Genomic DNA, 72,089 nt, shown 5'->3' on the forward strand with positions numbered 1-72,089 from the left:
TTTGAAGGAAGCGATTCTTGCCCGGAATCTTCTGCTTTCTGTCTTCTATCTAGACAACACCCACTTCCAAACACTTTAGATTTATTTCTTTGTCCTTCACACTCTTATGCACAGAATTTTTTTTCCAACATTCTAATTGTTGTTTGGCACATGGTTCTAAGTTTCATTTGTAACCAAACAAGGGCACAAGGAATTTCAAACGGTACGAAAAAGATTTGGGCGCATGCAAAGGATTCATTTTCACATCCACGTGTGCTGACGTCTTCCTGGGATACACCATAACTTCTAATCGCGCTTTTTCAAGCGACGTTTTGGGTTCCTCATCATCACGATTTTCTCTCTCCTCAGCACGGTATAAATAAGACGTGATCGTGTTCTTTGGCAGTTACCTCTCAAAGCATTACTTCTCTGAAAAAGTTACCACTGTTCATCTTCTTCCAAAACTCAACAATGGCGACTTCTTCTTCCGCTCACGATCAATCTGCATCTTCTTCTCTACTAACAATCAAACCAAATCAGAACATGATCATAGAGATGTCTCCATTCCTCTATGACTCATATATGCTATACGTGGTGGAATGTCTCAAATATTCCCCATTGTTATTAGCACTTACGCAAGTGGAGGCCGTCCCAATGTCCCTGCTCTCCCAAGTCTACACCACGGCTAGCTACGACAAGCACAAAGACCGCATCTTCTTTTCTATTCACGACAAGAAGACTTCCGTATCCAAAACACGGTTTTGCTCTCTTCTAGGGCTTGCCGTCGACTCCTCGGTCATCTCACCGGACTTCATTACCACCGCCCAGATTTTTACGATGATGTACGAGATGGGGTATACAGATGTTCTAACATCTATTGCCAGAGTCAACAAATCATGTCTTCCATCTCAGTGGAACGGATTGCTTACCCTTTTGATTAAGGGTTTGGCGGAGAGATGTGGTGGTTCCGACACCACAAGCAAAGGATTTCTAACAATCCTGTACGGTCTTTACAATGGCATTAATCTAGACTATGGGTCTATTATTTGGGCTCAAGTAGTTCAGAGTCTCAGCACTTCAGCCCGGCACTCCGAGATTTCTCGCGCCAGGTTTTGGACCCTTATCACCAGAAGGGCTATTACTTCTCTAGACATCCCAGTAATGAAGGATGTTCTTACGGCTTCAATTGCCACTTTCCACACCAAGAAAATAATAGTCTCAGATCCAAGTAAGTTTCAGCACTATGGACTAATCCCTGAGTCTATGTACAGATGCGTCACACCCCACAGCAAGATCATGGCGGACTATAGCTCAAGGAACCCCCTGCCTCCTAGGGTTCTTTCTGATGAACAACGTGCTGCTCTTGAGGCTCTGGATCAGCCTGCTAACCGGGGCAAGAGAGTGAGCAAAAAGCAAAAGGCGGAGAAGAAAGAAACTGCACCCCAAAAGGAGAAAAAGAGAAGGTCCTCCAAACGCAAATCCGAGGCAGAGGCACCTTCTCAGTCCAGATCGAAACAGGTCAAGAAGATGGCTAAAAGAGCCAAAGGATCTCCTTCTTCTGAATCTGAACCGAATGCACCATCCAAAACAGAAGCTGTTGATCCTCAACCCGAAACTACACCCGTTTCGTCTCCACAACTACCATCCCCCCCAGTCTCTCCTCGCATTCACAACTCACCCTCCCCACCTAAATCTCCCATAATTACCAAATCACCTTCTCCTCCTACTTCCCAAAAATTTCCAACACCAACCCTATCACCCGAACAGAACGTCACAAGTTCTGTTCTGTAACATACACTTTAGTAACCTTGTTTAATTATCATGTTTCATATGATTGTTAGTTTAAAAATGAATATTATTATATATTATGTTGTTTTAAACGTTTAAAGTAGGTAGTTATAGTAAAATAGAATTGTAAGCGTTTAAAAAAAATATATATATATATTATTTTCGGTATGGTTTTAAGCGTTGATTTCTAACGAAATAGGTTTATAATATTTGAAGTTAAACTAAGTTTAGAATCATTTGGAATGTATTAGAGGTGATAGGGAAGTCTTATGTGATTCCGATCAAAAAGTCAACTATCGGAATTAACGAAAGTATAACGTCTAAGTTAAAAATAATTAAATCTGATTTTATTGGAAGATCTTTTCTGGGATATTTTTATTGGAAGTTTTAAATTATCTCGTTAGAAACGTACAGGCGAAAACCTCATCGAAAACGGAGTTTCGAGCGAAAAGTTATGCAATTTTTAGTGTTTAGGGGTAAAACGGGTACCCAAACCGGGTCAAACCCGACCCAACTCGGGTTTTTACCCATTGAAACACGATTTTGAGTCATTTTCCTGCCATTTTCAGTTCGTCACCATCCCTATGGGAGATTTTCACATACATGATCAATCTTGATCAAGTTTTGAAGATTAAATCAAGATTTTGAGTGTTCTTGAAGTATCAAGTCTAGTAATCAAGGTATGAACTCTTAATTTTTGGATTAACCCTTGTAATTAGTGAGTTATTAAGAGATTAGGGTTTGATCAAAGTGGGTTTACCACTGATTTAATGAAATTAGGCATGAGTTTATGTTATTAACCTAGAATCTTAAATGGAAATCAAGTAACTACATGTAAACTTGAGAATTAATCATATGGTTTAAGAGTAATTAGTGAAAATTAATAATGAAACCCATGGTTTATACTTGAATTAGAATGGATTACTAAAATATTCAGTGTTATCATTGTAAAAGAAGAACTTGGTGATATTGATCATGAGGTTTGATCATGTAAAGGGTAAAATGAAATTATAAAGGGTATAATTGTCCTGTTTTTGTAAAAATCACCAAAAATTATAGAAAAATCGTATGGAGATGTGCTATATATCCCTGGAAAGCTGAGAATGTCTACTTTGATTTTTGTTTTAAAACCAAAATCTAATTCCGGACTTAAAAGGGGTGAAAACAGCTATATGTTCAGTGCAGTAAGGCTGAATTTTGACAGCTTTGGAACATTTTGACAGCTCTAGGATGCTGTTTTGTAAAATTCATAGTAAATTATAGAAAAATCATAAAAATGTGAGGTCAGTGGCATTAGAAAGATATAAGAGTCTATTTTATTAATATGTATAATTTATTAGTTATTTTGACATTTAATAATGGTAAAACAGATCTGCAAGTGACAGCTATACAAAGAACAAAAACTAAAATTTCTAAATTGAAAACAACATAACTTGAGAGTAGTTGAGTAATTGCTTATGAAATTTGAAATATGAACTCCAGGGGTATAATTGAAGGTTTTAGAGGCCTGAGGATGGTGTAATTTCATCAGAAAAAGAGGAATTTTATCGCAACATTCGGTTACAGCACAGTGAGTTCAATATAGGGACAATTGTATGTTATGTGTTATATGTGCAATGTGCTTTCTTGTGTTATTGATCTAAGTGGTTATTACTTGATATTGATTTTGATGCCTTTTGCCATGTAGAGCATGACTCGTATCACTTTGGTATTGGCTTTGTGCCTTTGACCATGTAGAGCATGACTCGTATCACTTTGGTATTGGCTTCGGGCTAGGTAGGGCTGAAAGCCTGTATATTCTAGCAACATGATTAAAAGGGATTGTGTTTTATGTGCCTCTTGGGCTGGAATTTATGATGCTTATGATCCTAAATTATTGTGTCTTAATTATTGTAATCCTTTGAATCTAACCGTTTATTGATTTGGAAAGTCCTTCATTTGATACACATATAAGCCTTTGTTGTCCTTTGTTTCTTTTTGTTCCTGTCATATTGTTATGTATATGGCATAGCGTTATATTGTATCTATTTTTGAACTCACTAAGTGACGCCCACTTATCCCTTTTAGTGTTTAACTATTTCAGGTGATAAGCATCCAGAGTAAACACGCTTTGTTGGAGGACTTAGAGTAGTTGACACTACTACGTTTTTACTTGGTATACATATATGTATATGGATTATAAATTCCTGGGTAGTTATGTATTTATACAACTAGTTATGAAACTTTGTAAAAACCCTTTTAGTTGGTTTGTATCCATGCTTTTGTATTTAGACCACTAGTGTGAATTATAATTATGAATATGCATGTAGCATGTTTGGCGTTATGGTAATTTTAGTGAATGGGGTCTTACAATTATGGTATCAGAGCACTGGTTTAAGCGAACTAAATACCACGAATTGGTATTTAGACTTAAACTGTTGGAAGTTCAATGTATGAACAGATTTATTGTCCGTATATGGATACAAACCATAGGAAAGACTTAAGTGGGGTGTTGGGTAATGATAAATCCTTATATTCTTACGTGTTATGTTACTCCAAATTTTTCAGAGCAATGGCTGAGCAGGAGGGTAGTCATACACCAGATGTGGGTGGAGATCTTCATCTTAATGAGGGAGATACTCCAATATCCCCTCGTGAGGAGCGGCTTTTGGATAAACTTACTGGTGTTATTCGACAAACTCTCGAACAACACAAAAGGGATAGTGATAAGGGTAAAGAGAAAGCCACCGGAGAGTCTTCAAGAGAGAAAGCGAAACGTCCCTCATTCAAAACTTTCAAGAGTAGTGGTGCTACAGAGTTTTCAGGTGTCCTTGATCCCATTGTTGTTCTTACCTGGATCCAGAACACAGAAAAAGTATTTCGTATCTCCCATGTGGTTAATGAAGACAAGGTTAACTATGCTTCTGCAATGCTCATTGGAGAAGCCTTAGTCTGGTGGGAAGCGACATTTGAAGCTCTTAACGAGTATGACCAGGAGAATTTATCTTGGGAGATGTTTAAAATCCGCTTTCTAGGAAAATATTGTCCTCTAGATATGAGGAGAAGACTGGAGAAGGAGTTCCTCGAACTTAAGCAAGGAGGAATGACTGTGACCGAATATGAAACTCAATTCAATCAAAAGGCACGGTTTGCTGCGAAGTATATCCCGACTGAAGACGATAAAAGTCAGTTATTCATGGAAGGGTTACGGTATGAAATCCGTGATTTCGTGATCAATCGGGATATTCTATCATTCGATAAAGCTGTTGAGTATGCCCGAAAGCGCGAGCATGACTTAGAGATACGTGGTGCCACTCTTTCTATCCCGAAGCATCCACGTGTTGATCGAACTGTTTCTGTTTCAACTAATCCATTGGGTCGATCTGCTCAATCTGATCTTAGCACAAAAGTACAATCTCAGAGCGCCTTTCGTGGTCGCGGTCGGCCACAATCTTTTTCTCTTCAGTCGAGAGCTCCACCACCATGCCAGAAATGTGGAAAGAGCCACCAAGGTCAATGCAGGGTAGGAAAAGGACCAGTGATTTGCTATGGATGCGGAGAAACAGGTCATATGAAGCCCGTTTGCGCGATGAGGAATGTTACATGTTATGCTTGCGGTGTTACTGGCCACAGAAAGCGTTTCTGCCCTACTCTTACCAGCCAAATGGTGAGAAGTCAAGCTTCCGTTCAACAACCAGTGGGTACTTCAACCCAAAAGGAGGATGTGCCAAAGGCTAAAGGCCGTGCATTCCAGATTACCCCAGAGGAGGCACGCGAGGACCCGAATGTTGTGACTGGTACATTTCTCGTCAATTCTAGACCTGCTCACATCTTATTTGATTCTGGTGCCTCAGATTCTTTTGTGTCTCGTGAATTTGCGCGTTCTTTTCAAATTGCATGTTATGCACTCGCCCAACCATTTCATGTAGATACCGCGGGAAGTGTATCATTACTTGTTGATAAAGTCTATAGAGATTGTGTCATAGAAATTGAAGGTTATAATTTTCTTGCCAATTTGATTCCTATCTCCCTAGCCAACTTTGATATCATTCTCGGCATGGACTGGTTGTCAAAGAACCGTGCAGAACTCTTGTGCTATGAAAAGATAGTACGCATCCCTATTGAAGGGGAGAATCCTATTTATGTCTATGGTGAACAAAGAATCTTCAAAATAATCTCTTTCCTTAAAGCTCGTAAATTCATATCGAAGGGGTGTTCTATCTATCTGGCCTACTCAGTTGATGTCTCAAAAGAGGAGAAGAAAACGGTAAATGATGTTCATGTTGTTAACGAATATCCTGATGTTTTCCCTGATGACTTGCCTGGCCTTCCTCCGGATAGGCAAGTAGAATTCCAAATTGACCTTGTGCCTGGTGCTGCTCCGATTGCAAAGACTCCTTATCGTCTCGCGCCAACAGAGATGAAAGAAATGATGATCCAACTGCAGGAATTACTTGACAAAGGCTTTATCCGACCGAGTACTTCTCCCTGGGGTGCTCCTGTATTGTTTGTCAAGAAGAAGGACGGATCGATGCGGATGTGCATTGATTATCGTGAGCTGAATAAGGTGACTATCAAAAACAAGTACCCACTACCTCGCATTGATGATTTATTTGATCAACTTCAGGGTGTTAGCTATTTCTCGAAGATTGATTTGAGATCTGGATATCATCAGTTGAAAGTTCACGAGCAGGATGTGCCGAAGACTGCTTTTCGTACTCGATATGGGCATTATGAATTCCTTGTTATGCCGTTTGGTTTAACAAATGCTCCTGCTGTATTCATGGATATGATGAATCGGGTATGTCGCCCAATGCTCGATAAATCAGTCATCGTATTCATTGACGATATTCTAATCTTTTCCAAGTCTGAATCTGATCATGCCATTCATATTCGTGCGGTGTTAGAACTTCTTCGAAAGGAGAAACTATATGCTAAATTCTCGAAATGTGAATTTTGGCTTCGCCAAGTTCAATTTCTTGGCCATGTTATTTCTAGTGATGGTGTATCTGTAGATCCTATCAAAATCGAAGCCATTCAAAATTGGGAAGTGCCCCGTAATGCTTCCGAAATTCGTAGTTTCTTAGGTCTCGCGGGATATTACCGGAGATTCATTAAAGACTTTTCTCGTATAGCCATACCGCTCACGAGTCTTACAAGGAAGGAAGTAAAGTTTGAATGGGGTGAAGCCCAAGAAAAAGCTTTCTCAACTCTAAAAGATCTTTTGACTCATGCTCCAATCTTATCACTCCCAGAAGGTGATGATGATTTCTCCGTATACAGCGATGCTTCAAGATTGGGACTCGGTTGTGTGTTGATGCAACATGGCAAAGTGATAGCCTATGCCTCAAGACAACTGAAAGATTATGAAAAGAATTATCCCACTCATGATCTCGAACTCGCTGCAGTGGTATTTGCCCTAAAACTTTGGAGGCATTATCTTTTTGGTACAAAATGCCAATTATTTACTGACCACAAAAGTCTCAAGTACATATTCAGTCAGCAAACTTTGAATATGAGACAACAACGAGCCATGGAGCTGATCAAAGATTATGACTGTGAAATCCTATATCATCCTGGACAAGCCAATGTAGTTGCCGATGCACTTAGCAGAAAAATTTATCGTAATAGTATGTGTTATGCTATTACTCATACCACAGTAAAATTCACTATTCTAGATGAACTAAAGAAATGGCAAGAAGAGGCCCTAAAGCCAGAAAATGTGAAGAAAGAAGGGATGATACATTATAATGATGCTTTACTTGATGATCCGCGAGGATTAAAAGTATTCAAGAATCGGCTATGGATTCCAAAGATTGGTGGATTAAGACAGAAGATTTTAGATGAAGCCCATAAATCTAAACTTTCAATACATCCTGGTACAAGTAAAATGTACTATGATGTAAGAGCTGATTATTGGTGGCCTGGATTAAAGAGAGACATTGGAAGATATGTACAGGAATGCTTAGTATGCTTACAAGTCAAAGCAGAGCACCAAAAGCCTTATGGAACCCCAGAAAGTCTTAGTGTTCCTGTATGGAAATGGGAAGAACTGTCCATGGATTTTATTACCAAATTGCCAAAGACTGCTAGACAACATGATAGCATTTGGGTAATTGTCGATCGCCTGACTAAAAGCGCTCATTTTCTTGCCATGCGTGAAACGGATCCAATGGAGAAATACGCACAAGTATACTTGGATGAAATTGTTGCAAGACACGGTGTTCCATTAAAGATCATTTCCGATCGTGATACTCGCTTCACTTCTCACTTTTGGGCAAGTATGCAACGTGAAATGGGATCTCGAGTTGCTCTCAGCACAACTTATCATCCCCAGACAGATGGTCAGACAGAGAGAACAATCCAAACCGTAGAAGATATGCTTCGTGCATGTGTCTTGGAGTTCGGTGGTAACTGGGATAAATACTTACCTCTTGTTGAATTTTCGTATAATAACAGTTACCACGCTTCAATCAAAATGCCACCATATGAAGCATTATATGGTCGCAAATGTCGTACACCATTGTGTTGGCGAGACATAGGACAAAAGATCCTTGGAGGCCCTGAAATGATTCAAGACACCACCGACAAGATTCAAATTGTACGAGAAAGAATGAAAGCGGCCCAGGATCGACAGAAGTCCTATACAGAAAAGAGGAGACGACCCATAGAATTCCAGGTGGGTGATTTCGTAATGCTAAAAGTATCCCCGTGGAAAGGCATTATGCGATTTGGGAAGAAAGGAAAACTAAGTCCTAGATTTGTTGGTCCTTTCAAAATCATCCAGAGAGTTGGTAAACAAGCATACCGCTTGGAATTGCCGGAAGATTTGGCAGGTATTCATGATGTGTTTCATGTGAGTTATCTACGCAAATGCTTGAGCATCTATGATGAGACAGTTCCATTATCAGAGGTGAAATTGGATAATAAGTTAAGATATATAGAAGAACCTGAAGAGATTATAAATGAGAGAACGGTTGATCTGCGTAATAAAGAAGTGGAGTTAGTGCTTGTCAAGTGGAAACATCATCGAGGCCCAAATTATACTTGGGAAAATAAGAATGACATAAGAGAAAAATATCCCCGTTTGTTTAAATCGTCGTGATTTCGGGGACGAAATCCTCAAAAGGAGGAGGTATTTGTAACATACACTTTAGTAACCTTGTTTAATTATCATGTTTCATATGATTGTTAGTTTAAAAATGAATATTATTATATATTATGTTGTTTTAAACGTTTAAAGTAGGTAGTTATAGTAAAATAGAATTGTAAGCGTTTAAAAAAAATATATATATATATTATTTTCGGTATGGTTTTAAGCGTTGATTTCTAACGAAATAGGTTTATAATATTTGAAGTTAAACTAAGTTTAGAATCATTTGGAATGTATTAGAGGTGATAGGGAAGTCTTATGTGATTCCGATCAAAAAGTCAACTATCGGAATTAACGAAAGTATAACGTCTAAGTTAAAAATAATTAAATCTGATTTTATTGGAAGATCTTTTCTGGGATATTTTTATTGGAAGTTTTAAATTATCTCGTTAGAAACGTACAGGCGAAAACCTCATCGAAAACGGAGTTTCGAGCGAAAAGTTATGCAATTTTTAGTGTTTAGGGGTAAAACGGGTACCCAAACCGGGTCAAACCCGACCCAACTCGGGTTTTTACCCATTGAAACACGATTTTGAGTCATTTTCCTGCCATTTTCAGTTCGTCACCATCCCTATGGGAGATTTTCACATACATGATCAATCTTGATCAAGTTTTGAAGATTAAATCAAGATTTTGAGTGTTCTTGAAGTATCAAGTCTAGTAATCAAGGTATGAACTCTTAATTTTTGGATTAACCCTTGTAATTAGTGAGTTATTAAGAGATTAGGGTTTGATCAAAGTGGGTTTACCACTGATTTAATGAAATTAGGCATGAGTTTATGTTATTAACCTAGAATCTTAAATGGAAATCAAGTAACTACATGTAAACTTGAGAATTAATCATATGGTTTAAGAGTAATTAGTGAAAATTAATAATGAAACCCATGGTTTATACTTGAATTAGAATGGATTACTAAAATATTCAGTGTTATCATTGTAAAAGAAGAACTTGGTGATATTGATCATGAGGTTTGATCATGTAAAGGGTAAAATGAAATTATAAAGGGTATAATTGTCCTGTTTTTGTAAAAATCACCAAAAATTATAGAAAAATCGTATGGAGATGTGCTATATATCCCTGGAAAGCTGAGAATGTCTACTTTGATTTTTGTTTTAAAACCAAAATCTAATTCCGGACTTAAAAGGGGTGAAAACAGCTATATGTTCAGTGCAGTAAGGCTGAATTTTGACAGCTTTGGAACATTTTGACAGCTTTAGGATGCTGTTTTGTAAAATTCATAGTAAATTATAGAAAAATCATAAAAATGTGAGGTCAGTGGCATTAGAAAGATATAAGAGTCTATTTTATTAATATGTATAATTTATTAGTTATTTTGACATTTAATAAGGGTAAAACAGATCTGCAAGTGACAGCTATACAAAGAACAAAAACTAAAATTTCTAAATTGAAAACAACATAACTTGAGAGTAGTTGAGTAATTGCTTATGAAATTTGAAATATGAACTCCAGGGGTATAATTGAAGGTTTTAGAGGCCTGAGGATGGTGTAATTTCATCAGAAAAAGAGGAATTTTATCGCAACATTCGGTTACAGCACAGTGAGTTCAATATAGGGACAATTGTATGTTATGTGTTATATGTGCAATGTGCTTTCTTGTGTTATTGATCTAAGTGGTTATTACTTGATATTGATTTTGATTCCTTTGGCCATGTAGAGCATGACTCGTATCACTTTGGTATTGGCTTTGTGCCTTTGACCATGTAGAGCATGACTCGTATCACTTTGGTATTGGCTTCGGGCTAGGTAGGGCTGAAAGCCTGTATATTCTAGCAACATGATTAAAAGGGATTGTGTTTTATGTGCCTCTTGGGCTGGAATTTATGATGCTTATGATCCTAAATTATTGTGTCTTAATTATTGTAATCCTTTGAATCTTACCGTTTATTGATTTGGAAAGTCCTTCATTTGATACACATATAAGCCTTTGTTGTCCTTTGTTTCTTTTTGTTCCTGTCATATTGTTATGTATATGGCATAGCGTTATATTGTATCTATTTTTGAACTCACTAAGTGACGCCCACTTATCCCTTTTAGTGTTTAACTATTTCAGGTGATAAGCATCCAGAGTAAACACGCTTTGTTGGAGGACTTAGAGTAGTTGACACTACTACGTTTTTACTTGGTATACATATATGTATATGGATTATAAATTCCTGGGTAGTTATGTATTTATACAACTAGTTATGAAACTTTGTAAAAACCCTTTTAGTTGGTTTGTATCCATGCTTTTGTATTTAGACCACTAGTGTGAATTATAATTATGAATATGCATGTAGCATGTTTGGCTTTATGGTAATTTTAGTGAATGGGGTCTTACATGTTCCCACATCAATTCCTCAAACCACAACCGAACATACTATTCCCTTCTCCGTTTCTCAACCTTCATCCTCCATCTCCAAGCCCATTACAACCGAATCTGTCACCATCACCACTACCCAACCACCAGTAACGGTCAACGTATCTGATACGGGGGCTGCTTCTGTGGTTGAAACCCCTGTCATCAACCTTCAATCCACCCCTTCTCCTTCTTCTAACTCCGGTGCTACCTTAGGGGGTGATGATGAAGACTTCGATTCCATATATTACAGCCCCTACCGGATTCCTACCGACACCGATGCAGATACCCCTGTGTCAAGTCAGCAGCTTCAAGAAATTCATGCCAAACTTGACAGTCTGCTGGCTGACAGTAAAGCCTATGGGGGTGCTGTGCTGAAGGCCTTTATCGAGTCAGCGATCCAGACTTACACCGAAGCCTTGGATCGTTCTACTGACGCCGTAGAGAATTCAGCGGCCACATGCTCCAAAGCCACTAAGGAAGTTTCTGAGGTTGTTCATACAATTCAGATCTTTCTTGATTCTCTCAAGGCTCATGCTGACTCTAATGCTTCCAAATTTCAAGCGTCAGTAGACTCGTTTTCAGCCACCCTTTAGGGAGAAACCAGGAAATTTGAGGCTCTGCGTGCTGACCTCAAAACTGAATCCACTTCTCTCCTCAAATCTTTGGATTCACGTTTTGCCTCTCTGGCAGCCGAGAGCACCCTGAAGGAAGAACTTATCAAACACCAGGCGACTATTGACTTACAGAAGGTTCAACTGGCCCAGGCACAACAAGAAATCACTTTGCTTCAAACTCAGCGGGCAGTTCTTCAAAGTTGCGCTGGTGACGTTAAAAATATATTAACAGGCGTTCTTGACTCCCATGATCCCTTCCTAACCCTCACTATTCGTCAGCATCTCCAGGCAAAACTCCTTCCTGCAATTACAATCTTAAGTGAAATGAAGGGTGTCTCGGAGAAGCTTGTTCTTCCGAGACAAGGGGGAGAGGAAGGTGTGTCCAAAACAGAACCGAAGGGTAATGTAGCTTCGGGTTCTGGTAAACAAGTCCTTGTTGAGAGCGAATCAGAATCAGATGAAACCATTACTGAAGCTCTTCAACGCAAGAAAAGGGACAGAGAGCTTGATGAAACCTTGAAAATAGCTCGTGAGGCAGAGGCCAGAGAAAGGAAAATCCGGGAGGATGAGGAGACTATTCAAGCTAAAAAGACTCTGTTCCCAGATTGGGACAGAGACACACTCATCACTCAAGCGATTGAGTTTCCTTCTATTTACTGGTTGGAACCGATTGCATCTTTTGAGTGTGAAAATTCTAGAGACTCGCAGTTCGACATGCCCATTACGCGTAAAGCCTTCACATTTCACTGCTTTGATGTCACTGCTAATGTCCCTCATCCAAACCCGAAGGTTGACAGAGAGCTCATCGATTTCTATCTGAAATTCGGTCAACCACAGTACTTGACTTGGAGTGCCCAGAAAATTATTAAAGTCAAGGTACTGAAACCAACCCAGGCTGGGAGATTTGTGAACGTCAATTTCAAAATCAACAGAGGAACGGCCAACACCGAACATCTTATTTCTCTAGCAGATCTTCCCAGTCTGAACCCACACGATTGGATCTTGCTATACAACATTCTTCTCTCCAACCAGAGAGAATATGAACCAATTCTTTCTCATCTTAAAAGAATGTTGGCTTCCTACGTCCATGAGCTCGCCACTATGGATCAGGAAATAGCAAAAGTGATGAACAAGAAACCAACTGTCAAGCCCACTTCCAAGACTGGAGATGTTCACAAAATGAAGTTGGGGCAGATCGATTCTTCCAATCTGACGGTTATGTTCACCAGGGGCGACAAGCACAAGTTTCTGTTTGCTTTGGTAGACAAGCATCTGTTCTCTACAGAGTGTCTGGAGCACATCATCAATATCATTCACCGATGCAAACAGAACTCAACAGCAGATAAAAAGAACTTCACAGATATGCTTCGTTGGTATATTACCTTCAGGCATCATATTCTGGCTTTGATACCGAAAATTTTTGAAACGGTTAAGAAGTCAGCTGCTTTGAAAAGAGAGTGAAGGTCTCGCCCCAAATTGACGCAAAGGGGGAGATTGTTGGGCTTTGAAGATTGCGTCTTTTGGGCTCATCTGTTTATGCTTTTATTTATATTCCGGTTTGGGCCTGTCCAACCGTGAGTCCTTTATGCTTTGTATATAAGCTAATGCTTGCATGCATATTAGGTTAAGGTTTTAGAGATCTGAGTATACGATTTTTCCAGACGACAAAAGGTTTCTTTGATCGTTCTTGTAACCTTCCAATCCTCTACAGTTGATGTTCTTAATCGAGCTCTTCTGAGGATTTTGTTTTAATCATTCGACACGTTTGATTCAATCTTGTTCTGTTCTTTTATTGTGTTCATATCGTCATTATTTACATACTTATTCAAGATCTAATCGATCTTCATAGATTAAAAGAAAGTTTAATCTCATCAAGTCTCAACTTGAAGGGTTTGGGGTTTCGCGACTTGACTCGGTGAGTCTGTTGACTCGCCAAGTCCAAGAACAGACTCACCGAGTCCAAGGCATTCTTCAACAAACTCGCCGAGTTGTTCTTCCAACTCGCCGAGTCCCTGCCCATCTTCATCCAACTCGCCGAATCGCTTCAGTTCTTAATCCATTCAGTGGCTTTTCGAGCCATGCAGGGGCTCCAGATCATAGATCCATACTTCCAAAGTCCATTCCCCCACGTAAAGTTCCAAAGTCCATGCAGGGGCTCCAGATCATAGATCCGAGTCTCAACTTGATGTAAAACTTATGGTTGTGTATTTTTTTTAATTTATTTAAATTGAACTACAACTTTTATTTATGTGTATTTTTAATGTGTAAATTTGTGTACGTGTAGGAAAATAGGAAAAATGATGGAAAATTGTAGAATTCGGTCGAATCAGAAACCAATCATCATATCGGTTCAATTAAAAACTGGTTTTAATTTATGAAGTATAAGTTTTTTTTTTCCTTACTGCAAATATTTTCATTTATTTATTTTATTTTATTTTCTAAAACAATCTCAACCATAACAAAAACAAAATACTCCAAGCATATATCTCCCATTAAGAAATATTCAAAACTACCTTACAAAAATCGCTCATGTGGCAAGTATCTTTGGTTTAGGTTAAGCGGTATAGTCACACCCAACCCACTCAAAAAATGATGCCACATCTGCGTTATATCAACTCTACTATCAAATCACTATCCCTTGGAAATAATTATCATTCCACATTTTTTTTACATTATTAGATTAAATTTAAAAAATAATTCAAATAAAAACACACAGTACATTAATTTTAAAACACACACGTTTAAATTCTAAAATACTTTTAAAAACATTAAAAAAATCCTAAATTACTTATTTATCCTAAATTACCTAAAAAAACATAAAACATATCAACTAAAACATAAATATTAGAACATACTTTCCATATCTATCACGGGCTTGTTGTTGGATTTTTAGAAATATCGTGAGATTTTCCGGGTCGAGATCTGGTATGGGTTTTGTGTTTATGATTTGAAGATTGGTAAGAGCGATTTTTTGGCGACGAGCTTCCTCCGTTCAATTGTATTTTTTTCTGGAAAACTTAGAGTTTTATCTATGTACTCCACAAGCCCGTCGTCGCTAGTTGCGGTTGCTTTTCCACTTAAAGATGCCGCCCGTTTTGCTTTGTCCCTTCCCGGTGGTTGACGAAGTTGGACTTCCAGTTGACCCTCTGCATTGACAACATTGAAGTCATCATTGAGGTCTAGCTCAAAACCCGCGTCCGAATCGGAAGTTCTTGGTTTTTTGTTGGAGCCGATGGTCGAGTCCGAATGTGATGTCTCCGAATTAAGGACCCATTTTGGATCGTTACGGCAAACTTCCCACGCTTTTTGGTGACCGAATGGTTTACCATTCTTAGTAACTATGAATTAGTAGCACGAGGTTGATAAAATGTTGAAGTTGTTGCAACCACTTTTCTGCATATTTTTTAGATTTTCAAATATGTCATTAAACTTTGTGCAAGCCGCTCGTAGATCACATCATTTTCAGTTGACCACGTCGTACGACCGATCCATTTACCTTCCTAGTAGCATGTGAAAGTGATCCAATAGACGATTCCAATAACTTTCCCCAGATTATGCGTTGCCTCTTCTCGAATCGCACAATATGAAAATCCAAGCTTTCGCTAAAGTCTCCTCATCTTCTTCGTTCCTAGCCATTGTTTTTTTCTTTTGTTTTTGGTTGCCTTCTCCGAGATGGTTGTGGTGTTTCTTGGACCCGTTCGTCGTCGTTGTCGAGGTTTATAGTTTGGGATTGAAATAATGGGACTTGAGATAACTATGTTTGGAATTGTTGTGGTTGAAATTGTTGAGAATGTTGTTGTTGAAAACTTTAGAATTAGGGTTGAAAGAATTGTTGTTGTGGTCATTGTTGTTGGAAGAATTGTGGGTTGTATGGAATGTTAGTGAATAAAGGTTGTTGTTGGATTGGAGAGTTCAACAATTATACGTATAGTTGATAATCATTTAGAGTATTTTGATTTAGATCCATTTTTGAAGAAAAGATAAAGAAAGTAGAATAAAATTTTTGTTTTAGAAGTGTAAAATGAAGGTAAAATGTGTAGTATATATAGGTAAAAGATGTAAGTTGTAAGATTGTTATTTAAATTTAAAAGTTTAATAAAAAAAATTTAAAAATAGTTTAAGCAGTTGAATAAACGACCGTGTTTTCTCTCTCCTCGCGTGATTCGTTGTCTTCGTCTGTGGATGGGACTACGCTACAAGCCATCTATGCGTATTTAGGACGGTATTCACGCATAGGTTGGCATGTCATGTTAGCTCCTACGCGTACTTTAAAGTTGTTTCCTAGGATTGTCCAACTTATTAGGTTTCAACTTCCAAAAAAAAAAACAAACAAACAACTAAATTTTGCATTTGATCACATTCTGTTTACCTCAATCTTGCTTTCGTTTCTATTCATTTCCTTTTGTCGCTTTTCTTCCGAATTGGTAACAGTTCTTTAGTACCCATACGAATTTAAAAGCTAACTTTCTAGATCAACATGTTCAAAATACATATGAACCTCTTTAAATTAATACATTTTTAAGGCGATAACTATATGTATATAGGATCTCATTACTATCATAAATAATAATTATATAAATTTACATAAACATAACGAAAACAATATAATGAAACATAATTTTATTCTTGGATAATAATTCTCATCTCTAACTTCCGATCCGTCATTGACTTGATTTCATGATATCATTTAGATAACGAGTCATTGTAAGATGTGGTCTCAAAAGATTTTATATTTTGTTTATACATCGAATGTTTTTCATTATTAAGAAACAACGAATGAACGTTAGTTATCAGCTCATTAATAATATATATACAATGAATCTATGTTTTTGATTCGATACATAAATAAATAGATAAATAATTTGTTACGTATTATTTTCTTCTTCATTTTGTTACATATCATTTTATGATTATTTTAAATTAAATATTTTCATGTGATATTTTATGTTTTTTATTCATTTTGTTAAATTTTATATGGTCTATTTTAATAAATAAATATCTTTTTTGTCACATCATATTCTTATTCATTTTTTCACATATAATTTTATAGTTATTTTAAATTAATTTTTATTTCACGTATCATTTTATTGTTTTTCCATTTTATTAAAAAAGTTTTATTTCTAATTTTACATAAATATTTAAATATAATAATAAATACATATCATTTTCATTAAAAAAGTTTTATTTTTAATTTCAAAATTACTAAATTAAAACCTTATTAGTTTCCTCTGCTTATATAAATTATTTATTTAAATTTAAAAGAGAAAAAATACTTTAACTTTATTAATTCAATATTTTTCTTATTTTTTTATAAATCCAAACTTTTCAAATGTTTAGAATTCCATATTTAATTTTTTTTAATGAGAAAATCCAAACTTTTCAAATGTTTAAAATTCCATATTTAATTTTTTTTTAGAATAAACTCATATAATACATAAACCTCACACCTAGTATTTAAATATAACAATGGTAATAGACATAATAATAGATTAATATCAATTTTATTAATACAACCTACAAAATTCCTAAATTGAAGTCCAATTATTTCTTTTGTTTATTTATTTAACTTACCTGTCCAAGTCTAAAAAAGAAATAAGCACTTCAATTTCAACAATTTAATATTTTATCATTTTTCTTATAAATTCAAAATGTTTAGACATTCACATTTATTTTTACTTTTTTCAATAAACTCATATAGTAGACCTGTCTCACAACTAGTTTTTTTATCCAATCAAAACTTAACTTCAATCAATTACCAAAACCTTTTTACGTTAACAAAAATTAATTTCCAAGTTCATTTAATAATAAATTAAACCATCATACGATCCCGACACGTTGACTTTTAAATAGTCTTTAATTATATCCATTTCCAAGATTACCAAACTCATCCCTTCGGATGCCATCAAGGGCAAAATCGTCATTTACCCTTTATCCACGACGCCCTCGGAACAAGTTTGCTAATAAAATCGAAAGTGCATTCTGGAGCATAATTTCCAGAAAGCCATAAAACATAATATCCACAGGTAAGCTTTCCCATAATTCATGGGACGTTAAAAGTAAAAATCCACCATGTTTTTTTACTTTTTAGTTGTTGAGCATTATATATATATATATATATATATATATATATATATATATATATATATATATATATATATATATATATATACCATCAAGGAAAATCATACTTTGATTCCCTCATGCATCAAGACTGCTGGAATCCCGTATTCCAACAATCCCGGCTATTACCATTTATACAGACCATGGTTTGTTTGTTTTTCCGATTGTCTGGAATCAGAGATTGACTTTTTCAAAGTCAACCCCATTTTTACTCTTCATGTCCATGACTTCTGATGACCTGAAAACACCATCAAACACAGGTATACACAGTTGGTTAGTATTTACACAGTTTTCATATTAAATATTACTAATTATAAAAATATAAAAAGTATTTATTACCTTTTGACAGAAACAACCGGTGACATCACTCAAGTAGCAAGTGACGTCATCCAGCAGTTAGTGAGTAGAGTAGAGGATGGAGAACGATGGCACATGATAAGATATATGCACCTCAGAAACTGATCCTCTGTTCTCCAGTTTTAAACCAATTTTTACTTCTGAGTGAACTGAGAAGGATGGGCTTGTGCACTCCTCATCTGTCCCAAAAATGGTGGCCCAATACCTGACAACAAAAAGTTTTTAAAAAAAATATATTATCAAAATCTATCAAACTAATTTACATTAATTAGCTAGCTAAAAAAAATAAAAAATACCTGTAACATAAGGTGCTGGAGACATCGGAACAGTTTCTGTGGTTGTTCCACTGACACTTGGTCTAGAATATGATACAACATGTGTGCCAGGTGTCATAATCCCTGGGCTTCCAGGTGGCAGTGGGCCCATTTGACCAAATGGAAAAACTGGGCTTGGGCTTGGGCTTGGGCTTGGTCCAAACATTTGAGGATTAGGCTGCATTTGGCCTGTGTAAGGATTATACTGAACCTGAAAATATATATAAATATATATATATATATATATAAACATATTACACATGACTTGTAAAGATTTAAAACTTGAGTTAATTCACCTGATGGAAGAGGTATTCAGGACCAAAAGGTGATGGAGGATACCTAACAAAAACAAATTTTCCAATTTCCAATAAATAATGAATTTGATTTGAAGAATAAAGAATGAATAGTAACTAACCCGTATAAGGAATATGGGAACTGTTGATAACTGTAAGGAACAGGTTGGCGATAATTTGGGGCTCCGATAAATGGGCCTCCTTGGAGACTGTTAAAGAAGGGTGTTATTGGTCTCATACGCCCTACAAGTGAAAAACAGCTTCAATATGTGTATGTGAAAGTTAAAATGAATTGGATAAAAAAAGGTTGAAAAGATTTACCAAAAGGTAAAGGTGGTTGAGGGCGACCAAGTGATGCTAAATTACAGTTTGCCCTTCTACCATCGATGATTGGACTGGGATCGATACAAGCCCTAGTTGCAGCTTCAGCGTCACGAAATGTTACCTGAGTTTAATGAGAAGAGGAGAAATGTTGAATTTGGGGATGTGATAAGATTGTGCTTTAGGTGATATTAAAAGTGAAATAGAAGTTGTGATGATTTTGAATACCTAAAAGAAAAAGATACAAATATGATTCAACCTTTTTGCCCCAATTAGAGATGAATTATGACTTTTCTGGACGAATCGGGATTCTGTAAGCTAAAATTAGCGTGATTTTTCGTGTATTCTTGAGATTTATGAGGTTATTATAGTAGTTTGAGTAAAATTCAACATGTTACCATCTCTTTCTGAGAATTATGGTTAACTCTAAGTCAATTTTGGATCCTGAACATGTCTTTTTCAGTGATAAAAGTTTCAAGGTATCTTTAATTTCTGAATTTATGCTTAATATTGCAGTGAACATAAAGGTGAAATGCAGTAAACAAAGAAACGGGCATCTAAAATCATCGTTATTGGATACCAGGGTGAAAAACTCAAATAGAATACATATAAATACTCACAAATCCATAGCCTTTTGATCTTCCGCTATGCTTATCGGTTATAACAACAGCCTCCAAAATTTCCCCAAATTGTTCAAAATAACGATGTAGCGTCTCGCTCTGTGTCTCCCATGCAAGCCCTCCAACGAACACCTTTGTATAAGTGGTGTCCCCAAACGGATGATTCAAGAACTGTAAACTTGATCCGCTTCCTCTAATCGGCTGATAAGTAGCCATATAATTACAATCGTGTAGATATACAAATGGTATCTATATACTCGGAATCAGAAGATAATTTCAATTCACATAGTGATTGAATTGATGAAGAATTTAGAGAGAAACCCTTGTAGAACCCTAAGAAATTATGCCAGCGATGGAGAGAGAAAGTGAATGATGGGGCTTTTGAAAATTACAGGCGGAGAAAGAATCTTCGTGGAATTATTTGGCGAGAAGTGGAGGTTGATGTTGGAATCAAAAGTTACATTTATAGTCCCTATAGTTTATAGTATGTTTACTTTTGGCGTGTATCTTTAAGAAAACTTCTATGTAGTTTTGCAAAAGGTGTTGATTGTTAAATTAATGTTTAAATAGTGATTTTTGCAACATTAAATCTGATATTTCGATAATCATTTTATTAAAATCAAAAAAAAAATTATCTACTTTGAATCAAGGTTATTAAAAACATAATTTTTTTTTCTAAATTATCATTATAATTTCAGCCAATAAATATTTACATAGACGTAGCGGGTAAACGAGCAACAATCGTACAATCGTACAATTCTACGATTATATATATGTATTTCGATTCTGATCTTAGTAAACTTGTTTTTAGGAAGAATCGGAGTGGAATTGTAGAATCGGATCATAAAGTCGTAAAATCGTAAACAATTCGATTCTATTAGAGTTAACCATTTGTTTGATTTTATTTGACTACTTGACCCTAAATTAAAAGACTAATATCATTTGATGAAAAAAAACACAACTCCTTTTGGTTTTCGTGATGGCGAAGCGAACCCTACCCTATTTTTCCTCTCCTCCTCTGAACTCTATACTCATGAACATTGCCTTGAAGCCTTGAAGCCTTCATCAAACTCGACGAAGTGTAAGGCTGTAAACTTCAATTCTGATCTCTACTCTCTAGTTTATATTCTACTTTGTTTACAACTTCAAAAAGGAAATTACTCCAATGTTTTAGTGTTTTGGACTGAATATATTATTATGGAGAATGAAGATGATGGAAAATTGGAAAGCAAGAAAATTTATATTCAGATTTCATATATGCATATCAATTTAGTTGTTTTTGGGCCTAAAAGCTGAAACATATTTAGGGCTTAAGCCTTAAAACATGTTTTTTATTGATGTGATTGTAAATCAATCAACGAGGATCCTTTGGAACCGAATTGTATTTGTATCATAATGTTTATCATGTTCTAGAATTTGTATTAGCCTTTTAAAATCTAATCAGTCTTTTATGAGTACATATGATTGTTTTTTATGGATGAAGATATATTTTGCATGTTTTAAACTTGAAATTACATTGTTTTTTGTAGAATCTTACGACTCCGATTCGATTTTACGACAATCACGGTTTTGCAAACCCGAAAACGATTTTACGTAGAGTTTTGATTTTGCAAACCTTGCTTTGAATTTTAACTTTTTTTGCACCAACTTTAAATTGAAGTAAATGATAACTAAGCCAAATATATTTTTATGAAAAAATAAATTAAAAAGGTAGTATATTTATTTATATATCTATAAATAACATCCAACTCAAAATTTGATGGCGGCAATGTAGGTATGGTCCACCCCTAAAGCTACCTATACTATTTAAACACAAGTCTCGAGGGACATGTATGTAATATTAATTGCTTAAAGGGGCAAATTAGAAAAAAACTTACTTCTTTCTCAACTATATTTCAACATAAATATGACATACTAGGAGGGCATCTTAAGGATTAAGGAAGTGGATAAAAGACAAGTGTCGGGCGAGGAGAAAATAGTCTTTCTGCACATAAACATATCAAGTAGATAAACATCGAATTGTTGTCATTTTATAGGCAGTTCATTGACAATGACACCTACAAGATGACAATGGAGATCGTAGTGGCTTTCAAGTTTCATTTTGTTCTTGGCATCGGTCATCACATATTTATTTGTAAAGAGTGGTGATTGTATGTGCGTTAGTTAGGCCGTACGTTATGGTGCGTAAAGGCATATTTAGTTGGCAAAGATACTTATGCATGAATGTAAACTAACAAAAATATTAGAGAGGAAAAAATTGTTAGGGTCTTATTATTAAGAAAAAAGGGAAATTCAATTGTCTATAAATCAAGTTTTTAAATGGCCAGAGGCATGGTTTGATGGCAAAATCAAACATAGCAAGTCATGTCGTTTTTTAAAACGTGATAATTTTATATACATTAAAAAGGATAAATCATATAATTATACAATTATATCAAATATATTAAGCTTTTAGAAGTATTATATTATCATTTAATATAAAAAAGTTAACAAAAACTCAATTATTTTAAATCTGGTCATAAAAATAAAAAACAAAAGATCTCGTGCCTTGAAAAAAAACTCGCAACATATTGATCGTCATGCTTAACAAACCTGTATTTAATGTTTTCATCGGTTAATTACTCAAACATGGGTAATTAGGATTAATTAGTTAATTTAGATTTGATATATATATATATATATATATATATATATATATATATATATATATATATATATATATATATATATATATATATATATATATGGTTAGGTTCATGTGATACGGCTTAATTTTGTGAGACCGTGAGACATATTTTTTATTTTTTTTAAATTTTTTTTAATTTTTTTTAGTTAATTCAAGTTCCGAAAATAATATTTGGAAAAACAATTTTTTAATTTTTCCATTTATTTTGCATTTTAAAATTATTTTTAGAATACACAGTGTAATATTCTATTTAGAATATTTCATCGTATTTTTCAAAAAAAAAAAGTATTTTTTTTTTTTTTAGTTAATTCAAGTTCCGAAAATAATATTTAAAGAAAGAATATTTAGATTTTTCCATTTATTTTGCATTTTAAAATTATTTTTTAGAATATATCAGTGTAATATTCTATTTAGAATATTTCATGTATTTTTCAAAAAAAAAACATTATTTTTTTTTATTATTTTTTTATTTAAAATATATATATATATATATATATATATTTTAGTTAAGTCAAGTTCCGAAAATAATATTTAAAAAAAGAATTTTTGGATTTTTCCATTTATTTTGCATTTTAAAATTATTTTTAGATTTGATTTCACGGTCTCACAAAATTAGAATAGTCTCAAATTAACCTGAACCTATATATATATATATATATATATATATATATATATATATATATATATATATATATATATATATATATCCACCTTAATAAATGAAGGTTTTATTGTTATTTGTCAATCTCTCATGAGTTTTGACACTTATCATTTTGTGGTAATTTTGAAATAAATATTATCCACTTGTCAATTTTTTTTTTGTTTTAATTTTTAATTAAAGTCATATACTTATGTATGTAAAGTATTAAATATCATATATATGATATTAAATTGTAATATATACGTTTCTTTCTTTTTTATTTTAAAGTTGTACATTTAAAAATATTTCATTTTAGTACTTTAAGTTTAATCATTTCTTAAATCAACTCGTATAATATACGGGTTTCACACCTACTATATATATGCCACATGTCCTCTTCGCCTTCATTTGGACCCTTGCATTTTCTAAAATTTTAAATTTTCTATTTTCCACTTGTCATTTAATTGTATTTTTCATTTTATTAAATTAAAATTCCACATTTAATGTGTAATGTAATATATATGTAAAGTATTTATTAGAAAGAGTTTATATATGTAATGTATTCAATTCATTAAAGTTTCAATAATTTTAATAATTCAATTTTTTTTCATTTTTCTTATAAATTCAAACTTTTCAAATTATTAAAATTTCATATTTTTTTAGTTAAACCCATGTAATACATGGGTTTCACACCTAGTGTGTGTGTGTGTATATATATATATATATATGTGTGTGTGTGTGTTTAATACTGAGCCGCCGCCGATCCATCCTCTGAGACTCGGCCTCCTCCCTGGCCTGAGTCTCCAACTCAATCTCCCTCTTCCGGGAATTTGCCTGGAGCTCAGTAAATGTCCGGTACGTCGAGTTCAATACGAACTTCCGAATGTCCCTCCTCAGAATACCCAAATATCGGCTCATCCGTGCCTACTTAGTAGACACCTGCTCAGGGCAGAACATCGCCCTCTCATGAAACTTTCGAGTGACCACAGTAACTGAATCATTACCCTGCTTGAGGGTCAAGAACTCCTGAATCAGCCGTGTGACAATCGTCAATCTTGAGTCAAGCCAAGTCATCAAGTCAAGCCGGTCAACTCTATTAAACCTTGTGTATTAGGGTTTGTGCTATGTTCATACAGTGTAACTTGCTATATTAATGGGAAAACATCACTTGAGAAAAGTCTTGTGTTAAAAATTTCCTAAACCCTAGTTCTAATCAGTGAACTAGAACGATAAAACAATGTTGCATGCTCATCGGGAGTGTGTAAGATCCTTAAACAAGGCTTAACAGGGTTCACGAACCATACATTTCGATACCGGATACTCACAACTATCCCACATGAAACCTCTCTCAATCGTTTCCACACTATCTCTCTCTATGTCAAATCTCTCCCAAATCCCTCTAAGTATGTGAAAACTCTCGCAAATATCTCTTTGTATTAGAAATCTCTCCAAGAATGTGAAATCTCTCCCAAATCTCTCTCAAAAGCTTCCCGTAACTTTTTAGAATCATTCGGGTCATTCCGACCCTTAACCGGGTCAAAAACGGCTTAAAACGGGATAAAAACGAGAAAAATGGACCTTAGGAACCAAAACCCTCTTATGAGAGGCGAAGGTCCTTAGGAACCGAAGGTACTGTTCACCCGACCGAAATTGAGAGGACCGAACCCGAGCCAGGAGGAACCGAACCCAAGAAAAGGAGGAACCGAAGGTACTGTTCACCCGAACCGAAGGTACTGTTCACCCGACCGAAGGTACTGTTCACCACTAACCGAAACCGAACCCTGCTCAAGAGGAACCGAACCGAAACTACTGTTCACTAAGCGAACCGAAGGTACTGTTCACTACTGTTCACTACAGTCCGTTCGGTTCGCACGTTCTCGCCTCTTATTCCCGAACTGAACCCCCGCCTTCTCTCGCTTCTCGCTCTGTCTCTTCGCGCCATCTGTTCTCTCCTCCCTCTCTCGGTTCCTTCCCTTTTCTCTTCTTCGTCTCTCGGTTGCTGCCTCCCTCTCTCTCGGTTCAGCATAAGAAGGCCGAGCCTCGGCCAGATTTCGCATATTTGTCACTTTTAGCCCATTTTTGATATTTTTAACATTTTAAGCCCGTTTTTCGTGATTTTAAAGCGGGATTTTCTCCAGAAATTATATTTTAACATAATAAACCCTAAATATTCATAATTTGAACATATTTTGATGAAAATCATTATTTAAACAATAAAAATCAAATAGGTGAATTATTAAAGGTGGAGTGTTGACTTTGCCTTATCCAAAGTCACAAGCAACCACCCCACACCCACTCTATGACCAGCCATACCTCCCCACCTTACCTAGGTCACATCAATGTCCCTCACACTCAATTTACCCTCATTCCCACGTTTTTAGAGCTGGAACAAACATCCTCTCTCCTCATTTCTCTCAATTGCCCTCATTTCACTAAGTATCAAACACCACTTTTCTCTCAAACTTTTCCCACTCCAAACTCGAGATTCAAGGCTGATCTTCACGTGTTCTTCCACTCTTAGTAAGTATAATTCATCCTCCTTATGATTATTTCACTTCATTCTACTCAAATCATGAATATTTTACACAAACTCCATCATATTAGCGTTAGAGCTTCGAATCTTCAAGTGATTCTTCAAGTGTTCTTGGGTTGAACACTTCTCTTCTTCAACACTTACCTACTGAAATCACTTAAGGTGAGTTCATACCCCTACATTTTCATGTTTTCTCAAGTTTTAAGGGGGGGAATACAAGTTAAAACACTAAGAACATAACTAAATTTCTCTAACAGCCTTCATCGGAAAAGTTCAACTCCATTCACGGACTGTTTTGGATATCTTAAACATTTTTGTTTTCAAAACTGTACAAGGTGCAATTAGTTCAAGTTCTTAGCTTTAAAATGGCTACTTGCACATCTCCATACGATTTTTCTACAATTTATGGTGATTTTTACAAAACTGCCTATCATTTCAAACAACAATCCGGACCAGTCTGTGATTTTGGACTTATTCACTCAAGTTGGAGGTCATTAAAAATCGTGATAAAAATTATGAGTAAACTAGACACATTTTGTGAACTCTCAGAATTTATGGATCTAGTTTTCGACTTCGTATGATTTTTCTATGATTTTTACAAAACTGGGCAGAATTGCTAAAGTTAGCCAACAGCATGTAAATATCATAACACTTTGTAATATGTTGAGCAAAGTGTATAATCATAAGTTCTAATATTTGAATGTGTTTCCTTGTTAGTTTATCATTGTGAACTGAAACTAAGTTATTCATATTAAATATTATTCATTCATTTAGAACACGTATTATGTAACTATAAAAAGTATAGTTGGATAAATTCACAACACTAATACATTTCCATAAAAAGAATTCATACATATTATATACATTTTAGATAAACTATAATAGGTATAGTTTATGATACATCACTCAACACACTCGTACAAAAAGGGTACATTCATACAAGAAAGATTTATATCCACACACATTTCACGTAAACTTGTTAACCTATATTGTGAGACTCTATCTCTCCCCGTACGTCTGAGTGCGGGATATAATTCCTGGTAGTTATAATCAGAATCTCCTTGAGGGAGAACGTGATACTTGTATATAGATCTATATTGGGTTTGACACCCCACACCTTGCTGCTAGCTACAGTGGGACCTGCAGGTCTACGGGTGACAAATGTCATTTCATATTTGCGACGCCTGAGAAACGTTGTGGCAGGTTCACATAGTCACAGTACGATTATAGCGACTCACATAGGGAGATAACAATTCATAAAGTTTACGGGATTTCTTAAAACCGAAGTAGGTTTTAGGTTGATTTAAAAATTTGCTTTCCATATCATTTCAAACTCACGACATTTCCACTAAGTAAGGATGATTTCTCATACATTTTGGTCTTGGGTTATAAGGTTACATTTTTTTCGGATTTAAAGGAAAAATATCGGATTTTTCTGAAACAAACGCGACATTTACATGTGAAAAACTTCTACTAAGTTTATTAATAAAAGCTTATGAACTCACCAACCTTTGTGTTGACACTTTTTCAAACAACTTGTATTCTCAGGAAAACACTAATCAGATTATCAAGTGCTTTTGAGGATGGGACGTTAAGGCGTCAAACTTTTCATATTTTGTCAACATATTGTAATTGATTTTGAAACATGTAATCCATACAAGTGATGTAACTTTTTCAATTATATATATGTTGGTTGTGTTGCTTAAATTACTATTGAAATTGTGGTTATGATACTATACATGAAGTCCTCCACCCCCGGACGTTTCCGCCATCCTTGGTTTGGGGGTGTGACAAGCCGTTCCCTCTCCACCGGGGGAACATACTCGTCTCTGAACATGGTGGTGAACCTCTCCCAGGTCACTACTGAAATCTTTGCAAAAGTGAAGTTCGCTATCACGAACTTCCACCAATCCTTCGCTCCCAGGCGGAGCTGGTTCAAAGCGAACCGTACCCTCCAATGCTCTGGACATGAACATGTATAGAAGCATCCCTCAATGTCAGCAATCCATTTCATCGCAGCGATCGGATCCTGCATCCCATCAAACTCGGGTGGCTTCGTGTTGTTGAACTCCCGGAACAAAAACGAGTCACCTCCCTGAGGTTTGGCAATAACCACAACTGTTGTAGCTGCAACGGCTGCAGCCTCAGTCACCGCGGTGTACCGCTCATCAAAAGTCTCCAACAGTGTGGTCTTGATAGACCCAAACATCTCCAGAATCTCGGCCCTGATTGTCGCAGCCACCTCATCGTGGATCATCTGACGAAGCTCCTCTTCACTCACACCGCTCACCCTAGGTCTGTGGCGTGTCCCAACCATAATGCCTCTGAAATACAACATAAAATTTCAGAGACTCGATCGAGCATACTCGCACTCGATAACGCAACCCTACTCGGCCTCCGATACCCAAAGGATTCTTACTTGGGTTGCCCACTGATCCGATGTCTTCAGTAGTACGGGCCCTATACTACTTATTATACCACATCATCATTCACCCCAAGTCCTCCTCCTTGGACCCCTGAATGCGAGTACTCTATTCTTGCTATGCATTGGCTACCCACTCGCTCTCAAGGCATCTCATAACAGTAGGATTCCCCTAGACTAAGGCATCACAAATCAGGCCGCTCTAGTCCTAATATGCATACCTAGTCTACTCTAGCATGCATAACATATCATAGCATATCTCATAACACATATTGTAAGGATATTTTGGGAGATTTTACCGTTTGGGCGCTGGCTGACCGTACACACTACTCCTTCTTTGGTTATCTCAAAACCTCTTATAAAATTTTATGATTTTTTATTATTATTATTGGAAATTTTTTCTCAAATCCTTGGTTTGAGTTCAGTTACGCCCGAAGGTGCACCCGAATCTCTCAAACCAAGGCTCTGATACCAACTTGTAACAACATGAATTTTCAAAACAAATTTTCATTTCTTAAAACATATTTTCATCCAAATCAAACCATAAAAAAATCCAATGTATCATATGTTGGGTTATGAGCATTCTAACACTCCTAAGTGTACATGCAACCCTAAATACCTTGGATCTATGTTTTCTCTATTATACATGCAAATATGAACATCCAAGGTATTATCCTAATCTAGCATACAAAACAATGGATATAACAAGATAGAATACATACCTTTTGTTAGTGCTTGTCTTCATGAAGCTTGAGTGCCTAGTGCCCTAAGTGTGTCACCTCAAATGGTTCACACAACACCATAAGCACTTGGAATAACTTAGAGAGAATTCTACACTTCATGAAATCGGCTAGCCCTTTCTTGCTATCTCTAGTGCCGATTTTGTCAAGAATAATATCTTTATATAGTGTTACAATTAGGGCAAACCCTAATTGTCATGACTTTCCATTTCCTTGGATCCATGGGTTCAAATACACCATGGAGCATCCATGGAGCATCATATGGGTTTTGACCCAACTAGATAATCCATGGAGCATTAGCCCACTATACAAGTATGGATGATTTACACAATCAACCCATATATTTAACTAGTCTTCTTTTGATCACTTAATTAATCCTAGATTAATTCTTGATCAATACTAATTAAAGTATCTTATTATTCTTATTATTAATATACTAGAACTTATAATATATTAATAACCATAAGTGTCTTATTTCTCTCATTATAGTCTATCCAAGTGCATGATGCCATGCAACCCAAATGGACCATGCCGGGTCGGGTCAAGTCTTACCAATTATAGTTATGGACTTAGACATTAATCCAACAGTCTCCCACTTGGATAAGTCTAAAAATATTATTGCGTATGACTTCAGGAACCAACTGGCAATCGTAGCTCTCAAAAGCTTCTGTCGAACTCTGAGCTTGTCGATAAACTCTGACCTTTGTGAATGACTTGTCCATTAGATAAGGGATCATATATTCCTCCATTCTAGATATCATATGGACTAAGACATGGATTATAATCTTTCTCTCTGTCCATTTGTTGTTTCCCGATTTCCGATTTATGACGACTAACTAATTGAACAAATCAATTCAGTCCTGGCTTGGCCGAGCACTTCCATTTGCCATCATCAAATCATCGAGGGGCCCACAGATATCGCTTTTATCCCGAAGGTAAAAGGAATGGATAAACTTTGACTCATATGGCTTGTTCTACTACTTGTTTAATCATACACAAAGGCACGTTTTATAGCACCGAGTTACCAAATGCGGTTTCGTGCAATCAATGTACAACCAACTCATAGTAACAACTCATATCTCTAGGTTTGAAGAATATAAGATATTATCATCTCATGATCACTCGTGATAAAATCCATGAAGTGATTCCAATGAGCGCGGGTTGAATCCAATACTCAGAACTTATGAGCACTCATGAGTGTTGTAGCCCTTTGTCCAACACCTTAGACCTCTACAAGCCAACCCATGACAGTCTTAATTCATATCTACTTCCAACATATGACCGACTGTGGATGGTTTGAATAACTTAGTCATTCCGGAAGAATAACCTAGTTTATTCGGGAAGTCAAAACATGCAAAGTGAAACACAATAATAATTGAATCCAATATGGTATCAAAACCTATGAACATAAATAAAACACCTTTTATTTATCACCATATGATTACACATATTCATTGTATACTGTTTCGGCTATCAACTTTATTCTTGAATTTAAAAACAATAGTTGTCCCATGCTCCAAGCATGTACACTATGTTTTCTAAACACTAGTCATGCCATACACCAAATATGCATACTATGTTTGTCTATGATCTTTACTTTGTGAACTAGATCAATTGTACATAACTTCAATGATTCTCTTTTCACACTCCCAAATCCTTACTGCAAATGCAAGAATTCCAAATTCATGTCATTTACTGAAATCTGTTAGATTCTAAACTTATATGCATTGGTCCTTTTGTAATGATTATGCACAAAGTCATAAGGACTTGACAACAACCATTACAGAGCATTCCAAAGGAGATCAGCTCCTTAGAAACATCCTTCTTGCATTAAGTTTCCTAATCTTAAACATATAGAATTCTGACTTTGAAACATTTCCAGATTCATTTTGACTATCACTTCTGAACAAGAGTTGCCTCCTTACAGATTATGTCAATATGGTCCTTCCAGAATTATCACTATACTTCCAACTGTCCTTGAGCAACCAATCTTTGGTAAACCTTAGATTGTCCTTGACAATTGTTTAATCCTTTTAGTCATATCCAGTTCTAAACCTTTTTCCCTTCTTAATGCCCCAGGCATTTGGAAAATTTTAGAAAGGATGAATATAGCACATGTAATCGATCCTATATCCGAAGCATATGGGACACGATTCATGATGTCTCACATAAAGACTAAACCAGTCTTTTGCTATAACATTTCCATTTCTATTTGCCAAGTTCTCATAATTCAGATTATGAAAAGGGATGCCGTAATCATAATCGAATTTAAGAACGCAAATAATGGACCCATATATAGAATTTCCTTATGTTGAGCCATTCCAACATGGAATTCATATATATTTCCTTGACTAAATGATTAAAATCTCACGATTTAAGCTTATATATTTGAGATGAAGTATAATTTCCTCTCCCTTAATTATAGCAAAACAACTTTTCCCAATTGAAACCTTTTGTTTTCTATAATTAACATTGCTAACTTGCAATACTTATCATAATTATCATGATCCCACCAACATGATGATTATTAGCATAACACTTATGCTCCCACTAGCTTTGACATGTACTCAGAAATCAGCTGACTTTCTTACCAAAGTTCAGATTTCTAATACTAGATTGTTTTGATAAAACTTTATCAAAAACATACACCTTCCCTTAGATAGCACACTTGTGTGTCTAAACAATTATGAAGAGGGATGCCGTAATCATAATGGTTAGACCTTTTTGCCACTTCCCACAAGTCCAGGTTAGTGTGCCGATAAACCACACACGTTCCACTAACGACTTTGAGAATGCAAATATCACAATTGCTATCTATCTAAAATCTACTTAGTGAAAGTGTTTCCTCACCATCATTTTCATGAATCGGAGAGAAACCTTATGACACTTAGATTTAATGGTGTATGTGTTCTTATCCATGTGAATTGTCAAAACCATAGTCACAAGACAAGGATAATGACAAATCCGAACTCATATGGACTGAACTCAATCTTATCTTCTTGCCACCTGGCAACTCAAGGGTCTGCCATTGCTTCCAAGTTGTTGTGCAACCAATTGAGAACTCTAAGAACTCATATGCAAAGCCAACTTTGATTGGAATGGGCACAGAATATGTCAACACGATAGGCTATAAACCTTAAGTCGTGTGCTAGTGAAGAACTTCAGGTTTTATTCTTGATTAGTTCTTGAGACTTTCAAGACCTTTAAGACTCCCACTGCCCTATTGACATATAAGACTCTCTTATCAAATATTCAAGAGATAGTTTGGATTGTAACCAAGACAAACACTTCACACAATTGGCCTAAGTTGGTCTTTGTTTTATCCAAAACATCACAACTTACCAATTTCAAATGTACAAGAGTAGAAAACTTTTACTCTTACATTTGACACGTGTTTTAAACCTTCTTAAAGACATGTCACTCAAATTACAATCTTGGAGTATGACTCTAAGACTTGTATTGGAACGAAGTATGACTCATCTTCTTGATTTAACCATTTCAACAATTCAAGATCCCTTCTTCTTAGTCATAAGAATGCACTAAGACTTCCTTAGAGAACTAATTTTGATATGGTTTCTTAATCATTAAGATGATCACAAAACTGATACTAAAGTACTCTCCCATCTCTTCAGATTTGAGAAACTTTTATCCTTCTGCCTAATTTGATTCTTCTTATCCGCTCTACCATGCATTGAAACCTTTTCCAATGTCTCAGAGTTAAACTTAAGCTTGTAAGTATAATCATATTTACTAAGCTTTAGTAAACTATGATGAATAGCCTTATATCTTTTGTGGTGGACTTAATCAGTGCACATGAATGTGTACTCGATCCCTTAGTCCTTTACTTGACTCACACATCCATGTGAACAAGTAATTAGTCTTAATTTTCCAATATTTGAAAGTTCTCATTTATCATGCTATACAACTTGCATGATTCCAAGTTCCGGTCTAATTGAGACTTTAGGTTATGAGAATCTTTCCTTATTTGGTAAATTTAGACATTACCACAAATGAAGGAATCAATTTCATATTTCCACTCTTGCTATTAATAGAATCATATAAACAACAATTTTTCCTCAAATGCCATTGTAAGGATATTTTAAAATAACTAAAATCAAAAATTTTCTTTTATTTTAAAACTATGCAGAAAAACTTATCCTTACAATCCATATGAAAACTTGTTATTATCTATTCCTAAGCAATATCTAATAACTCCTAAGAATTAGCTCAAGAATCCGATCTTCAAACTACGCGATAGAAATCCATCTATGCGATCAGATTCAACATATTCTTTCTTTAAGTTCCTTCACTTTTCTTTAATTCTTAAAACATCACCATGTGACCCAGTCACATCATGTATCAAGAATCTCATAATAGAAACTTAACAGAGTTAGATAGTGGACTTTACCTGAAGTAGAGTCAAACTTATTGACTTTAACATCCTTAGGTAAATTTGGCAGCTTCGCAACTAATGACCCTTTCTTTGGCAATATAAACATATGGACCCTTTGATAATGGTACACGGGACTATCACAAACTTAACTTTTCTCTTTACCATTTGTTCAACCGAGTTGACTATGGCCGATCCCTTTCCATTGGGAAGAGAATGCTTTTCTGGATTTCCTGTGTCACTATTGTCAATGTCCATCAAGTTTTGAGGAAGTTGATCTTAACAAATAGATAAGATCATTAAGGGTCTTGTCATAGTCTGTTTCATAGGTGTTCCAAAAGAACTCACTATGTGACTTAGAAAGTGATTGAACCACCAACTTTCTCAAGACTTTGACACCTAACTCTCCCGGCTTGTCAATATGTGACTACATCTCCAAGATGTGACCACACCTAGACCTTTACTTGCCAATAGGTCTCGAGTGACCTTAAACTTTTCAAGAACTTGTGGGGTAGGGAGAATAATTGGAGGAGGTGAAAGAAGTATGATTTCCATGGAACATCATCTTCATTTAGGAAAGCTTGTTTCAAGAGATTTGGGAAGATCATAAATGTCTAAACCAGACATGTTTTGGGAGATATTCAAGATAGTTGATCTTAAAGTCCTTAATATGACACCCAATATGAAATATTAAGGCTAGGACCCAAAAAACTATATTATAACTTAGAAGAGGTATGCCATAATCCAAGCTATAAAATATTTGAAGGTAGGTGAATGACGATTCACCAATTTCCACCAAGATAAACGAAATGTATTATTAGGTTTTAATTTGATTTTGAAACTCCTAAATCTTTTAGATTCATTGAACTGTTTAATGGCATGTTTCAATCTCGAGTGTGCCCTTCAGGTTTTGTGACTGGGATGCCGAGGATCACAAAACAAGGTGTGAAGTAACCATGCAAATTACTTGGTACCCTTAAGTGTTTACCCCTCAATCGATGTGCCGGTTAACCACACACGCTCCATCGATACTATGATAAACATTAAGTTACCCTTTGCCTACCTTGTTAAATACGAGTTAGTGTGCCGGTTAACCACACACGCTCCACTAACCGACTTAAACAAAGTGCAAAGTGTAATTTCATGGATTAGCACCTTATTCACATTTTCCTAAGTAACTAAGATTGGGTATTTTTAAGAGTTTAGTTACTTAGTATTTATCATTAATACTTTTAATGAAGGGAGAATTATAGTCCTGTCAAACCCGTTCGGCTAACGACCCTCCACCAGTCAAGCAAGCGGTGGGTGAGAGTGGACACCCATTAAATTGTCATTTTATAGGCAACAACCTTATACCCACCTTATAGACCGGCTTCGTGAATGAGGCATACTAGCGGTAAGACTGACTTTACTCTTATACATATATATATATATATATATATATATATATATATATATATATATATATATATATATATATATATATATTATTAACTTATAATATTATAAAGTATAAGGGTTGAATTTTAACTTTTAAAATTCTAAGGGCTAACTTGGAATTAAAGTATTCATAAGAGAAAACTTTACAAATTCCAAAACTTGAGGGCAAGTTTTGAAACTATTCAAAACTAATTAATTCCATAACTTATGTGTTTAAAGTAGTTTAATCCAAAAACTCTTCAAGTTCCATAACTTGAGGACAAGTTATGAAAGACTTTAAACTAATAAAAGAATTAACTTTTCTTTATTTTATAACTTATGGAATTAATTAAGGTTACACTTTTTTTATTTTTTTATTTAATTAATTAATGAAGAGACTCTTGGTCCTCCATAACTTGAGGACAAATTATGGAGTCATAACTCCAATTAATTAGATCTAGACTCTTCATTTTGTAACCTTTGCCAACTTTTATGAGTTTTATGAAACTTAAATGTGACTTTTCATATAACTTGAGGACAAGTTACAAAAACACATTTTAGAATCAACTCTTAGATTAATTTGGATTGAAAACAACTTTTTCACTCAACTTTTCTATTAATCTAAGCAACTCATAAGAACAAGATAATTCAAATCAAACTTTTTCATGTAATTAGTCTAAACTTTAAACTAATACAAAACATGAATCTATTGACAATTATCTTTGAAATTGGATTAGCATGAACATTACCACATCAAAAACAAGTTTATAAGTTCAAAAACATCTTAGGGTAATGTTCCTAGTCCAATTCCAGCCAAAAAAGGTCGAATTTATGCTGTCTGGGGGTCCAACTCGTCGAGTGCACTAACCAACTCGGCGAGTTGGATGCTTTTTGCCTTGGACTCGTCGAGTCCCTTCATGGACTCGGCGAGTCTGCTGGGCAGACAGCATCAAAACTCGATTTTTCAGCTCCATTTGCAAGTATAACAAGAAAACAAGCCTAGGCTCTGATACCACTGTTGGGTTATGAGCATTCTAACACTCCTAAGTGTACATGCAACCCTAAATACCTTGGATCTATGTTTTCTCTATTATACATGCAAATATGAACATCCAAGGTATTATCCTAATCTAGCATACAAAACAATGGATATAACAAGATAGAATACATACCTTTTGTTAGTGCTTGTCTTCATGAAGCTTGAGTGCTTAGTGCCCCAAGTGTGACACCTCAAATGGTTCACACAACACCATAAGCACTTGGAATAACTTAGAGAGAATTCTACACTTCATGAAATCAGCTAGCCCTTTCTTGCTATCTCTAGTGCCGATTTTGTCAAGAATAATATCTTTATATAGTGTTACAATTAGGGCAAACCCTAATTGTCATGACTTTCCATTTCCTTGGATCCATGGGTTCAAATACACCATGGAGCATCCATGGAGCATCATATGGGTTTTGGCCCAACTAGATAATCCATGGAGCATTAGCCCACTATACAAGTATGGATGATTTACACAATCAACCCATATATTTAACTAGTCTTCTTTTGATCACTTAATTAATCCTAGATTAATTCTTGATCAATACTAATTAAAGTATCTTATTATTCTTATTATTAATATACTAGAACTTATAATATATTAATAACCATAAGTGTCTTATTTCTCTAATTATAGTCTATCCAAGTGCATGATGCCATGCAACCCAAATGGACCATGTCGGGTCGGGTCAAGTCTTACCAATTATAGTTATGGACTTAGACATTAATCCAACATCATAATCATAATACAAAACATGGCAAATCCCAAGATCATAAAATAAATCTTCCGTCAGTGTGTATAGATCATGCCGGCGCCTTCCCACGGTCCTCGCTAGTACCCGAAACACATAACACAACAATTGTAAGCATAATTCTTAGTGAGTTCCCCAAAATACTACTTACACACATACGCCTTTCCAAGCCATGACCTTCCGGTCCATGTGTCTCAGGGGACTTCCATCCCAACCCGGTAAACCTTCCAGTCCTACCTGTATCGACCTTCCGGTCCATGACTCCCTGACCTTCCGGTCCACGTCATAATGCCTTCCGGCCCGTAATGTAATGCCTTCCGGCCCATAACAAGCATAACATACATAGCACATACAAAACGGTTAACTTAATCACATACAATGCATACATCTTATAAAATATCCGACCTTCCGGTCACACATAGATACCCTTCCAGGTACAGTATAGTGAGAAGACTCACCTCGTAGGAAGTCTAGAATCTCATGTGCTCGATATCTCTGAATCTCGAAACGACGACCTAACCCCGCCTATTCACAACGAATAATCATTCCAATTAATATACGCTTCCAAGACTAAGCTACACCCTTTTTTCACTATCCCACAGAGGGGTAAAAGACCATTTCACCCCTCTTTGACTCAAAAGTCCACATGTTGACCCAAAACCCTAAAAGTCAACAAAAGTCAACAGCAAGCAGTACGCGGGGCGTACCAGCTCCTGTACGCAGGGCGTACTCTCGCATTCTAGAAACGGGGAACGCGTCCCACTACGCGGCGCGTACTAGGATTACGCCCAGCGTACATCCCAATTTCTCACTTCCATATTCTAATGTCTTAAACGATTAAGACATAACCCCATATTCCATATCTGGCCAAAATAATACTTCTTAGACCATAAAGTCGAAACCTTTAAGCCTTGGTATGGCTAAAATGTTCCCTACCTTCTAACACCTTTCCTTTCCCTTCCAAGAGTCTAGATCTCATGCATGGCTCAACATCCACGTCCAAGATTGCATTTTTATGAACATACAACTCATATAGTCCTGGAATGTGATAGATCTAGGCCAATGGAGACTACTTGCTCATAAAGTCTCCATCTTGGGACCAAAAACCCTAGAAATTGGTCCAAGAAGCACACCATATAAACTACAAGGCAAGATCTGAACTTTTTACCTCAGGAAGAAGCTCCAACCTTTGTAGTCCTCAGATCTACACTTGTCCACCAACTTATAGCCTCCACAATGGACCCCTCTTCTCTTTTACTACCTTTAAATGACACTTTGAAGCTTAGAACACTCACACCCAAGCTAAAAACGAAGGAAATGCTCTCTTAGGGTTTCTTTCTGAAGGATGGTGACTGAGGGACAAGACCATCTCATTCCTTTTATAGCCCTCAAGTCATATTAGGGTTTTGAGTCTGGACCGGTTACACCCGACGTAACCTTAGGTACGCCCAGCGTACCCGGGTGACATCGCATTCCAAATAAGCGCGCGAGTACGCGCAACGTACTCTTTGTACGCCCAGCGTACTCACTCAACACAAAGGGCCAAAATGACATTATGGAAAAGGTGAAGGGTTAAATGGTCGTACCTGAATTTCGGGCTATTACAGGTTAACAAGGGTTGAAAACAAATACAACCTGAAATAAATGAATAAGGGCAATGTTTTTTTTTATGGAAGAAGGTGATCCAAGGGTGGTGGCGACTATTGGTGGGTGAACATAAATATGTTCATTATCATATGATTTCTTAGTTAGGCTATTACTACAAGGAGAAAGAGAAATTTTTATGTGTTGAAATGCCCATTTGTTAATGAATTTCTTCAGTTCTTGAGCCCAAATAACTATGAAATTGTTATTTTCACAGCTGGAATGGAGGAATATACTTTGTTGGTTTTGAATACATTGGATTGAAGGGGTTTGATTTCACACCGTCTGTACTAGAATTGATGTAAGGAATTCAAGGGGGGTTTGTCAAAAATAATTATTGTATCTACTATTTAGGGTGGGATTTGAAGCAGACGATGATTGTTGACGACAACCCAAATTCCAACAATTTTTAGTCGGAAAACACAATCCCCATTAGATAAGGGAAGTGGCCTCGAGGATCGAGGAGGTCCGTTGTGTAAGAGAGATAGTAAGGGTAAGGTAGGGGTATTATTTATTTTTTGTTCTTTTTTAATTGCTGCAATAAAAAGAAAACATAAAAAGAAAATAAAAATGGTAATTAAGTCATTTTATATGGCGATGGACCAACTATGATAGGAATTAAAACCATAGAGATCTTCCATGAGATAGAAAAAAGTTAGGGACAAAACTTGATATTTTGGGAAATTATAGGGACAATTTATAAAGATATGTCTTTTTATTATAAACAAAGAAAATATAGTTGTTGCTAATTTTTAGAAATAAAAATTAAACTAAGTACTATCTTAGTTCTTGTTGACTACTTCAAACTATCTACGTTCCTTTTATGCATCATTGTGAGTGTTAGGATAAGATGCACTATGTAAGTGTTCCTCTTATGTTCTTTAACCTAACTGCCACATAACCTCAATACCTAAATTAGTAACAACTATTGACTAACACACATCTATAAGAGTGAAAAGTTAACCTTGAATGTCAATTTAAATTGAGGATGAGTAAAGAGTGATTATATATTTAAACTCTCATTCAAAGTTTACTTTTCACTATCTATTGATGTATGTTAGCTAATAGTTGTTTCCAGATAAGCAATGGAGGTTAAAGAACATAAGATGGACACCAATATCATAGGAACATCCATATAGTGCATTTCACTATGACATCCAAAATGATGCACATGAGGAACATAGAAAGTTTGAAGTTGTTAGCAATAAATAGTGAAATACTTACTCCACCCATCCATTGCTATGAATTAAAGATAATTGCATTTTCTTTGTTTATTATATAATAAGATGTGTTACGTTTATAAATGAATTGTAGTAATTATATATATATATATATATATATATATATATATATATATATATATATATATATGTATATTCAAAAATAATATTTAGAAAAATCCTAATAATTTGGTTATTGGTTAAAAACAAAATAATATTTAGAAATTCCAAATAGTCTGACAAAAACAATGAAAAAAAAAACGGGATGCCGATTAAATCTACTAAAGTGACAAAATAAGGGTTTTCTAAACTCTTAATCGGTATTATATGGTGTTGTATAAATAAAATTAAAGAAATCAACATCCTCCTATTTTTTCTTTGTATTCTTTCTATACAGTTAAGATTGTGACACTTGTTATATTTTATAAAATTAATAGATTTTTATTATATTTATTAGTTGTGAAACTCATATATTATACGGGTTAATTAAAACATAATGTTAAATAGGAGCGATTAAATGAGAAGTTTATTTGAATTCGAAATATGAAAATAAGTGAAAATTATGAAAAAAAAACATACAAAAAATAAATTAATTAAGTTAGACCCGTGTACTAAATGAGTTATTATAATAAAATGTTAAATACAAATGTTTAAAATGTAAATTTATTTGAAATTGAAATTGAAATTTTAAATTTGAAATTTGAAATTAATAGTTATTATAGTAGGTTTAATTTATGAAAATTAAATTAATGATATAGTGGAAATGAATAATAAAATAATTGACAAGTGGAAAATAAATATATTTTAAAATTATGACAAAAATGATATATAGCAAATTAAATGAGAGGATGACAAGTGACAATAACATTTCATTTATTAAGTAAGATTGTAACTTTATTTCTTTATACATCTTCCTACATATTTAAGATCGTGATATTTATCATATTTAATAAAATTAATAAATTTATATTATAGTTGTTGTAATCTAAAAATAATAAAAGGATGGATAAAAAGAAAAACTAAAACAATATTAAATTTTCATAAAAAAATTTTGTGATTTTTTTTTTATAAGTTTAACTAAATTATGAAAACTTTATTAAATTTTATGAAGATTTCCATAAATATATAAAACCGAACAAAGTTTATACCCTACGGTCCTTTAACGGCTTGACCCGATAATTTTTCCATGGAAGAACATGTCAGGGAAATAATGTGATAATATATTTTTAATATTTTCTCGCAAACTTCCCCAAATTTCCCTTGTAAAATCGAAAATAGTTCTCAAAAATCCAGGGAACAATACGAAATGGTTTATGAGCTCGGATAAAGAATTGTAAAAATCGTTCGATCTTATCAACTTTCTGTGTTGAAATTTTAGGGTTTATGAGTGAATGCTGTTGAAGAGGCGTTTTTAGTTCGAGTTGGTGCCGGAGACAAAGGAATTATGTCGTTCGGAGCTTCGACAATGTCGAACAACATGCAATTAGCATATAGTGGTGATGGAGCATCTATGTATACCTCGATTAGCCGACCTACTTCGTCGCCGTCACCTTCCCCAACGCCTACTTACAACAACCCTAACGGATCCGGCGGTGGAGCTAGAACTTCCGGTGAAAATCATTCTATGGCTTTGGTGTCGGTAGGGCTGGACGCAAGCGGTGGCGAAGTAGCGAAGCGGAAGAGAGGGAGGCCGAGGAAGTATGCCCCCGACGTCTCTGTAACACCGGTGGCGAGGTTACCGCCTGCTGAAGCGGCTGCCCAAGGTAGTGGTTTTTCGTCTCCGGCGTTGTCTTCAGGGAAGAAGCCGAGGGGTAGACCACCTGGTTCGTTGAATAAGCAGCCTGCTGCTGCTTCAGGTACACTATATTCCCCCATTTCATTAATTTATTCATCGTTTTTACCCCATTTCACTTTTTATATACTTTTCAGCTTTTTCCATCATCTATAATTGATTAATCAATTAGCTGAATATAATAAGATTAGCATTCTATCTTGGGATCGCCACTTGCCAGTTCATCTTTACTCAATTCGTTATATCATAATCCATGTGCATCATTTAAAAACATACAAAACATGAAATTTCTTAAGATTTTTTCCACATTTCATTCAAACATAAGCTCTTAGATTAATATGTAAGTATGTAAGTATGCAACTGAGGATAATTTGGTCATTTCATCTCTTAGGATTAGCTTACATGGTAAAAACCATTTTCAGGTTCACCAGGAGTGGGGTTCATGCCACATATCCTTGATGTTAAAGCTGGAGAGGTGCAATCATGATTCTTTTTATTATTCTGAAAAGGTTTATCCACAATTTTTTATTTACCAAAATTCATAATATTTTTTTATATAAATGCAGGATGTGTTGGGAAAATTGATGTGGTTTTCTCAAAACAGCAGTCGAGCATTGTGCATTCTATCAGCTAATGGTGCCATATCTAATGTTACACTTCAGCAGTCTGCAACATCTGGTGGAACTGTCACATACGAGGTTTTTTCTTCAATTCTTTATTTTTTTTTATGTATAAAAAGTATTAATTTATTTATAAAAAATACAGGGACGATTTGAGATCTTATCTCTTTGTGGTTCATTTATGGTTTGTGAGAGTGATGGGCAAAGAAGCAGGACTGGTGGTTTAAGCGTGTCACTTTCAGGTCCAGATGGCCGTGTTTTAGGTGGTAATGTGGCTGGCCTTCTCACTGCTGCATCACCCGTTCAGGTTTTTTTTTTTCTTTCCATAAATATGGATGGAATGGAATCAACCATTCCATTCCTGTTTCCTGATTCCTGATTCCAAATCATAAGAAACTTTTTTTCTTCTTCGTAACTTTTACAGATGATTGTTGGTAGCTTTGTTCCGGCAAGTCAGAAACAAAGAAAAGAAAAGGCAGAAGTGGTCAACACTCCGGTCAATGTGGGGACCACGAGTGGATCTTCAGGTGGAGGGATCGGGAGCCCGCTAGTCCACAGTAACAACAGTAATCCACAAGGTATGGCTAATATGCCTTGGAGGTAACTAAATCCCATTTGTTTGTGTTGTAAGCAACATAACATAACTCTCTATTAGGAAGGAACCTTGTTTTTTTTTTTTTGGTTAAGTTTCTAAATTAGTGTGTAAGGGTAGTTGTATGCCAACAAATGTGATGATGGGTTAATTATGAGTTGTTGGTTTTATTGAGAATGTTAATAATATTGTGCGTATTTTTAGGATTTTTTATATGACATCTGGTTTTGTTGAAAATGTTATTTATTTATTTTTTTAAGTGTATATGTCGATATTGAAGCTTTTGGAAGTAGGTTCATGACTTGTTTTGGTTAGCTTGACTAACAAATATGGGTTGAATTCTTGTAAATGTTTTAAATAAAACTTGTTACCTTTCAAAAGAAAGTAACTAAGGTATATATAGAATATAAATTTTCTTTATAATGTCCTAGGGTTGACAATTGTGTTGGGTTCGGGTTGGTGAGCTGACGGCTTAGAATGCATCAACCCATATACGACCTGTATAATCATTCGTGTCGTGGGTTGGGTGGTTGGAAATATCAATCTGGACACAACCCATCTAATCTGTTTAATTTTATGGGTTTACGGATTCATGGGTCGTAGTCAGGTTGGTGGGTTAACCCATGAACCCATATATTATTTGCATAATAGTGATGACTAGTTGATCTGATTTATGGCACATAGTTAAAGGGGTGAACATTTGGATCTCTGGATCGGACTGGATCTGGACCGACGTTAACAGGTCTGGTTTTAGGTCCACTAATTTCTCTCAAACTGGTCTGGTCCGAAAGCTGGTATGGTCTAGTTCGATTAAAATGCATATCCCTAGATAATACGCATAGGCTGATAGGGTAGCATAACTTATATCTAATGTATTATTAATTGGGTTGGTGGGTTGACCTGTGAAACCAATTACTAAACCGAACACCACCCGTTTATTTCGCGGGTTGGCAGTTTGATGAATTAGAAATCTCAACCAAAATCTGTTTATTTTTATGTTGTATCGTGTCGCGGGTCGTATCAAGAATTGCGACCCTTAGTGTCCATTGACTCTATTTCCTTATTTATTTTTTAGTAATGTGAGAAGGCTTGTGTATAAATAAGTGGGTTATTTATATATATATATATATATATATATATATATATATATATATATATATATATATATCCCTTGAATGTAAACATTCTACCGATAATACACGTCAAAATTTCCATTTAACTTTTTGTTTACATTTTGCTTTACTTGCTACTTTGTCTTTACGAAAATGGTTCTATTTAGTTGAGAACTAAGTTTCTAAGTGTCACATATCGAGTTTGTAATAACAAGTCTTATGAGGTTATTCTTTGTAAGTACCTTCAAAATAAAGCTTTTTTTTTTTTTTTTTAGAAAAAACATAGCTTGTATTGTATGCAAAGTTTTAACATACATACAATATAATGTGGTAACAAAAAGAAAGAGTTTTATGTTGAGGTGTCGGTAGCCATAAATATACAATCTTGGTTTTAAAAAGCGTAATGCGCTAAGTGAAAGCGCTCGCCTAGAGCATACGATGCGCCAAGAATTAAAAAAAAATATAAAAAAATATGTAAATACTTAAAAATAGTTTTAAATACTTAAAATATCCAAAAATCATGGTTTCATAGTAGTATCATATTAGATCCCAAATACTAATAAGTTATAACTAGAGATCGTCTAAACTATCATCATCTTCGTCGTCAACTTGGACAACACCACCTCCATCATCACTATAGACACTGATATCTTCTTCCACATCTTCATCTACCAAATGTCTATGAGATGGTTGAACGGTTGTTTTTCCCTTATTAATGCCCGATGTTCCGGTTCCATCATTTTGTACTCTTGATGCTCTAGTTCGATAACTAGGCTCATAAGCATCGGAGGCATGAGCTACATCTCTCCAAGTTAAATCTTCACCAACAAATATCGCCTCATCATCGGTCTCATCTTCCATTCCTCCCATCAACCACTTGTTGCTTTCATCAATCTCTTGTAGGATAAGGTGATCGTTCCCTTTGTCTTTTGCCCATCGCTCCAAGGACCGATTGAATTTGACAAACACCATGTCATTCAATCTCTCTTGTGCCGATCTATTTCGTTTCTTCGTATGAAGCTACAAGTAAGAAAATAAAGAAAGTAAGAACACAAAGCAGAATTTCTATAGAAAACAGATTTTCCAAAAATAATAAACAAATTCTAGTAAAAAAAACATATTTTCTGAAAAAAAAATAGCTTTTCTGTAAAATAGTATTTTTTCTGTAAAAAAAAATTATATAAAAAAAAAATTCCTGTAAAAAACAGATTAATTTGTAAAATCTAAAAAACATGTCAAAAAGACTTACATGTTGAAAAACAATCCAATTTCTTTCACAACTTGTAGCACTACAAGTGAGGCTAAGAACCTTTATAGCAAAAAATTTTAGATTAGGAAGATCCATATGCTCCCCACCAATCAGCTATAAAAAACAAAAACAAAAACATAAAGTCAGATTATAAATTGAAATTTAGAAGAAAAAAATAAGTTCGAATTTACCTGGTGATTTTGTCTCTCTATGTCTAACAGTCATAGGATTACCAAAGAGTCCTTGTGCATTCCGATATTTGTCCAACTCTTCCGAAATCTTGTCTTGAACTTGTTACTCGGGAACAAGCCTCATAATGCAATCATACAAACCTTTTTCCACTTCTTCACAAGCTACCCCACTAACATCTTTATAAAAGATTCCTGGGTTCAAGAAGTGTCCCGCTGCATGCAAAGGTCTATGTAATTGACATTCCCACCTTCGATCTATAATTTCAAAAGTTGTCTTGTAGTCATCCGGTCTTGAAAAGCTATCACAAATGGCCTCCTTAGCCTTATCCATGGCCTCATAAATGAAGCCCATAGCCGAATATTTTTCTCCATCAACACTCCTAAGAACTGTAACTAGGGGACCCGTCAACTTAAGAGCATAATACATATTTCTCCAAAACATGTCTTGCATAAAGTAGGTTTTTACTTTTACCCCGTCCCGTCTGAAGACCACTTAGATGCTTCCCACTCTTTAGAAACCACCATATTCCTCAAATTGGCTCTCTGTTTGTGGATTTGGGCAAAAGTGATGAAAGATGTTGCAAATCTTGTGATAGCCGGCCTATGTAAGTTTCTTTGGTTTGTGAACTTTCTCATCATGTTCACAAGAGGCACATGGCTATATATATACCCAATTGCAAAAATCGACTTCTTTAATGCACTTTTCACCTTTGGAACTTGTTTGCCAATATCTTCCAACATCAAATCTAGGCAATGTGCGACTCATGGTGTCCAATATAGATTTGGTAGCTTCCAACAACTTCCCTACAAAGTCCACACATAAAAAGTAGTTGAAATTAGACAAGATATTAGCCTTCATAAAATATAAGATATTAAGTTTGAAAGTTAAAAATTTTACCCGCCTTCACATACGCTGATGCATTATCGGTCACCACTTGTACCACATTCTTTTCACCAATTTCCTCCACCATTTTATCAAGAACACGGAACAACAAGTCTGCATCTTTTGAAACATCGGAAGCATCAAGTGACCTCTTGAATACCGAACCCTTTGGGGAGTTCACCATGAAGTTGATGATGTCTTTTTGCACCACGAAATCGCGCCATCCATCGGATAATATAGAGCAACCTTTTTCAGCCCATTATTCTTCATGCTCCAAAAGCTGTTTTTGAACATCTTTTACTTCGTTATTCAGTATAGGCACTCTTAACTCATACATAGATGGTGGTTTCAACTCGGGACCAAAGTGTCCAATAGCTTCAATCATAATTTTGAAGCTATCATACGTCGCAGCATTGAAAGGAATGCCCGCATCGAAAAACCATCTCCCAATGTGACGACAAACTTTATCTCTAAGGTCCTTTCGATAAACTTCATTGATGGTTTGTTGTTTCCCATCCTTCTTCTTACCTTTCATTACGTCTTGTGGGTTAGGAGTATAGTACATATCAATTTGACCTTTTGTTCTTGGTTTTTTAGGAGGGGGCATCTTGCTACTACCACCTACTTCAATAACATCTTCCTCCTCATTTTCAATGCCCTCATATCCATAAGCTTGTTGTTGCATCCGAAAATTTGCTTCCATATGTTGTTGTGCCTTTATTTCACCCTTCTTTTGCATGTATGCCCTACATTCTTCTCGAACATGCTCCGGGCAATTTGGGCATTTCATTGCGTCTTTATGACCACCAATTAAGTGTATTTTGAGGCGGTATACTCCTCCTTTCGTAACTTGTCCACAAAAAGTGCACGTAAAATTGTTTTTATTATTTGGATCTTGAACACCATATCTCCTACCCGGGTCATCCGAAACCATTCTGTAAATAGTAACAAAACCAAAGTTAAGTAACAATTAATTAATAGTTTAACAGTTAAAACACTTAATTGTCACTTTATTTAACAAATAACAATTTAACAACACATATACAGTCATACAAATTACATATTTACAACATTAATACATTTACAGATTACATCATAATCATTATATATAATTTATATATAATATATCATATATGATATTATGAAGAAAGAGCACATCAGATTAAAAAATATGTCACAATCGTGATAACATGAAAGAGATGTAACTGGAAACAAACATGATACATTAAACAATAATTTATATTAAAAAGTAAGTTATATACAGGGGGAAAGAAAGATCAAAAGAGATGTATAATTGTATATAACACTTTCTGCATTAGTAAATAACATATTATATAATATATAATAGTAGTTACTGTTACTCTGTTTTTGTTACATTCGTGATCATGAATCAGGATTCGTGAATGCATAATGAAAATGTAACACCGTAAATTTCAAAGCAATTTTTTTTTTCAAAATTTATAAAATATATAATTACATTTAATATTCGGAAAAACAATCACATTCAAATATTTAATCCAAGTATTACAAAATCCCAAGATCTCAAATGCATAAACTCCATGCGTGTGTACGGATCAAGCCGTCGCCTTCCCGCGGTCGTCACTAGTACCTGAAACAATAACATCAAACATTGTAAGCACAAAGCTTAGTGAGTTCCCCAAAATACCACATATAACACATATTAGCCACTCGAGGCTATAACTCTGTGGGTCCGTTCACCCAAACTCTGTGAACCCTCAGGTTCTAACTCTATAAACATGCACAACATAAATCACATAGAAATAATGCAGTACAACACATAACATACATAGCATACAAATACTCTATCACATAACTCTGGTTACCTACTCAAGGTAAAGTATAGTGAGAAGACTCACCTTGCGTGTCTCGGTAATTCGTAAATCCTGAAATCACTAGTGCTCGATCTCCCGAGTTATAGTCCTCCTATAGCACAATACATCTCTAATTAACACTTTCCCAACTAAGGTTGACTACCCCTTAACAAGTCAACTTAGGTAAACGCTGGTCAACGGTCAACGATCAACTTTGACCGGACTCGGCGAGTGCACTATAGCGACTCGACGAGTCTGAGCGTATACACTGATTTCCCTGGAATCCTCCCTTGACACATCGAGTATTCTCCTAACTCGATGAGTTCCACCTGGCATGAGTTGTGGGGCCACCACAACTCAACTCGCCGAGTCTCAAGAACAACTTGGCGAGTCCAGCTTGATTCAGTCCACCTATCCACTCTGACTCCCCTTGAATCACTGAGTCAACCCTCCCCAACTCGGCAAGACCACTCGCTGAGTGGTCGGGGCAATATTCATACTACTCGCCGAGTCTGTTCTTCGGACTCGGCGAGTCCGTGCCATGCAATGACTCAAACTTGCTCATAAGGTCAGATCCGATCCATTAACCCATAGATCCAGTCCTTCCAAGCTTATTTAGCACGTAAAGTCACTATCTTGATGCACATACAATATCTATATGACCATATATGATGCTTTTGTCCCAAATACTACAACTCAAGGCCATAATCTCCATTGCTATACATAAAGCTTGATGAGTGAGGCTCTTTGGACCTCTATGGATCCAGATCCAGAGCCTCAACACAAGAAGGGAACTATTTGGCATCAAATCAACCCAATAATGACCACAAGAAACCCTAAATCCAATTATACTTCACAAAACAGAAGATGAGCCGAAATCATACCTCTAGTTTGATGATCTAAGCTTCAAATCCATAGTATAGCAACCTCCTTTGCTTCCTCTTGTCTAGAACCTCCTCCTTCTTTGCTAAATAACACACACAAGGTCAAGAAATGCTTCCTTTCTCTCTCAAAACATTCAAGCACTCAAGGGTTTCTCTCTATGGGTTGGTGAGCACAAATGACGGCCATAAAGCCCTTTAAATACGTCTCAAACCCCGGGAATTAGGGTTTCACCACACAGCGTGGACTCGCCGAGTCCGGACGCGAACGCGTGCCCAAAACCACGATCCTACTCGGCGAGTTTGGGCTCCAACTCGCCGAGTCCACTCACAATTTCCAAAAATAAACCAATAATAAATACCTGGAAATTCCGGGCTGTTACAATTCTCCCCCATTAGAACTAGACTTTACTCTCGAAGTCTCACTCTTCAAATAACTCCAGATGCTGCTCTCGTATTTCCCCCTCCGGCTCCCACGTCATCTCGGACCCTTTCCGGTGCTGCCACTGAACCAGAACCAAAGGTACCTCCTTTTTCCTCAGAACTTTGATTTTCCGATCTATGATGGCCACTGGTCTCTCAGCATAATTCAGGCTCGTATCCACCTGAATATCATCTAATGGAACCACTGCCGACTCATCGGCTATACACTTCCGCAATTGTGACACATGGAAAGTGTCGTGAATCTGCCCCAACTCTTCTGGCAAATCTAAGTGATAGGCTACCCTGCTTACCCTCGCGACTACCCGAAATGGTCCGATATATCGGGGCCCCAACTTGCCCCTCTTCCTGAATCGGATCACTCTCTTTCAAGGAGAGACCTTCAGGGGTACAAAATCACCGACCTGGAACTCAAGTTTGGACCGGCATCTGTCCGCATAACTCTTTTGTCGACTCTGAGCAGTCAGTAACCTCTGTCTGACCTGCTTGATCTGCTCTGTCGTTGGAAGCACTATCTCAGTGTTGCCCATAACACGTTGCCCGACTTCTACCTAGCAAATGGAGGTCCGACACTTCCTCCCGTACAACAGCTCAAAGGGTGGCATACCGATGCTCGAATGATGGCTATTGTTGTAAGAAAACTCGGCCAACGGCAAATACATATCCCAACTTCCCCCGAAATCCAATAAACATGCTCGGAGCATGTCCTCGAGGGTCTGAATCGTCCGCTCACTCTGTCCGTCTGTCTGGGGGTGATATGTGGTACTAAAATGTAGCCTAGTACCCAACTCCTCATGGAACTTCTTCCAGAATCTGGAAGTGAAACGCACATCCCGGTCGGAGACAATCAAGATCGGCACCCCATGTCGAGATACCACTTCCCTCACATTTATCTCTGCTAACTTCTCTGCGGAAGAACTCTCACTGATGGCAAGGAAGTGAGCGCTCTTCGTCAACCTGTCCACAATCACCCAAATTGCATCAACTCCCCGCGCAGTCCTTGGCAATTTGGTGATGAAATCCATGGTGATCTATTCCCACTTCCATTCGGGAACCTCCAATGGCTGCAACTTACTATGCAGTCTCTGATGTTCGGCCTTAACCTTACGGCAGGTTAAGCACCTCTCAACGAACAACGCAACATCTCTCTTCATACAGGGTCACCAGTACTCCCTCCTCAAATCCAAATACATCTTAGTGGCCCCAGGATGGATCGAGAATTTCGACCGATGAGCCTCTTCCATCAAAATGGCACGCGCACCTCCCACGAACGGTACCCAAATACGCCCCTGAAAAGTCATAAGCCCCGACCATCGGTAACGAACTCCGATACCAATCCAACGACTCACTCTCTCTTTTGGTTTTCCGACCTCACTGCCTCAGCCTGTGCTCCCCGAATGGTGTCCACCACCGGAGTCATCACGGTCAAACGCAAACATACACCTCGCAACGGGGGGCTCTCTGTCCGACGACTCAGGGAGTCGACTACAACATTAGCCTTGCCCGGATGGTACAGGATCTCACAATCATAATCCTTAACCACATCCAACCACTTCCTCTGCCGCATATTTAGGTTGGGCTGATCCATCAAATACTTCAGACTCTTATGGTCCGTGTATATCGTACACCGAACCCCATACAAAATAATGGCACCAAATCTTGAGGGCGAACACCACTGCCCCCAACTCTAGGTCATGGGTGGGATACCTCGACTCATGAGGCTTCAACTGCCTCGATGCATACGCTATCACATGCCCTCTCTGTATCAATACCGCTTCCAACCCCAAAATCGATGCATCACAGTATACAACAAAGTCCTCCAACGTAATCCCTCACCTCACCACTCTCAAATCAATGCAACTATCTTTAGACCGAACACGAAAAAAAATCCAAGAAATAATGACACCCAACTTTTGACAATGTAAAATTGTTTCAACAACAACACTCGGTTAATTTGGTAATCCCAACAAAAATTCGGCAATACGAGACAAAATGAGAAAATCCCAACCAAAGTTTAAACAATTTTTTTTTTTTTGAACAAATTTCCAAACAAATTAACCAATCTCAATCTTTCTCATATCAATGTTTCCAAATAAACCGGGCAACAACTAACGATCTTAGGCAATTTCCAAAGCATAATTGAATGCAATTACTGAATTGAAACAATGCAATGTAATAAAAACCAAGGAAAGAGAATACCCGTTTTATCCCAAAATTGAACTTGAACCCGGAATCCGCTACCGTGCACCCCAAGCTTTGGTTATTCGTGGGTGCCTAAATGCAAGACTTGTACATTGAACGGATATTTTCAACTTGATTTGTGTGAAAAATCTGGCGGCGGCTCGCGGTGGCTCAAAAATTATGGGAAATTTTTTTGTGAGATTTTGAGGTTTTGTTTGGTTAGATGTAAAGATCCCCGAAAAAGAAACACTTTGGTGGTGTCGGAACTGCGAGAGGTGGTGGGAGTTGGCCGGAAAATGGCCGGAAAGTCGCGAGATGGGTGGTGGTGGCGCCCCTAGACCCGGCGATGGATCGGAGTAAACTCTAGGTGGGGTTTGTAGAGCACGGAAAATGGTGAAGAATGGTGGTGGTCTCGTTGTATTCCGACCGGTGGAACTCCGGGAAATCAAATTTTTGTGAAAAGTGGGTGTATGTGTTCTTGAGAGCTTGAGAGAGAATGAGAGGGTTTTGAGAGAATGAAATGAAGAAGGAGGGTTGCTGGAGGTTTTCAATCCATATTCAAGTGTGGTTAACACCCGGTCAATGTTGGTCAACTCATTAAACCACTTGGTCAACGAAAGTCAAAGCTGGTCAACAAAATAGGAGTTAGTCGTCAGAACAGCACGCGGGTCGCGCATAGGGGGCGCACGGGTCGCGCACATGTTGCAGTTTGGATTTGATCTTTGTTGCATGCTGAAGACCGGCCGCGCACACCAGCCGCGCAAACTCCTGCTCCCGGAATTCGATTTTCTTCCGTTTCTTCACTAGTTCTTGATCCCAAATGCCCCAAACACCTAGAAACTCTTGATTTCTTCAAAAATGACTTCAAAAGACGTATCAAAACATTTTCAAAACTTCTTTATTCGAACGTAGAAACACGAAAGCATAAGGCTTTTCCAAAAATGCCTCTCTTTAACGTCTTAGGCGAGACGTCCTTCTAGCTTGGTTCAACACTCCGGGACATCCAAGTGGATGACTTCAATAACACTTGCATTAAAACTTTCATAGAATGGCTTTAATCGGTGCCCGTTAACTTTGAAAATATGTCCCGTTTCCTCACTTTGGATTTCCACCGCTCCATGATCAAAGGTCTTTATTACAACAAATGGGCCAATCCATCTTGATCTTAATTTGCCCGGGAATAACTTCAACCGTGAATGGTAAAGTAAGACCCTATGTCCCGGTTCAAAATTTTTCCGGGTGATGGACTTGTCGTGGAAGAGCTTCGTTTTCTCCTTATAAATCCTTGCGTTTTCATAGGATTCGTTTCTCAATTCTTCTAGCTCTTGGAGTTGAAGTTTCCTATGCCTTCCAGCCTCGTCAATGTCGAAGTTGCATTTCTTGACCGCCCAAAATGCTCGGTGCTCTAACTCGACGGGAAGATGACAAGGTTTTCCGAAAACTAATCTGAAGGGCGACATTCCAATCGGGGTCTTATAAGCGGTCCGATATGCCCATAAGGCATCGTCGAGTCTCAAACTCCAATCCTTCTTTGTCGGATTCACCGTTTTCTCTAGAATAGACTTCACTTCACGATTCGACACCTCCGCTTGACCATTCGTTTGAGGGTGATAGGCAGTGGAGACACGATGAGTCACGTGATACTTCTTCAATAGAGCCTCCATCATTTTGTTGCAAAAGTGCGTCCCTCTATCACTAATCAAAGCCCTAGGCACACCAAATCTCGCAAAAACATTAGACTTTAAAAACTCGATAACCGTTTTGGCATCGTCCGATCTTGTGGCTTTGGCTTCAACCCATTTAGAAACATAGTCAACCGCGAGTAAAATATAAACGTTGCCAAATGACACGGGAAATGGGCCCATAAAATCAATCCCCCATACGTCAAAAATTTCACAAACAAGGATTGGATTTTGGGGCATTTGGTTCTTTTGCGAAATGTTTCCCGTTCTTTGGCACCGTTCACAACTTTTGCAAAACATATAACAATCGCGTGACATGGTTGGCCAAAATAATCCACATTCAAGGACTTTTCTCAAAGTCCGGCTAGGTCCGAAGTGTCCCCCACAAGCAAATTCATGACAAAATTGCAAAATGGATTGGTGCTCTTGTTGGGGCACACATCGCCTAATGATTTGATCGGGACAATGTTTCCACAAATAAGGTTCATCCCACACATAGTATTTTGCATCACTTTTCAACTTGTCTTTTTGAGAACGCGTGAATGTGTCGGGATACCTTTTTGTGACCAAAAAGTTAACGATATCGGCATACCAAGGAATAGATTGGGTAAGGGAAAAGAGATGCTCATCCGGAAACTCGTCCCGCAATGGGAGAGGAGTTTCATTTGAAGTGATCCGACTTAGATGATCGGCAACGAGGTTCTCGCATCCGCTCTTATCCCGGATTTCCAAGTCAAATTCTTGTAACAGTAGGATCCACCGGATGAGTCTCGGCTTTGCATCTTTCTTCGTCATCAAGTACTTAAAAGCTGCGTGATCCGAATACACTATGACCTTGGTACCAAGTAGGTATTGTCTAAATTTCTCCAAGGCGAACACTATGGCCAATAGCTCCTTCTCCGTGGTAGAGTAGTTGCTTTGGGCATTGTCTAGTGTCCTTGATGCATGATAGATCACATGGGATGCCCTCCCATTCTTTTGACCCAAAACGGCGCCAATCGCATAGTTGCTTGCATCGCACATGATCTCAAAAGGGAGATCCCAATTTGGTGCTTGCATGATGGGAGCGGATGTGAGTAACTCTTTGAGCTTGTCAAAAGCTTCTTTGCACGCCTCGTTGAACTCGAAATCGACCTCCTTTTGCAAGAGTTGGCACATTGGTCTTGTTATCTTTGAAAAATCCTTGATGAACCTTCGGTAGAAACCTGCATGGCCCAAAAAAGAACGAACTTCCCGAACACAAGTCGGGTAAGGTAAGCTTTGAATAACATCAATTTTGGCCTTATCTACCTCAATTCCTTTTTTAGACACAATGTGACCCAAAATGAGACCTTGACTCACCATGAAATGACATTTCTCAAAATTCAAAACCAAGTTTGTTTCAATGCATCTTTTTAAAATTTTTGTGAGATTAGTCAAACATTCTTGAAAAGAGTTGCCATGTACCGTGAAATCATCCATAAAAACCTCAATTATGTTTTCAACATAATCCGAAAAGATACTAACCATACAACGTTGGAAAGTGGCCGGGGCGTTACACAATCCAAATGGCATTCTCCGGTATGCAAAAGTACCAAATGGGCATGTAAATGTTGTCTTTTCTTGGTCCTCCGGTGCCACCGGGATTTGGTGAAAACCAGAGTACCCGTCTAGACAACAATAATGGGATTTCCCGGCCAACCTTTCTAACATTTGGTCAATGAAAGGCAATGGGAAATGATCTTTTCGTGTGCTCGCATTGAGTTTGCGGTAGTCAACACATACTCTCCACCCGTTTTGCACACGGGTGGGAACCATCATACCTTTGTTGTTCTCGACCACCGTGATTCCCGTCTTCTTTGGAACGACTTGCACCGGACTCACCCACTTGCTATCCGAAATTGGATAGATCATCCCCGCATCAAGAAGCTTTAATATCTCTTTCTTCACGACTTCCATCATTGGTGGATTTAGCCTTCTTTGCGCGTCTCTACTTGGCTTGCATTCATCCTCCATTAAGATCTTGTGCATACAAGTGGAGGGGCTCAAACCCTTGATATCCGCAATCGTCCAACCCATAGCTTCTTTATGCTCCTTCAACACCTTGAGGAGTTGCTCTTCTTCAAATTCGGTTAAATGAGTTGAGATGATAACCGGAAGGGTTTCATTCTTTCCCAAGTAGGCATACTTCAAGTGTTGAGGTAAGACCTTTAATTCCAACTCGGGTGGTTGAACAAGGGATGGAGACAATTTTGTATGAGTTTGGGACAATTCAATTTGCTTGACATCTAATCTTGTGGATTTTTTCATTTCCATTTTATTTACCAACTTCTCAACTTCCGGATCCAAAGAATAAAACTTTAATTGCTCGGCTAGCTTCCCACAATCGAATCCTTTGCTTAAGATCATCTCCAACATATCACCGTTAGATAACTCAAACAATTCTTGAGTAATTGGCTCAACAACATCAACAAAGTACAAAGATGAAACATCACTAGGATATCTCATGGCATCATAAATATTAAAACTTATTGTTTCACCATCGAACTCCATTGTCAAACTTCCCGCATACACATCGATCTTTGTCCTAGCCGTCTTCAAAAACGGTCTCCCAAGCAAGATTAGAGCCGATTTGGAAGACACTTGCTCATCTAGATCAATCACATAGAAATCCGCCGGGAAGACTAACTGGTTCACTTGCACTAGGACATCTTCTAAAACACCTCTAGGAAAGACACTTGATTTATCCGCAAGAGAGATTATGACACCGGTTTCACTTAAGGGTCCGACATTTAATGATTATGACACCGGTTTCACTTAAGGGAAGACTTAAGGGTCCGACATTTATCTGCAAGAGAGATTATGACACCGCAAGAGAGATTATGACGCCGGGAAGACTAATTGGGGCATTTAATGATTCATACACTGAATAAGGCATGACATTGATAGAAGCACCAAGATCAAGCATAGCACTACTAAAAGTGACATCTCCAATCTTGCAAGGAACCGTGAACATTCCGGGATCTTTGCATTTGGGTGGAAGTTTCCTTTGTAGAACCGCGGATGCGTTTTCGTTCATCAAATTTTTCTCATTTCCCTTCAACTTCCTCTTGTTGGTACAAAGTTCTTTCAAGAACTTTGCATATCTCGGGATTTGCTTGATTGCATCAAGTAGAGGGATGTTTACTTCCACCTTTCGGAAGGTGTCCAAAATCTCTTTCTCCTCCATATTCTTCTTTGAAGTTGCAAGTCGAGAGGGGCACGGTGGTTGAGTGGCTATTGGTGTTACTAGAGGAATGGACTTCTTTGGAACTCCGGCTTGTGCATCGTTCTTGACTGTAGGTTCTTCAATGGGAATGATCTCTACTTCTTCCTCTTCTTCCCTTGGCTTCTTCTTTGAACTACTTTCTCCGGCTTGCTTGCCACTTCTCAAGGTCACCACATTGACATTTGGGTTCTTTTCGGTTTGAGAAGGGAGTTTACCACGAGATTCCAACTTGCTTATAGATGTAACTATATCTCCCATTTGTGCTTCAAGGTTGGAGATACTAGTCCTTGTCTCTTTTTGGAATTGTTGGGTACCAGTGGCTAGAGATTTGACAATGTCTTCAAGAGACATTCCGGAGCTACTTGGTTGAGATTGAGGAGATTGTTGATGATGATGTGGAGGGTGCGGTTTGGATTGATAGTGTGGTTGTTGATGTTGGTATTGAGGTTGTGGTGGTGGATAAGACGGTCTAACCAATGCATTGTGAGGCAATGGTCTTGGGTTGTAGCTTCCGTTGGGATTTGGTTTCCAACTTGAATTATAAGCATTTTGGTAACCGGATGGTTTGTTGTGGTAGTTTTGGAATTCTCCCGTGGCATTCACATGCTCCGCATCTTCTTGAAGGATGGGACACATATCCGTAGGGTGTCCCATGGTTGCACATATTCCACAAACCATCACTTGTGGAGTTTGTCCCATGGCTAGCTTTTGGACGACGGATGTTAGATCTTTTATTTGAGACTCAAGATTCGATGTTCCCACTTCATTAACTTTGTGTTGTGTGTCTCTCTTCATGTCTTGGCGAGGGACAAAATGTTGTGAATTTGCGGCTATGGTGTTGAAAAGTTGTCTTGTTTGTTGTGGGGTTTTACTAAAGACATCTCCACCACTTGAGGCATCAACTAGTTTTGTCTCCATTGGCAACAATCCCTCATAGAAGTGTTGAATGAGGAGTTGTTCCGGAATTTGGTGTTGTGGGCAACTATAGCACAAGTTGTTGAACCTTTCCCAATAATCATGGAAAGTCTCATTTTGACCTTGGCGGATTCCACAAATTTCATTTCGAAGACTTGAAACTCTTGAGGCGGGATAAAACTTGTCAAGGAAAGCTCTTGCCATGTCGGTCCATGAGTTGATCGACCCCGGTGGAAGATAGAATAACCAATCTTTTGCTCTATCGGCCAATGAAAAGGGGAATGCCCTTAGCTTGATTTGGTCATCGGTTGACCCTTGTGGCTTCATGCTAGTGCAAATAATGTGGAACATCTTCAAATGCTTATGAGGGTCTTCATTCTCCAATCCATGGAAAGTCGGTAGGTGATGGACTAAACTTGACTTCAACTCTGAGCCTCCTTCCAAAACCGGGTAATTGATACCGGTTGGAGTTTGTGTAACATCGGTCTCCATCATTTGCCTCAAAGTTCTTTCGGGAACTTCTCCTCCGTCCGCCATTTCAATTGGTTCAATAATGGGTGGATTTTGTTGTAGGGGTGGTGTTTCGGGAATTTCTTGGCGAAGGTCGGGACTAGAATCGGGCTCTATGTCGCTTAGTGAAGCGTTTTCGACCTCCGGATCCCCGTGAGGATTAGAAGCTTGACCACGTTCAATTCGCTTTTCCTTTGCCAAACGCCTTGCTTCTTTTTCGATTTCTGGATTGTAAATCAAGTCACCTGTACGCTGAGATCTGGGCATAGAGAAACAAATTGATTAAAAATAAACCAATCCCCGGCAACGGCGCCAAAAATTTGGTGGTTGTCGAGGCCAACACAAATAATAACCCTAAATGTTACACACTAAAATAGTGTATAGTGGTAAAGGGATCGAATCCACGGAGATTGGTTCAATTTCTAACTCTATGAAAAATCTCTTTGTAAAAATACTTGTAAAATAACAATAAAAATAAAATGGGGGGTTTTGGTGTTTTGAAATACTTGAAGCTAACTAGAATTAACTATGATTTAAATAGACAATTGCAACAAAAATAAGAATTTGATGTAAAATCAATAAGGGAAAGATGGTTGACTTAAAGTTTTCTCACTTTGACTTTTGATGAACATATCATTAGAATTCAATGGTGCAATACTTGTTTTAAATCCTCAATTTGGCTATAGTAATCCAAGGAGCTTGAGATTACCTAGACTTTTCTTAATTGTTGAAATGGCTAGAGAAACTCATAACAATTTCCTTAGTCAAAGTCACTAATTCCAAATAGCATGTAATTAGTGAAAATCAACTAGCATTAAGAACCAAAAAGTCACCAAATCCAAGAGGGGTCAAATGCTTTCACCACCATGTTGGAGGAAATGTTTTTATGATTGTGTGAAGTAAAAACTACACAAAAATCATTTGTTGCTTGCTAATTTGAGGATCCTTTACTTAATCAAGAAATTAGCCAACTAATCACCACAAACACATTTAAACTCATGAACTAAAACATACAAGTAATGATAAGATGTTAAAACACAAAACATTTCCATAAAGATTCAAGAACATGTTCATGGATTCTTCAACATTCAACAAAAGTTCAAAGGATTAAACAAAAGTCAACCAAGATTAGTTTAGCCAAGCATGGCTAAACACATACAAAGAAACAAAGTTAGAGAAATTTGTACCAAACATTAAGCAAGAATCAAGAGGTAAAAATATGATGTTCTTCAAGGGTTCTTGGCCTTCAAAAGTCTCCAAAATTCCAGAGAGAATCTTAAAAAATCGGATGTGCAAGTGTATGCAAAAGATGGGCACCAACCTTCCTCAAATAGCTCAAAAGAAGGATTTCCGAAATTGCCCCTGCAGGGCCTTGCGCGACCCGCGTGCTGCTGCGCGGGTGGGTTGCGCAGGTGGTACCTGACATGGGCTCCTTTGAGATTTTGGGCCTCTAAAGCATATCCCACTAGCCCAGATCGAATCCAATCACCTCCTAGCCCATTTTCTTCAAGTTTTTCTTCATTTAAAGCCCAATTTGACCTCTCTAAATCCTCCAAAGCTCGTGAACTCGCCGATTAATAATTTTCACACGCTTGAATGTTCCCCCGCATCTTTCAAATTTAAAGCTCAATTCTTCCAAGCCTTCAAGCAATTGACAAGTCCACCCCATGAATCACCTTCATATCCATCAAGCATGAAATCTCCAATTCCCTTCAAGCCCAATCGCCTCGCAAGAGTGCCGCCCCGCTAGTTTCCAAGAAAATCTGCAATAATGCTCAAGAAACTAGAAAGTACCCCGAAATGGTCATAAAAATAACAAAAGGGAAAATATGCATGAAAGTTAACTAAAATGCGAATGAAATGTACTAAAATAAACTATAAGAATAAGTAAATAAAATGAAGCTATCAAATCACCCCAAGCTTAAACCTTACTTGTCCTCAAGTAAGACAAGACTAAATGAACTTGGGATGAACTACCCTAGAAATAAAAAGAATGGATAGAACCATGGAACCTATTCGACGTTAGTCAACATGGTCAGAATTGATTTCGCTGCTATCTCACAACTTTTTCATCCGATGACAATGGAACCATAAACCACAGCCAGGACAACTCCTTTAGGTGAGTAAGGAGGGATGAGCAGTCGCAGCCTCAATGGAACATGTATACAATGAAGAACATCTGTAGTAGGGAGAAAGCAACTGGATGGGCTCGGGTGGAGCTCTTCTTTAAGTGTACACTCTGATCTCACGTTTGCCGGTTTCTCTCATGTGTAACTAGGTTTAATCGCTCGGGCACCGTTGTAGGAATCAGTTCACTTAGTGTTGGCCCAAACCTCCCGTAGTATCCGACTCGACAGTCTCTCCAACATCACCAATTTGCGAAAAAGAAAAAAAATAACAACTCGATCTATATACAATAAAACAGATCTATACAAATGAATATCAAACGTCGGGTGACCAAGATGTTGGGGAAATTTGTTCAATAATTGAACCGGCCACCTATCTAAGATAGTTGCAACTGAAAATTTGCATGCTTCATTTTGTTTTTGTTTTTGTTTTTTTTTTTTGTTTTGTTTTTTTTTTTTTTTTGTTTTTTTGTTTTTTTTTTTTTTTGTTTTTTTTTTTTTTTCAATTTGTAATGATAAAACCCTTTGACTCAAAATTTGGTTCCCAAAGGTGTGTAGGTGGAACCGAAAGGGTAATGATATAATCCGAATGGCCTAAGTGTGGAAATGACCATGTGTGGAGCATAAAGATGTAATGTAAGCTCCTTTTCAAACTTGTGGTTTTTCAAAGATAATGAAAATGTCCAAGTGTGGACTAAAAGACTCTCTAAGCTCTAAGAAAATCGCAAAAAGATATGGTGATGTAAAGAGACCGGATATGGATTCTACTCGGGGACAAGCACCAATGCTTCATCCTAACAGTTCAAACATGATCAAGTGTGATCCTCTCCGCGGTAGTGACCGCAAGGCTAAGAACACCCATTGCTATAGTATATCCTATAGTTGTTAGTATTGTATGCATAATTCTTCATGAAAACTACCTGTCCATGATCACTTACCCCTTTAAGCTACCAGCATCTGATCCCAAGTATGAAATCCCAAACTGCAGCTAGTGGTCCCGGTTCGATGGGTGAGATAGCAACAAGATCCTGGACCAATAATGATACAATAACTATGAACCTGTTCCATGGCATCCAAGAGAGGTGAGAATAAACAGACAACAAAAATGCATGAATGCTAATGTCTTAAGCTAAATGTTATGCAGAAAAAAAATAAAAAGTAGAAAAGAAGAAAATAAAATCTTTTTAAAAATTAATAAAATAATAAAAAAAATGAATGCAAATTAACTTAAACTAATATGTTATGCAACCTAACTAAAAATGCATGAAAAAGAGTAAGAAATGCCCCACCCCAAGCTTAAGAACAAGCATTGTCCTCAATGCTTAAGGAAAGGGCAGAAAGAACCTAGATCGGGGGGTCGGCCGGCGGGAAATGCCCGTGGCGATGGTGGTAATCCCACATATCCTGGAGCTGGCGGGAAGTGTGAGAGGAGGACTGCTCCAATCGATCAACACGGCTTGCCACATCTAGGATGGCTCTCGAATTCTCCTGCGTTTGGGTGTCGATACGCTGCACCGTGGAGAACATTGTGGCAAATTGGTCAAAGAACGTGGGGGGAAAATATGGTGGGACTTCGTGTCCCTCTTGCTGATGCGGCTGGTCAAAGTGATGTGGAGGGGCCTGGAACTGATCGTGCTGAAACATCGGCTGCTGCATCGAGGGTTGGTCAAAATGGTCTTCAGCTTCGGGCATCTCGTCGTCCTCTTCGTCATCTTCTTCCTCTTGTTCCTCTGCGTCGTCACCCTCATCATCACCGAATTCTGGGAATACACCTGCTTGGGTTAATTGATCTGGAGGAAGCCAAGTGTCGGGGTCGCCTATATCGAATGAAGAACCGATCCAACTTGGCAGGATGTAAACCGGGGCTTTGTCAGCGTCTAACCAACTGTACGTGCGGGTTCCCCGATCGAGCAACATCTCCATCCGGATGAGAGTGTCACAATCTAGCAGGAAGTTCGGTGGGGTGTCGACAGGTATGTACTCGGGATCCGGGAAGTCTAGACCGACGGCTCGACCTATGATTGTGATAAGTCCCCCGATGAAAATTTCCCCTGAGGAACGTTGGCGTATGGAGTCACATTTGTCTAAAAAGAAGCCTGAAAAACTGAGGGAGAGTGCATGCCTCATGCTTCGGAGGAAAAATAGCTCACATCTGTTGATTTGACCGGGCTCGAGACGCCCGAAGATACTCGTCGTAAGGACTCGGTGAGCAATTCGCCAACAGGGGTGAACGATGTGCTTGGCTCGCTGTCGGCTTGGGTTGAAGGTTGGGAGACCGGAAATTTGCATCCAGAAGTTTGCATCAGGGCAACGCAGAAAATCTTGGTACTCTTGACTTTGGGGGCTGATGCGGAACGGATCGTCTATACCCATGATAGAATCAAGCTCTGTGTATGTGAGTCTATGATGCTCCCCTTTCAACTGGAATGTGAGGACTTCCGTGTCATCATCTCGTGCATATGTGCTAAGAAATTCCATTGTGGGTTCCTCGTAAGTTCTGTCACAAAGTCGAAGAAAACCACGCCAACCGAGTTTTATGAACAAATGGTATACACCATCATGCACCCCAAGCTTTTTCATGGACTTTTTGTGGTAGAATTTTGTCGGCCGGATTGCGCGACCCCGAAGATTGGAGCGATAGGTTTTGATCTCAGCATTTGTAAGGGAAGGATCGCTTCCCTCTTCTCCTCTTTTTTTTCGTTTACCGGCTGCTTTGCGTGATGGACCGGCGGTATCTTTTTGCGGGTTAGGATCGATCGATGATCCATGGGTGCGTGTCCGAGCCGTGGTTTTGCCCATTTTCGAAACCTACAATATCAAAAACAACTTCACCAACGTAATCCCTCACCTCACCACTCTCAAATCAATGCAACTATCTTTAGACCGAACACGAAAAAAAATCCAAGAAATAATGACACCCAACTTTTGACAATGTAAAATTGTTTCAACAACAACACTCGGTTAATTTGGTAATCCCAACAAAAATTCGGCAATACGAGACAAAATGAGAAAATCCCAACCAAAGTTTAAACATTTTTTTTTTTTTTTTGAACAAATTTCCAAACAAATTAACCAATCTCAATCTTTCTCATATCAATGTTTCCAAATAAACCGGGCAACAACTAACGATCTTAGGCAATTTCCAAAGCATAATTGAATGCAATTACTGAATTGAAACAATGCAATGTAATAAAAACCAAGGAAAGAGAATACCCGTTTTATCCCAAAATTGAACTTGAACCCGGAATCCGCTACCGTGCACCCCAAGCTTTGGTTATTCGTGGGTGCCTAAATGCAAGACTTGTTCATTGAACGGATATTTTCAACTTGATTTGTGTGAAAAATCCGGCGGCGGCTCGCGGTGGCTCAAAAATTATGGGAAATTTTTTTTGTGAGATTTTGAGGTTTTGTTTGGTTAGATGTAAAGATCCCCGAAAAAGAAACACTTTGGTGGTGTCGGAATTGCGAGAGGTGGTGGGAGTTGGCCGGAAAATGGCCGGAAAGTCGCGAGATGGGTGGTGGTGGCGCCCCTAGACCCGGCGATGGATCGGAGTAAACTCTAGGTGGGGTTTGTAGAGCACGGAAAATGGTGAAGAATGGTGGTGGTTTCGTTGTATTCCGACCGGTGGAACTCCGGGAAATCAAATTTTTGTGAAAAGTGGGTGTATGTGTTCTTGAGAGCTTGAGAGAGAATGAGAGGGTTTTGAGAGAATGAAATGAAGAAGGAGGGTTGCTGGAGGTTTTCAATCCATATTCAAGTGTGGTCAACACCCGGTCAATGTTGGTCAACTCATTAAACCACTTGGTCAACGAAAGTCAAAGCTGGTCAACAAAATAGGAGTTAGTCGTCAGAACAGCACGCGGGTCGCGCATAGGGGGCGCGCGGGTCGCGCACATGTTGCAGTTTGGATTTGATCTTTGTTGCATGCTGAAGACCGGCCGCGCACACCAGCCGCGCACCAGTGCGCGGGTCACGCAGACTCCTGCTCCCGGAATTCGATTTTCTTCCGTTTCTTCACTAGTTCTTGATCCCAAATGCCCCAAACACCTAGAAACTCTTGATTTCTTCAAAAATGACTTCAAAAGACGTATCAAAACATTTTCAAAACTTCTTTATTCGAACGTAGAAACACGAAAGCATAAGGCTTTTCCAAAAATGCCTCTCTTTAACGTCTTAGGCGAGACGTCCTTCTAGCTTGGTTCAACACTCCGGGACATCCAAGTGGATGACTTCAATAACACTTGCATTAAAACTTTCATAGAATGGCTTTAATCGGTGCCCGTTAACTTTGAAAATATGTCCCGTTTCTTCACTTTGGATTTCCACCGCTCCATGATCAAAAGTCTTTATTACAACAAATGGGCCAATCCATCTTGATCTTAATTTGCCCGGGAATAACTTCAACCGTGAATGGTAAAGTAAGACCCTATGTCCCGGTTCAAAATTTTTCCGGGTGATGGACTTGTCGTGGAAGAGCTTCGTTTTCTCCTTATAAATCCTTGCGTTTTCATAGGATTCGTTTCTCAATTCTTCTAGCTCTTGGAGTTGAAGTTTCCTATGCCTTCCAGCCTCGTCAATGTCGAAGTTGCATTTCTTGACCGCCCAAAATGCTCGGTGCTCTAACTCGACGGGAAGATGACAAGGTTTTCCGAAAACTAATCTGAAGGGCGACATTCCAATCGGGGTCTTATAAGCGGTCCGATATGCCCATAAGGCATCGTCGAGTCTCAAACTCCAATCCTTCTTTGTCGGATTCACCGTTTTCTCTAGAATAGACTTCACTTCACGATTCGACACCTCCGCTTGACCATTCGTTTGAGGGTGATAGGCAGTGGAGACACGATGAGTCACGTGATACTTCTTCAATAGAGCCTCCATCATTTTGTTGCAAAAGTGCATCCCTCTATCACTAATCAAAGCCCTAGGCACACCAAATCTCGCAAAAACATTAGACTTTAAAAACTCGATAACCGTTTTGGCATCGTCCGATCTTGTGGCTTTGGCTTCAACCCATTTAGAAACATAGTCAACCGCGAGTAAAATATAAACGTTGCCAAATGACACGGGAAATGGGCCCATAAAATCAATCCCCCATACGTCAAAAATTTCACAAACAAGGATTGGATTTTGGGGCATTTGGTTCTTTTGCGAAATGTTTCCCGTTCTTTGGCACCGTTCACAACTTTTGCAAAACATATAACAATCGCGTGACATGGTTGGCCAAAATAATCCACATTCAAGGACTTTTCTCAAAGTCCGGCTAGGTCCGAAGTGTCCCCCACAAGCAAATTCATGACAAAATTGCAAAATGGATTGGTGCTCTTGTTGGGGCACACATCGCCTAATGATTTGATCGGGACAATGTTTCCACAAATAAGGTTCATCCCACACATAGTATTTTGCATCACTTTTCAACTTGTCTTTTTGAGAACGCGTGAATGTGTCGGGATACCTTTTTGTGACCAAAAAGTTAACGATATCGGCATACCAAGGAATAGATTGGGTAAGGGAAAAGAGATGCTCATCCGGAAACTCGTCCCGCAATGGGAGAGGAGTTTCATTTGAAGTGATCCGACTTAGATGATCGGCAACGAGGTTCTCGCATCCGCTCTTATCCCGGATTTCCAAGTCAAATTCTTGTAACAGTAGGATCCACCGGATGAGTCTCGGCTTTGCATCTTTCTTCGTCATCAAGTACTTAAAAGCTGCGTGATCCGAATACACTATGACCTTGGTACCAAGTAGGTATTGTCTAAATTTCTCCAAGGCGAACACTATGGCCAATAGCTCCTTCTCCGTGGTAGAGTAGTTGCTTTGGGCATTGTCTAGTGTCCTTGATGCATGATAGATCACATGGGATGCCCTCCCATTCTTTTGACCCAAAACGGCGCCAATCGCATAGTTGCTTGCATCGCACATGATCTCAAAAGGGAGATCCCAATTTGGTGCTTGCATGATGGGAGCGGATGTGAGTAACTCTTTGAGCTTGTCAAAAGCTTCTTTGCACGCCTCGTTGAACTCGAAATCGACCTCCTTTTGCAAGAGTTGGCACATTGGTCTTGTTATCTTTGAAAAATCCTTGATGAACCTTCGGTAGAAACCTGCATGGCCCAAAAAAGAACGAACTTCCCGAACACAAGTCGGGTAAGGTAAGCTTTGAATAACATCAATTTTGGCCTTATCTACCTCAATTCCTTTTTTAGACACAATGTGACCCAAAATGAGACCTTGACTCACCATGAAATGACATTTCTCAAAATTCAAAACCAAGTTTGTTTCAATGCATCTTTTTAAAATTTTTGTGAGATTAGTCAAACATTCTTGAAAAGAGTTGCCATGTACCGTGAAATCATCCATAAAAACCTCAATTATGTTTTCAACATAATCCGAAAAGATACTAACCATACAACGTTGGAAAGTGGCCGGGGCGTTACACAATCCAAATGGCATTCTCCGGTATGCAAAAGTACCAAATGGGCATGTAAATGTTGTCTTTTCTTGGTCCTCCGGTGCCACCGGGATTTGGTGAAAACCAGAGTACCCGTCTAGACAACAATAATGGGATTTCCCGGCCAACCTTTCTAACATTTGGTCAATGAAAGGCAATGGGAAATGATCTTTTCGTGTGCTCGCATTGAGTTTGCGGTAGTCAACACATACTCTCCACCCGTTTTGCACACGGGTGGGAACCATCATACCTTTGTTGTTCTCGACCACCGTGATTCCCGTCTTCTTTGGAACGACTTGCACCGGACTCACCCACTTGCTATCCGAAATTGGATAGATCATCCCCGCATCAAGAAGCTTTAATATCTCTTTCTTCACGACTTCCATCATTGGTGGATTTAGCCTTCTTTGCGCGTCTCTACTTGGCTTGCATTCATCCTCCATTAAGATCTTGTGCATACAAGTGGAGGGGCTCAAACCCTTGATATCCGCAATCGTCCAACCCATAGCTTCTTTATGCTCCTTCAACACCTTGAGGAGTTGCTCTTCTTCAAATTCGGTTAAATGAGTTGAGATGATAACCGGAAGGGTTTCATTCTTTCCCAAGTAGGCATACTTCAAGTGTTGAGGTAAGACCTTTAATTCCAACTCGGGTGGTTGAACAAGGGATGGAGACAATTTTGTATGAGTTTGGGACAATTCAATTTGCTTGACATCTAATCTTGTGGATTTTTTCATTTCCATTTTATTTACCAACTTCTCAACTTCCGGATCCAAAGAATAAAACTTTAATTGCTCGGCTAGCTTCCCACAATCGAATCCTTTGCTTAAGATCATCTCCAACATATCACCGTTAGATAACTCAAACAATTCTTGAGTAATTGGCTCAACAACATCAACAAAGTACAAAGATGAAACATCACTAGGATATCTCATGGCATCATAAATATTAAAACTTATTGTTTCACCATCGAACTCCATTGTCAAACTTCCCGCATACACATCGATCTTTGTCCTAGCCGTCTTCAAAAACGGTCTCCCAAGCAAGATTAGAGCCGATTTGGAAGACACTTGCTCATCTAGATCAATCACATAGAAATCCGCCGGGAAGACTAACTGGTTCACTTGCACTAGGACATCTTCTAAAACACCTCTAGGAAAGACACTTGATTTATCCGCAAGAGAGATTATGACACCGGTTTCACTTAAGGGTCCGACATTTAATGATTATGACACCGGTTTCACTTAAGGGAAGACTTAAGGGTCCGACATTTATCTGCAAGAGAGATTATGACACCGCAAGAGAGATTATGACGCCGGGAAGACTAATTGGGGCATTTAATGATTCATACACTGAATAAGGCATGACATTGATAGAAGCACCAAGATCAAGCATAGCACTACTAAAAGTGACATCTCCAATCTTGCAAGGAACCGTGAACATTCCGGGATCTTTGCATTTGGGTGGAAGTTTCCTTTGTAGAACCGCGGATGCGTTTTCGTTCATCAAATTTTTCTCATTTCCCTTCAACTTCCTCTTGTTGGTACAAAGTTCTTTCAAGAACTTTGCATATCTCGGGATTTGCTTGATTGCATCAAGTAGAGGGATGTTTACTTCCACCTTTCGGAAGGTGTCCAAAATCTCTTTCTCCTCCATATTCTTCTTTGAAGTTGCAAGTCGAGAGGGGCATGGTGGTTGAGTGGCTATTGGTGTTACTAGAGGAATGGACTTCTTTGGAACTCCGGCTTGTGCATCGTTCTTGACTGTAGGTTCTTCAATGGGAATGATCTCTACTTCTTCCTCTTCTTCCCTTGGCTTCTTCTTTGAACTACTTTCTCCGGCTTGCTTGCCACTTCTCAAGGTCACCACATTGACATTTGGGTTCTTTTCGGTTTGAGAAGGGAGTTTACCACGAGATTCCAACTTGCTTATAGATGTAACTATATCTCCCATTTGTGCTTCAAGGTTGGAGATACTAGTCCTTGTCTCTTTTTGGAATTGTTGGGTACCAGTGGCTAGAGATTTGACAATGTCTTCAAGAGACATTCCGGAGCTACTTGGTTGAGATTGAGGAGATTGTTGATGATGATGTGGAGGGTGCGGTTTGGATTGATAGTGTGGTTGTTGATGTTGGTATTGAGGTTGTGGTGGTGGATAAGACGGTCTAACCAATGCATTGTGAGGCAATGGTCTTGGGTTGTAGCTTCCGTTGGGATTTGGTTTCCAACTTGAATTATAAGCATTTTGGTAACCGGATGGTTTGTTGTGGTAGTTTTGGAATTCTCCCGTGGCATTCACATGCTCCGCATCTTCTTGAAGGATGGGACACATATCCGTAGGGTGTCCCATGGTTGCACATATTCCACAAACCATCACTTGTGGAGTTTGTCCCATGGCTAGCTTTTGGACGACGGATGTTAGATCTTTTATTTGAGACTCAAGATTCGATGTTCCCACTTCATTAACTTTGTGTTGTGTGTCTCTCTTCATGTCTTGGCGAGGGCCAAAATGTTGTGAATTTGCGGCTATGGTGTTGAAAAGTTGTCTTGTTTGTTGTGGGGTTTTACTAAAGACATCTCCACCACTTGAGGCATCAACTAGTTTTGTCTCCATTGGCAACAATCCCTCATAGAAGTGTTGAATGAGGAGTTGTTCCGGAATTTGGTGTTGTGGGCAACTATAGCACAAGTTGTTGAACCTTTCCCAATAATCATGGAAAGTCTCATTTTGACCTTGGCGGATTCCACAAATTTCATTTCGAAGACTTGAAACTCTTGAGGCGGGATAAAACTTGTCAAGGAAAGCTCTTGCCATGTCGGTCCATGAGTTGATCGACCCCGGTGGAAGATAGAATAACCAATCTTTTGCTCTATCGGCCAATGAAAAGGGGAATGCCCTTAGCTTGATTTGGTCATCGGTTGACCCTTGTGGCTTCATGCTAGTGCAAATAATGTGGAACATCTTCAAATGCTTATGAGGGTCTTCATTCTCCAATCCATGGAAAGTCGGTAGGTGATGGACTAAACTTGACTTCAACTCTGAGCCTCCTTCCAAAACCGGGTAATTGATACCGGTTGGAGTTTGTGTAACATCGGTCTCCATCATTTGCCTCAAAGTTCTTTCGGGAACTTCTCCTCCGTCCGCCATTTCAATTGGTTCAATAATGGGTGGATTTTGTTGTAGGGGTGGTGTTTCGGGAATTTCTTGGCGAAGGTCGGGACTAGAATCGGGCTCTATGTCGCTTAGTGAAGCGTTTTCGACCTCCGGATCCCCGTGAGGATTAGAAGCTTGACCACGTTCAATTCGCTTTTCCTTTGCCAAACGCCTTGCTTCTTTTTCGATTTCTGGATTGTAAATCAAGTCACCTGTACGCTGAGATCTGGGCATAGAGAAACAAATTGATTAAAAATAAACCAATCCCCGGCAACGGCGCCAAAAATTTGGTGGTTGTCGAGGCCAACACAAATAATAACCCTAAATGTTACACACTAAAATAGTGTATAGTGGTAAAGGGATCGAATCCACGGAGATTGGTTCAATTTCTAACTCTATGAAAAATCTCTTTGTAAAAATACTTGTAAAATAACAATAAAAATAAAATGGGGGGTTTTGGTGTTTTGAAATACTTGAAGCTAACTAGAATTAACTATGATTTAAATAGACAATTGCAACAAAAATAAGAATTTGATGTAAAATCAATAAGGGAAAGATGGTTGACTTAAAGTTTTCTCACTTTGACTTTTGATGAACATATCATTAGAATTCAATGGTGCAATACTTGTTTTAAATCCTCAATTTGGCTATAGTAATCCAAGGAGCTTGAGATTACCTAGACTTTTCTTAATTGTTGAAATGGCTAGAGAAACTCATAACAATTTCCTTAGTCAAAGTCACTAATTCCAAATAGCATGTAATTAGTGAAAATCAACTAGCATTAAGAACCAAAAAGTCACCAAATCCAAGAGGGGTCAAATGCTTTCACCACCATGTTGGAGGAAATGTTTTTATGATTGTGTGAAGTAAAAACTACACAAAAATCATTTGTTGCTTGCTAATTTGAGGATCCTTTACTTAATCAAGAAATTAGCCAACTAATCACCACAAACACATTTAAACTCATGAACTAAAACATACAAGTAATGATAAGATGTTAAAACACAAAACATTTCCATAAAGATTCAAGAACATGTTCATGGATTCTTCAACATTCAACAAAAGTTCAAAGGATTAAACAAAAGTCAACCAAGATTAGTTTAGCCAAGCATGGCTAAACACATACAAAGAAACAAAGTTAGAGAAATTTGTACCAAACATTAAGCAAGAATCAAGAGGTAAAAATATGATGTTCTTCAAGGGTTCTTGGCCTTCAAAAGTCTCCAAAATTCCAGAGAGAATCTTCAAAAATCGGATGTGCAAGTGTATGCAAAAGATGGGCACCAACCTTCCTCAAATAGCTCAAAAGAAGGATTTCCGAAATTGCCCCTGCAGGGCCTTGCGCGACCCGCGTGCTGCTGCGCGGGTGGGTTGCGCGGGTGGTACCTGACATGGGCTCCTTTGAGATTTTGGGCCTCTAAAGCATATCCCACTAGCCCAGATCGAATCCAATCACCTCCTAGCCCATTTTCTTCAAGTTTTTCTTCATTTAAAGCCCAATTTGACCTCTCTAAATCCTCCAAAGCTCGTGAACTCGCCGATTAATAATTTTCACACGCTTGAATGTTCCCCCGCATCTTTCAAATTTAAAGCTCAATTCTTCCAAGCCTTCAAGCAATTGACAAGTCCACCCCATGAATCACCTTCATAGCCATCAAGCATGAAATCTCCAATTCCCTTCAAGCCCAATCGCCTCGCAAGAGTGCCGCCCCGCTAGTTTCCAAGAAAATCTGCAATAATGCTCAAGAAACTAGAAAGTACCCCGAAATGGTCATAAAAATAACAAAAGGGAAAATATGCATGAAAGTTAACTAAAATGCGAATGAAATGTACTAAAATAAACTATAAGAATAAGTAAATAAAATGAAGCTATCAGCAGGCGAAAAGTGTGCTGTGACAAACTTCCACCAGTCCTTCGCTCCCAAGCGAAGCTGGTTCAGCGCGAACCGTACTCTCAAATGCTCAGGAGATGAGCAAGTGAAGAAACACCCCCTATATGTCAGAAATCCATCTCATAGCTGCCACCGGGTCCTGAGTCCCATCAAACTCCGGTGGTTTCGTGTTGCTGAACTCCCGGAACAGCAACGCGTCACCACCCTGCGGCCTAGCAGCAACAACAGCTGCAGTGGTTGCCGCAACCGCAGCCTCAGAAAGAGCGGCATAACGCTCGTCGAAGGTCTCAATCAGCGCGGTCTTAATAGACCCGGACATCTCTGGTATCTCTGCCCTGATGACCGCAGCCACCTCGTCATGAATGATCTGTCGGATCTCCTCATCACTAGCCCCGACACCCTCCGGCATATGACGTGTCCTCACCATGATCAACCTCTGAAATACAACATACGATAAATTAGAGTCCGATCGAGCATACTCACACTCGACAACTCATCCCTCCTTGATCCTTGGTATTCCGAAGATTCTTACTTGGACCGTGCACCGCCCCGGTGCTTTCAATAGTACGGGCCCAATACTACTGTCCACACCGTCTCAGTACACACCCCAAATCCTCCTCTTCAGATCCCAAATTCCAAGTACTCTATCACTCTCTAACAGATCTCTCATAAGCTCCTCGCTGCTACCTATTCACTCTCAAGCATCTCATAGCAGCTCATATCTCCCTAGGCTAAGGCATCACAAATCAGGGCACTCTAGTCCTAATAAGAATACCTAGCCTACTCTAGCAAGAGAATACATCATATCGATTTTTCATAAACACATAATATAAGGGTATTTTGGGAAATCACCGTTCGGGCGCTGATTGATCGTACACACGTTTCTTCTTTGATTTTTTCTAAAAATCCTTTACTTTTAGAAAAAAATTGGTTCTCTTTTGAAAATATTTTCCAA

At 37.9% G+C, this 72,089-nt stretch overlaps 2 protein-coding genes and 1 pseudogene across 3 annotated transcripts; 1 reads left to right on the forward strand and 2 right to left on the reverse strand.

Annotated features, from left to right (window-relative positions):
- Positions 1 to 17,708: 17,708 nt before the first annotated feature.
- LOC145036754 (putative RNA-binding protein ARP1) lies at positions 17,709 to 20,319 on the reverse strand. Of its 2 annotated transcripts, none has more exons than XM_078985229.1 (7): positions 19,899 to 20,319; positions 19,279 to 19,402; positions 19,080 to 19,200; positions 18,961 to 19,003; positions 18,647 to 18,842; positions 18,333 to 18,555; positions 17,709 to 18,231 (listed from the first exon to the last, which is right to left on the reverse strand). In XM_078985229.1, the coding sequence occupies exons 1-6, from the start codon at positions 20,112 to 20,114 to the stop codon at positions 18,485 to 18,487; spliced, it is 771 nt and encodes a 256-aa protein (XP_078841355.1). In that variant the 5' UTR covers positions 20,115 to 20,319; the 3' UTR covers positions 17,709 to 18,231; positions 18,333 to 18,484. The 2 variants fall into 2 exon arrangements, with proteins under 2 accessions (XP_078841355.1, XP_078841354.1); XM_078985228.1 differs by having other exon boundaries at positions 18,647 to 18,875; positions 19,899 to 20,317.
- A 20,234-nt stretch (positions 20,320 to 40,553) lies between these two features.
- On the forward strand, positions 40,554 to 42,603 carry LOC145036755 (AT-hook motif nuclear-localized protein 10-like). The gene is made up of 5 exons (XM_078985230.1): positions 40,554 to 41,242; positions 41,601 to 41,653; positions 41,745 to 41,876; positions 41,944 to 42,105; positions 42,223 to 42,603. The coding sequence occupies exons 1-5, from the start codon at positions 40,831 to 40,833 to the stop codon at positions 42,400 to 42,402; spliced, it is 939 nt and encodes a 312-aa protein (XP_078841356.1). The 5' UTR covers positions 40,554 to 40,830; the 3' UTR covers positions 42,403 to 42,603.
- A 1,469-nt stretch (positions 42,604 to 44,072) lies between these two features.
- LOC145035636 (uncharacterized) lies at positions 44,073 to 45,581 on the reverse strand (annotated as a pseudogene).
- Positions 45,582 to 72,089: the final 26,508 nt, after the last annotated feature.

Source organism: Lactuca saligna, chromosome 3 (assembly GCF_052625555.1).
Source record: "Lactuca saligna cultivar CGN05327 chromosome 3, ASM5262555v1, whole genome shotgun sequence".
In the NCBI taxonomy this organism is placed as follows: domain Eukaryota; kingdom Viridiplantae; phylum Streptophyta; class Magnoliopsida; order Asterales; family Asteraceae; genus Lactuca; species Lactuca saligna.

Coding starts and splice junctions, on each gene's coding strand:
- LOC145036754 (XM_078985228.1), bottom strand. CDS start 20,114: ATGGCTACTTATCAGCCGATTAGAGGAAGCGGATCAAGTTTACAGTTC. Junction 19,403..19,898: donor GATCAAAAGGCTATGGATTT/GTGAGTATTTAT, acceptor CATTAAACTCAG/GTAACATTTCGTGACGCTGA. Junction 18,556..18,646: donor TCCAGCACCTTATGTTACAG/GTATTTTTTATT, acceptor TTTTGTTGTCAG/GTATTGGGCCACCATTTTTG.
- LOC145036755 (XM_078985230.1), top strand. CDS start 40,831: ATGTCGTTCGGAGCTTCGACAATGTCGAACAACATGCAATTAGCATAT. Junction 41,243..41,600: donor GCAGCCTGCTGCTGCTTCAG/GTACACTATATT, acceptor AACCATTTTCAG/GTTCACCAGGAGTGGGGTTC. Junction 41,654..41,744: donor TTGATGTTAAAGCTGGAGAG/GTGCAATCATGA, acceptor ATATAAATGCAG/GATGTGTTGGGAAAATTGAT.